The following is a 67,211-nucleotide window of genomic DNA, read 5'->3' as shown; positions in this document are numbered from 1 at the left end:
TTGTTAACTCTTGAGGTTCCTAGGTTTTGCTTTTGATTAAATACATTTCATCTTGATGTTCTGGTGCCATTCGGGCAATTTAAAATATTGATTTGGGACTTATTTGTGAAGGAATGTAACTATTTTTCTGGGTGACTTGTGATGTTTTTTGTGCTTGCCATGTATTTGAATGTGTATACAGCATACAGTGCGCTCCAAAAGTACTGGGACAGTGACACATTTGTTTTGGCTCTGTACTCCAGCACTTCGGACTTGAAATGATACAATGACTATGAGTTTAAAGTACAGACTGTCAGCTTTAATTTGAGGGTATAAGAATATAATATATTGCTCAACACTCATACATTATTGTGAATGCTACCATGATTACAGATAATCCTGAATGAATCTTGAATAATGATGAGTGAGAAAGTTACAGAGGCATAAATATCATACCCCTCAAAAATGCTAACCTCCATTGTTATTGTGATGGTGAGAGGTGAGCATGTCTTGGGGATATGATATTTTTATGTCTGTAACTTTTTCATTCATCATATTTCATGATTCATTCTGGACTACCCATAACCATGGTAGCATCCACATTCATGTAGAAGTGTTTAGAAACAAATTATACTCTTATTTACAATAAAAGCGATTCTAAAATGACACAATACATTATTTACCATTAATTTCTATTGGACACAAAATAATCTGAAACACAACCAAAACAAACAGCAAATGCATCCAACAAGTTTGTAGAGTCACAAGCTTAATGTATGCTAGAAATATGGTATAAAGGTCCTGGATGGCAGGAAGCTTGGCCCCAGTGATGTACTGGGCCGTACGCACTATCCTCTGTAGTGCCTTGCGGTCAGATGGCTGAGCATTTGCCATACCAGGTGGTGACCCGTCAGGATGCTCTCAATGGTGCAGCTATAAAACCTTCTGAGGATCTGAGGACCCATGCCAAATCTTTTCAGTCTCCTGAGGGGGTATAGATTTTGTCGTGCCCACGACTGTCTTGGTGTGCTTGGACCATGTTAGTTTGTTGGTGATGTGGACGCCAAGGAAGTTGAAGCTCTCAACATGCTCCACTACAGCCCCGTCAATAAGAATGGGTGCGTGCCCGGTCCTCATTTTCCTATAGTCCACAATCATCTCCTTTGTCTTGATCACATTGAGGGAGAGGTTGTTGTCCTTGCACCACACAGTCAGGTCTCTGACCTCCTCCTCCGTCTCATCGTTGTTGGTGATCACTGTTGTGTCATCAGCAAACTTAATGGTGGTGTTGGAGTCGTGCCTGGCCGGGCAGTCATGAGTGAACAGGGGGTACAAGAGGGGACTGAGCACGCACCCCTGAGGGGACCTCGTGTCGAGGATCAGCGTGGCGGATGTGTTGTTACCTACCCTTACCACCTGGGGGTGGCCCGTCAGGAAGTCCAGGATCCAGTTGCAGAGGGAGATGTTCAGTCCCAGGGTCCTTAGCTTAGTGATGAGCTTTTAGGGCACTTTGGTGTTGAACGCTAAGCTGTTGTCAATGAATAGCATTCTCACATAGGTGTTCCTTTTGTCCAGGTGGGAAAAAGCAGTGTGGAGTGCAATAGAGATTGCATAATTTGTGGATCTGTTGGGGCGGTATGCAAATTGGAGTGGGACTAGGGTTTCTGGGATAATGGTGTTGTGTGAGCCATTACCAGCCTTTCAAAACAGTTCATGGCTACACACGTGAATGCTACGGGTCGGTAGTCATTTAGGCAGGTTACCTTTGTGTTCTTGGACACAGGGACAATGGTGATCTGCTTGAAACATGTTGGTATTACAGACTCAGACAGGGAGAGTTTGAAAATGTCAGTGAAGACACTTGACAGTTGGTCAGCGCAACCTCGGAGTGCACGTCCTGGTAATCTGTCTGGCCCTGCGGCCTTGTGAATGTTGACCTGTTTAAAGGTCTTACTCACATTGACTGTGGAGAGCGCGATCACACCTTCGTCCGTAACAGCTGATGCTCTCATGCATGTTTCAGTGGTACTTGCCTCGAAGCGAGCATATAAGTTATTTAGCTCATCTGGTAGGCTTGTGTCACTGGGCAGCTCTCGGCTGTGCTTCCCTTTCTAGTCTGTAATAGTTTGCAAGTCCTGCCACATCCGACGAGCATTGGAGCCGGTGTAGTACGATTTGATCTTAGTCCTGTATTGACGCTTTGCCTGTTTGATGGTTCGTTGGAGGGCATAGCGGGATTTCTTATAAGCGTCCGGATTAGAGTCCCGCTTCTTGACAGCGACAGCTCTACCCTTTAGCTCAGTGCGAATGTTGCCTGTAGTCCATGGCTTCTGGTTAATGTATGCACGTACAGTCACTGTGGGGACGACGTTATCGATGCACTTATTGATGAAGCCAGTGACTGATGTGGTGTACTTGTTGGGGATGAATCAGAATTAGTTGGGTAACATAGATAAATAAGATGTTTTATTTACTTTCATAATATGCTTATGTGAGATACTTGTCATTAGAATGTCTCCTTTTGGACTATACTGTTGGCAGTTGCACTTTTCCCTTCTCAGCTAGGGCTCAGTCACTTGGGGCCCAGAGAGGGGAGAGGTCAAGTTTGAACATTGTCTTCATATGTGAATGTATCTGTTAAACCATGTGAAGGGCTCCACAATGTCTGTACGCCAGTCACTCCCTCCTTTTCCCATTGCGGGGAGGAGTATGGCAGTGTCTGGAATCATTGTATTACCCCTCTGATGTTGCACTTATCTTTCACAGTATATGACCTAGAGGCTCACTCCCCTCAGTGAGCTTGTCCATGAGTGGATTGTACTTGAGATGGGAGTATCTAGAATTGACAATTGATATATGCCATTGGATGAGGTCATGTTTTGGTACTATGAAGTACCAAAACGAGACTAGAACCTCGTCTTAGAGACCAAACTGAACGATAATTTATAGCTAATGCTATCTGGCTATGGGATACTCCTCTCTCAAGTAAAAGTCTTTCTTTGTGAACTGTTCCTAAGATCTGTGGTTCATCATGTAAGTTGAGAGGGGTGTATCTTGGCTATAAAAGATATTGGTATTTTCTTATAGGCACTCTCAGAATTCATTTATAGACACTGAATTGATCTGAGAGTCAAAGGGCTATGGTGAAGCTCATATAATTAAAGATGAAGTTTAAGTATAACTCTGACTGGTGTGTGGTTTGTAAACTCTCCTCATTTAGTAATACAGGACATTACCAAGACACACTCCTCAATGCCATCGGAAGAATCCCAGAACATATTCCAGTCTGTGCTAGCAAAACAGTCCTGTAGTTTAGCATCTGCTTCAACTGACCACTTTTTTATAGACCAAGTCACTGGTGCTTCCCGCTTTAATTTTTGCTCGTAAGCAGGATCAGGAGGATAGAATTATGGTCAGATTTACCAAATGGTGGGCGAGGGAGAGCTTTGTACGCGTCTCTGTGTGTGGAGTAATGGTGGTCTTTAGAAACCCTTTAAAAACAAACTGTTTGATCCATCACTTGTAAATTGAAAGATAGTAATTAACAGTGTCTCAATCATTGATTAAAAAATGCAATAATTCATTGATTAAAGAAGCTTTTCCTGACAGTGTTGTTGCAATAGAAAAAGGTATGTGGAACTGGATATGTGTTGTAAAAATTAGCCGAAGGTATGGACTTTATCATACAAATATGTGCTCACAAACAAAGTGAGGGAAACACTCTTTAAAATAACTCATAGATGTTAGCCATCCAATGAAAGTATTTGTATGTTGAGGAGAAATGTACATTTCGTCAATCTGGGACAGAACCACTTTGTTTTTCAAATTTCAAATGTGTGTATGTCCCTATGTTCTGGATGGAACTTCGGCTGTGTAAAAGATTTGTTAGGGACATCCATCTGCAAGCTTGTGATGTTATTTTTGTTTTTGATAGTCCAAGATTCTCCACTAACGAAAAGAATGTGATGAATTTGATCATAATTTTTGTTAAATATTATATCTATAAAAAGATTTTTTAGAAGAATCCATCCTATTCAATATTTTTTAAAGTAGATTTAAATAATTACCTTGCCATATTCATATCAAATCAAATGTTATTGGTCAAGTACACATGGTTAGCAGATGTTATTGCAAGTGTAGCGAAATGCTTATGCTTCTTGATCAACAGTGCAGCAGTAACTAACAGGTAATATCTAACAATTCCACAACAAAACCTAATATCTAACAAATTCCACAACAAAACCAAAACCTAATTCTAGTAAAGGAATGGGATGTGACTATATAAGTATTAAATCAAATCAAATCAAATTTTATTTGTCACATACACATGGTTAGCAGATGTTAATGCGAGTGTAGCGAAATGCTTGTGCTTCTAGTTCCGACAATGCAGTAATAACCAACAAGTAATCTAACTAACAATTCCAAAACTACTGTCTTATACACAGTGTAAGGGGATAAAGAATATGTACATAAGGCTATATGAATGAGTGATGGTACAGAGCAGCATAGGCAAGATACAGTAGAAGGTATCGAGTACAGTATATACGTATGCATATGAGATGAATAATGTAGGGTAAGTAACATTATATAAGGTAGCATTGTTTAAAGTGGCTAGTGATATATTTACATCATTTCCCATCAATTCCCATTATTAAAGTGGCTGGAGTTGAGTCAGTGTCAGTGTCAGTGTGTTGGCAGCAGCCACTCAATGTTAGTGGTGGCTGTTTAACAGTCTGATGGCCTTGAGATAGAAGCTGTTTTTCAGTCTCTCGGTCCCAGCTTTGATGCACCTGTACTGACCTTGCCTTCTGGATGATAACGGGGTGAACAGGCAGTGGCTCGGGTGGTTGATGTCCTTGATGATCTTTATGGCCTTCCTGTAACATCGGGTGGTGTAGGTGTCCTGGAGGGCAAGTAGTTTGCCCCCGGTGATGCGTTGTGCAGACCTCACTACCCTCTGGAGAGCCTTACGGTTGTGGGCGGAGCAGTTGCCGTACCAGGCGGTGATACAGCCCGCCAGGATGCTCTCGATTGTGCATCTGTAGAAGTTTGTGAGTGCTTTTGGTGACAAGCCGAATTTCTTCAGCCTCCTGAGGTTGAAGAGGCGCTGCTGCGCCTTCTTCACGATGCTGTCTGTGTGAGTGGACCAATTCAGTTTGTCTGTGATGTGTATGCCGAGGAACTTAAAACTTGCTACCCTCTCCACTACTGTTCCATCAATGTGGATAGGGGGGTGTTCCCTCTGCTGTTTCCTGAAGTCCACAATCATCTCCTTGGTTTTGTTGACGTTGAGTGTGAGGTTATTTTCCTGACACCACACTCCGAGGGCCCTCACCTCCTCCCTGTAGGCCGTCTCGTCGTTGTTGGTAATCAAGCCTACCACTGTTGTGTCGTCCGCAAACTTGATGATTGAGATGGAGGCGTGAGTGGCCACGCAGTCGTGGGTGAACAGGGAGTACAGGAGAGGGCTCAGAACGCACCCTTGTGGGGTCCCAGTGTTGAGGATCAGCGGGGTGGAGATGTTGTTGCCTACCCTCACCACCTGGGGGCGGCCCGTCAGGAAGTCCAGTACCCAGTTGCACAGGGCGGGGTCGAGACCCAGGGTCTCGAGCTTGATGACGAGCTTGGAGGGTACTATGGTGTTGAATGCCGAGCTGTAGTCGATGAACAGCATTCTCACATAGATATTCCTCTTGTCCAGATGGGTTAGGGCAGTGTGCAGTGTGATGGCGATTGCATCGTCTGTGTACCTATTTTGGCGGTGAGCAAATTGGAGTGGGTCTAGGGTGACAGGTAGGGTGGAGGTGATATGATCCATGCCTCTCAAAGCACTACATGATGACACATGAGTGCTACGGGGCGATAGTCATTTAGTTCAGTTACCTTAGCTTTCTTGGGAGACTGGGATAAGGATTGATTGAATATGTCTGTAAACACACCAGCCAGCTGGTCTGCACATGCTCTGAGGACGTTGCTAGGGATGCCGTCTGGGCCGGCCTTGGAGAAAGAGAGCCCACAGTCTTTGGTAGCGGTCAGTGTCGGTGGCACTGTATTGTCCTCAAAGCGCACAAAGAAGTTGTTTAATTTGTCTGGGAACAAGACATTAAATACTATGCTCTGTAAGAATAAGAAGGTAATGAAATCAAGGGGCACAACTTTCACTTGGGGGGAATAATGTCCTCCCACTTCTAAAACCAAAGTTGCGCCCCTGGCGAAATCAATTTATACTCTTAAGCTTTTCAAATGTCTTTGAATGTAAAAGCCCTGTATGCGTTTCTGTATTTGTGCTTATCTGTTTGTTTGTGATGTTTGTGTTACAAAAATCTATACATCCTTCTTAAAAATTGTAACACATTTTAATTTGTATCCTTCAAACTGTATGGAATTTCAAATATTTGTATTCGTTTAAAAATGACATAATAATATAACAAAATAAACAAAAAAACAAAAAAAACAGTACTTACTGTCCTTGAAGTGATGATCACTCGTATCATGAACCGGAAGTGACTACAAGTTCTCCCTAGTTTGAGACCGGCAAGATGGCAGCGGACACGCAGGTTTGTGTCGCTGATGTTTAAAATGGTGCTGATTCTTCCTCGAGAATTTGTCAACAACATACTGCTGATAAGGAAGATATGATATGAGGGATAATTCATTTATTGTCGCTGCCTGTAGGGTTTCCCGTAAAATAAATGATTTAAACATTGTCCCGCTGGCTAAGCTAGCTAGCTAACCGATACTTGGCTAGTACATATTGCTGACGTTAGCCATAGGTAGCTTAAATATAGTAGCCAGCTAACTAGCAATACGTGGCTAACTAGCTAGTCAGTGTTCTCGTGGTGACCAAATCCGTTGTTTGAGATTAATCGAAACACCAACTAGATGAGTAGGTTTTACCCAGCCTAGTTTCTCATTTATTTAACAGTTAGCTACAATGAAGCATTTCATTAAGTTCTTTGTTGGCAACAGCCAATTTGAGTTAGAACATATACTATACAGTACTTGTTTGCTAGCTAATGTTAGCCAGTTATGAGAAGCCAAACACGAATGTCTTCTGAATGGCATATTGTATTTGGTGACCACGCCTCAGTATCCAGAAATTTGCTAAATTAAATGTTTTAATTGTTATGGGTGGTCTGATCACTTTCAGCCTGATGATGCCATACAAATCTCAGAAGATATGTTTTCTATCTTGATAAATTGAAGACTAATTACAAAGTTGATCTTCAATCAGTGTGACATTTTTCAATATGCAGCACTATTGTTTCAAATGATTGACTTTATCCTAGATGCACACATTGCCAGGTGGCTTTCATTTGATTTTGGATGTCTGTGTGTATTGCACCAGGTTTCGGACACACTGAAGAAATTCGCTGTGAAAGTGACCACAGCCAGTGTAAGCGAGCGTAAGGAGATTCTTGGCGAACTGAAACAGTGTATTAGCGGCAAAGGTGAGGAGACAGATGCCCATGTAGTTAGCATAATTTGTTTATTTCCTGCTCTCTGTTTATTTTTTGTCTTGGATTGTCAAGATTAAAGCAAACTGTTGTGAGTGATTGACAATGTGTATGTCCTTATAGAGCTACCAGAGCCAGCCATCAAAGGTCTATGCAAGCTCTTCTGTCTCACTCCACACAGATACAGGTAGGTGTCCTTAGCCTACTGCTCTTCAGTATTCCCCAGTTATTGATCTGTTGGAAGTGTGTGTTGAGTGTTAAATGACATGTCTTCTCTAGGGATGCTGCATCTCGACGAGCCCTCCTCTCCGTCATTGGCCTACTGGCCGAGTCTCAACCTGAAATCCTAGCAACCAGCCTCCTCCACTGCCTCCTCAACTGTGGCGTCATCAACAAGAATGGAGCACCCAGGTAGGACATGGGGATAGGAATAGGGCTCAGTCTAAATACTTTGTATACATTTTACAGTGAGTTCTGTGAAATATTGTACTAATTTCACCACATACTGAATACCTTATTTGTGTTCACTGTCCATCTTGTTGTGGTGTTGTCAGTAAGAGCACAGGTTCGGCTGCCTTCACCGGGCTGGCCTGGACCTGCCTGTTGGTTCGCTCTGTGTTCTTGGCTCCAGAGAAAAGAGTGGGCCCCATCTGGAAGAAACTGGTAAGTGAGCAAGGAATCGGACACTGCTTATAGAAGCCATGCCTTTCACCTCCCAGCAATCATTATTTACATATATACTGTGAAACGATTTCGGCATGAATTTAGATGTCGTCTAGTTCCACACATGTGATGGCATGTTGGATTTGGTTGTTAAGGGACTTGTTAAGCCCTACTACTGTTTCTGCATCCACCCATCCATCCACCCATCCAATCTTTCCTCTGACAGGTGGAGGTACAGAGTTTACTGCTGGCTGAGGTGGTGGGAGGTGCTCAAGCAACAGCACTGAAGTCAACCCTGAAGAACCTGAGACACCTATGGAAAAAGGTAAGGGAGGTGTGGGGTTGGTATTCAAGGAACGCCAGACAGTAATAAGGAATTTTTGGACACTGTCATCATGGTCCCGTGTAAAATCAATATATTGGATTTGCTATGATTTAAAATGCTTGTCTCTGCTGTTTTTCTCCAGAACCCTGGCCTGGCAGATCAGTATATAAGCACCCTGTTGAGTCTGGAGCAGAACCCCAGCTCACTGGCTCTGCTGGGGGTGTGTCTGGACTTCTGCACAACTCACAAAGACATGGCCACCGTAGAGAAACACAAGGTGAGTCTGTTATTTGAATTCAGTCAGATTAAAGATATTTCTATATAATTTTTAAAAATTATATCTGTAACCAAGCCTCTATTTTGTTTTTAGAGTGCCATATTGGACCTGTATATGAAGGCAGTACTCATGAGCAAGACTAGACCACACCAACACCTATTGGTGAGTGGCGCTGGACTGGCCCTGAAACTGCTTTTGTCACAACCTAAAGACCTCCCATAGCCACAATTGATGTGTATTGTAAAATATATTTTGGGTGTTGGTGCTAAAAATTCTTCTCTGTAATGTGTTTTGTGTTTTTCTGCAGGACAAGAGTGGTTCCTTGCTGCGCCATGTCTCCCACTCTGAGTTCAAGGAGCTGCTGCTGCCTGCCCTGCAGAAGGCCATGCTCCGCAGCCCTGAGAACGCCATGCAGAGTCAGTACAGTAGCTAATATCTCAATCAAACACATTTTTGTGTATATTACCTACTATGCATTGTAGTTTTGTCCTTTCAAGATATCATTTCCTCTCTCCTTCAGCCGTCTCCTGTCTACTGGCTTCAGTGACTCTTGACCTCAGTCAGTATGCCATGGATATTGGAAAAGGCATTGCAAGTAAGTCAGCCCTTTATATGTAGAAATGTAGCTTTTTGAGGATGTTTCTTTCTGTGTGTGTGTAACCAGGCTGTAATGTGTGTTTCAGGTCAGCTGAAGGCCAATAATCCCCAGCTGATGGAGCAGGCAGTGCAGGCCATGCAGAACCTGGCCAAGCAGTGTAGTGACCCTAGCGCTGTACAGGATGTCATAACACACCTCTTCAGCATCCTGGGAGGCAAGGACAACTCACTTTACTATGACCTAAGAAACATTTGAGCACACATGGCACAACACCCAAGTGTAAAGTATGTTCTTGCACTAACATAACGGTGTATTTTCAGGGTCAGAGGGGAAGCTCACAGCGTTCGGCCAGAAGATGAGTGTGCTGTCAGGTAGCGTGGTCACTAGTCTTCTGTCCTTCATAACACACACTTAGTATGTAGTCTTGCAGACTGATGGGTGTTGTCTTTTAACCCTGGTTTTGACTTGTTCTGTCCAGGTATCGGCAGCTGCAGCCATCATGCTGTGTCGGGCACCTCTAGCCAAACTCTTAGCTCTGCAGTCGCTGTGCTGTTCATCCCTTATCTGCAACAAGAAGGTAAGAACTATCTCTAATTCCTTCCTCCTTCTTATTCCCTTCATCCATAGAGTGAGAGGTGCTCATGTTGTGTTTCTGTCTGTCAGTGCATGAGGGGACCTTGGTGCACGCAGTGGCTATGCTGTCTCAGTGGAGTGGGCGGCTGACGGTGGAGGTCCCCAAGGCTCTGCTGGACTGGTTCAAGAAGGCCTTCACCCTCAAGACCTCCACCTCTCCTGTCCGCCACGCATACCTGCAGGCCATGCTGGCGGCATTCAAAGGTTAGTTAGTCACAGGCACTGGGCAACTGTTGCCTGTGTGTCTGTGAGCTTGTCTTTGAAATTAAATAACTTGTCTGTGTGTATTGATCCGGTTCTATGGAATGCAGGAGGCACAGAATCACAGCCCTGCCCTCTCTCTCCTCTCCAGGTGACACTCTGGGACAGGTGTCTGACCTCGTGCCCCTCCTTCTCCAGACAGTGGAGAAGGCTGCGGCCCAGAACTCCCAGCATGCTCTGCTCTCAGAGGGCGTGGCTGCTGCTGTTCTCCTGAGTCGACTGTCTCTGCTGGAGACCCAGACAGGTGAGAGAATTTAGGATCATGACACCCCATAATTATTGAAGGTTGAGGTTCCCAGTAGGGGACAGTGCCTTTGTTCATCAGTTTAGAGACTGACATAGAATGGTGTGTTTTGTCTTTGCTGCAGAGGCCAAGTTGGCTGTCTTCTGGACCCTGATCCTGGATGAGAAGAAACCTTTATTCACCACAGAGAAGTTCCTCTCCCAGGCCAGTGAGGAAGGTGAGGCATAATAAACAAACAGTACACAAAACACTAATGCAGACTGTCAGTAATCGCACAAGTGTCAACATATGGGATGATATTGAGTATTAAATCTCTTTCACATCAGCGTTGTGCACAGTGATACAGCTGTGTGAGAGAATCTTCTTGGACCACTCCCACCGACTCACCAACGGCAAATCACCGTGAGTGATTGTTTTACTGTCTCAGTCGCTCTGAATTTGTATCAGCATTTTGCGCAACACATTTCCATGTTTAGTTCTCTGTAAGTGTTGACTCTTTCTGCTCTCCTCACCTGTCAGGATGTACCACCGTGCCACTGTGGCGGTGCTGCTGTCTCGTAGTTGGCGTGTGCGGAAGCGGGCACAGCAGACCGTGAAGAAGCTGCTCTCCTCCCTGGGCGGCTCCGGGCTGGCCCACGGCCTTCTGGGAGAACTAAGAGTGGTCATCAACAAACACAAGGTACAAATAGTTGACTGTGAGGAATTTTTATAGATTTGTAGTTGCAGGTCTCACCTCAGTGGTACTATAAACTAGTAATGACTGATTTTAAATTCGGGTGTTAAGTACAAATATTTTAATTGGGGCGGCAGGGTAGCCTAGTGGTTAGAGCATTAGACTAGTAACCGGAAGGTTGCAAGTTCAGCTGACAAGGTACAAATCTGTCGTTCTGCCCCTGAACAGGCAGTTAACCCACTGTTCCTAGGCCGTCATTGAAAATAAGAATTTGTTCTTAATTAACTGACTTGCCTAGTTAAATAAAGGTTAAATAAATTTGTAGTGTAATATGAATGTCTACATTATCCCTTTGTCATTGACTATATACTGTGTCTTTGTCTTTCCCCAGGTGTTGCCTCAGGAGGTGCTGCAGACAGAGTCAGGGGAGTTGTCTGAGGTGGGAAAGGCCTACAGTCCCCCTCGCGTCCTGCTGGAGGCGCTGTGTGTGGTGTGCTCTGTGGCCGGCCAGTGGAACGACACAGCCGAGGCAGACAAGATTGCCATGGAGATCCTGGTCGTCACCCACCATCCCTCCATAGGTCTGTTCGTTTACTTGTTACTGCGCTCCACAGCATCTTTCACACTGCAGTTTGTATGAACTAGGGATGGGCAAATATCATCAAATATCTGAACGGATGTCATAACAGTTAGTATTCGATTATGTGAGTGTTAATTTAGCGAGATTTAAAATAAAAAATAAAAAATGTATATACCTATATTTATTTTTAGGCCTATTTTATCGAAAAAGCTTTGTTTAAATTATTTTACATCATAACATTTGAAATTATTAATTTAATAAACAAACTAACTTTAGAATGTAGTTTTTATAACTGTGTGTTGAGCTACTGCTGCACATTTAACCCTCCAGGCTGCCCTGACATCAGTATGCTATTTTTCCCACTTCAAATAGCAGTTACATGCGTTCACCTAACGTTTCCACAACACCTGACACAGATCAATGCAAAACACTCTTAATAACATTTAATGTTTTAGTTTTGTATTATCACTTGAAGTGTTTTAAAATGTTATGCAGAATCCTTTTGTAACAATCAATTCTATCATGGCGAAAATCTTCTCTTTCGTTGTTGCTGTTAGCTAAACTACTGGAGAAAAGCAGCATGTCTCCTGTTTACCTCTGCCATGTGCATTTGCGTCGTTCTGATTGGTCAAGATTCAATATCAAAGAGCTTTTCTTTTTTTGAATTTCGATTATTTAGATTTCTGAACAATGATGATATTATTTCAAATGCCCATCCCTAGTATAAACCCACTACTAGTACTGACATCTTTCCCCCCGGGCTCTTCTCCGATGATGCAGTTGAAGCTCGACCCGGTTTCTGGCCGCATCTGCTGTCCAGCATGAACATCAAGGCCGACGAGTTCATAGACAAGAACCTGGATGACATTCTGCCACGGCTGTTGCAAGCCAACGCTGACAATCAGGTCGGAACATATTTTACATATTGACATCCTTATATCAGATGTACACATACAATACACATACATACTTACACTCACAGCCAATGGATGGTTGAGGCCTACATTTGCTCTCTGTGATTGGATGAGACAAGCCTATGGTCCAACTTGTCATATACTCTTATTGGCTGACTGATGGTCGTCCTCTTGTTTCACCAGGCTATAAGGAATGCGGTCGGTGCCCTGTCCGGTCTCTCTCCCATCAAGCTGCTGCCACGGGTGATGGAGCATGTGACACAGTTGCTGTCCAATCCTGCGTTGCGGCAGGTCACCAGGGAGGAGTACGCCATCATGCTCACCCCTGAGGGAGAGCTGTATGACAAGAGCATCATCCAGAGGTAGGACACTAATACAGTGTAAGAGCTGTTCTGTCGGCAAGAATGCTTATCATTGTTTCAAAGACCTTGGCTATGTTGATTTCTTAGTTAAACTCAAAGGCTTGTTTCAACATTTCATTCTCTTCCTCCCGTGTCCTGTGCAGTGCCCAGCAGGAGAGCACAAAGAAGGGCAACATGAAGAGGGAGAACAAGGCCTACTCGTATAAGGAACAGATCATAGAGCTAGAGCTGCAAGAGGTGAGACTATGGGGGGCAATGATTGAAAAACTATATGGAGAGAGGCTTGTTAACTGTTGCGCTCTTACCTTATTACTGTACAGTGCCTTCAGGAAATATTCACACCCCTTGACTTTTTCCACATTTTGTTATTACAGCCTGAATTTAAAATTGATTGAATTTAGATGTTTTTTTCTCACTGGCCTACACACAATACTCCATAATGTCAAAGTGGAATTATGTCCCTCAGTCAAGCAGTGAATTTCAAACACAGATTCAACCACGAAGGCCAGGGAGGTTTTTCAGTGCTTCGCAAAGAAGGGAACATATTGGTATAAATACAAAAGCAAACATTAAATATCCCTTTGAGCATGGTTGAGCATGGTTGAGCAAGTTAATTACACTGTGGATGGTGTATCAATATACCCAGTCACTACAATTTTTTAAATGTAACTTTTATTTAACTAGGCAAGTCAGTTAAGAACACATTCTTATTTACAATGACAGCCTACCAAAAAGGCAAAAGGCCTCCTGCAGGGACGGGGGCCTGGGATTAAAAAAAAAAAATGAATACAATATAAATATAGGACAAAACACACATCACACCGAGACAACACTACATAAAGAGAGACCTAAGACAACAACATAGCAAGGCAGCAGCACATGACAACACAGCATGGTAGCAACATAACAACAACATGGTAGCAGCATAAAACATTATTGGGCACAGTCAACAGCACAAAGGTCAAGAAAGATACCAGCGTACTTCCTAACTCCGTAGCCAGAGAGGAATGAAACCGCTCAGGGATTTCACCACAATGCCAATGGTACATTTAAAACGGTTAGAGCAGTGGTGACCAGCCATTTCTGAGCTGGTCTTGGGGGGGGGACAGTGCCCCAGGGCAGTGATTGGGGACATTGCCCTGTGTACGGGGACGTTAAATGGGTGTCCTGACTCTGTGGTCACTGAAAGATCCTATGGCACTTATCGTAAGAGTAGGGATGTTAACCCTGGTGTCCTGGCTAAATTCCCAATCTGGCCCTCACCATTACGGTCACGTAATCATCCCCAGCTTCCAATTGGCTCATTGTATCTATTTCCCAGGTCGTTGCTGTAAATGAGAATGTGTTCTCAGTCAACTTACCTGGTAAAATAAGGGTTAAATTAAGTCTGCCAGATTGGAGGCAATAGGGATGACCAGGGATGTTCTCTTGATAAGAGCATGGTTTAGACAATTTTCCCATCCTGCTAGACATTCAAAATGTAATGTACTTTTGGGTGTCAGGGAAAATGTATGGAGTAAATGTTATTTTCTTTAGGAATGTAGTCAAGTGAAAGTTGTCAAATATAAATAAAGTAAAATACAGATACTGAAAAAAATGACTTAAGTAGTACATTAAAGTATTTCTACTTAAGTACTTTACACCACAGCAAAACATGCATCCTAAGGCACTAATGTAAAACTGCAAAAAATGTGGCAAAGCAATTCACTTTTTGTCCTGAATACAAAGTGTGATGTTTGGGGCAAATCCAATTCTACACATTGACTACCACTCTCCATATTTTCAAGCATAGTGGTGGCTGCATCATGTTATGGATATGCTTGTAATTGTTAAGGATTGAGGAGGTTTTCAGGATAAAAAATAAATGGGATGGAGCTCAGCACAGGCAAAATCCTAGAGGAAACCCGGTTCAGTCTGCTTTCCACCAGACACTGGGAGATGAATTCACCTTTAAGCAGGACAGTAACCTAAAACTCAAGGCCAAATCGACACTGGAGTTGCTTACCAAGAAGACAATGAATGTTTGACTTGTTGCTCTGCGTGTGCTCACTGCTCAATGATTGTCTATATTGTAATTGTTTTTAATAACCTACCCAGGGACTGCGGTTGAAAATTAGCTGACTGGCTAAAACCGGAACTTTTACTGAAACGTTGATTAATGTGCACCGTCCCTGTAAAAAATCAAATAAACTCCCTCACTCACTCAAGCTACTTGGAAAATTTATGGCAAGACCTGAACATGGTAGTCTAGCAATGACCAACAATCAATTTGACAGAGCATGAAACATTTTGACAAGAAAAATGGGCAAATGTTGCACAACCCACTTGTGAAAAGCTCTTAGAGACTTACCTAGAAGCACTCACAGCTGTAATCTCCTCAGTGCTGTGAATACTTTCATTTTCAATACATTTGCAAAAAATATCTAAAAACATGTTTCACTTTGTCATTGAGGTATTATGTGTAGATTTTTTTTGTCCATTTTGAATTCCATCTAACACAACAAAGTGCAATAAGTGGAGGGGTATGAGTACTGTGCACTGTGTATGGGCTAATAGATGCAGGAGCATATTGGTACTGTTTGTTGATCCTCTGTTATCAGAATGTAAACTGAACAAAAATATAAACGCAACATGTTAGAGTTACAGTTTATATAAAGAAATCAGTCAATTGAAATAAATTCATTAGGCGGTTATCTATGGATTTGTCATGACTAGGAATACAGATATGCATCTGTTGGTCATAGATACCTTTTAAAAAATGATTGGGCGTGGATCAGAAAACCAGCCAGTATCTGGTGCGACCACCATTTGCGTCTTGCAGCGTGACACATCTCCTTCGCTTGTTGATCTGGCTGTTGATTGTGGAATGTTGTGCCACTCAGCTTCAGTGGTTGTGCAAAGTTGTTGGATATTGGCGGGAACTAGCACACTTTGCTGTACATGTTTATACAGTGCATCCCAAACATGCTTAATGAGTGACATGTCTGGTGAGTATGCAGTTGTGTTCATTGTCCGTAGCTTATCCCTGCTCATACCAAAACCCCACCACCAAGAATGGTGCACTCTGTTCACAACGTTGACATTGGCAAACAGCTCGCCCACATGATGCAATACACTCTGTCTGCCATTGGCTCGGTACAGTTGAAACCGGGATTCATCCGTGAAGAGCACACTTTTCCAGCGTACCAGCGGTCATCGAAAGTGAGAATTTTCCCACTGAAATCGGTTATAACGCAGAAAACAGGTGAGGACAACGAGAATGCAGATGAGCTTCCCAGAAATGGTTTCTGACAGTTTGTGCAGAAATTCTTGGGTTGTGCAAAGCCACAGTTTCATCAGCTGTCTGGGTGGCTGGTCTGACGATCCCGCAGGTGAAGAAGCCGGATGTGGAGGTCCTAGACGTGGTCTGTGGTTGTGAGGCCAGTTGGCTGTACTGCTAATTCTCTGGCAACAGCACTGGTGGACATTCCTGCGGACAGCATGTCAATTGCACAATCCCTCAACTTGAGACATCTGTGGCATTGTGTTTTGTGACAACGCTGCACATTTTAGAGTGGCTGAGATATTGTACAAAGTACACCTGTGTAATGATCATGCTGCTTGATATGCTACACCTGTCAAGTGGATGGATTATCTTGGCAAAGATAGAAATGCTCACTAACAGGGACGTAAACAAAGTTGTGGACAAAATTCAAGAGAAATCAACTTTTGGTGCTTATGGAACATTTCTGGGATTATTTATTACAGCTCATGGAACATGGGACCAACACTTCACATGTTTTGTATTTTTGTTCAGTATAATAGGTCTAAGTTGAATTATGATTGAACCATCATTAATTGAAGAAAGTAGAGTTATCATGAAATGAACACGGTGATTTCTGTCTGTTTTAGGAGATCAAGAAGAAGAAAGGCATCAAAGATGAGTTGCAGCTGACCAGCAAACAGAAGGAGATGATGCAAGCCCAGCTGGAGAAAGAGTCCTCCATTCGCAAGAGACTACAAGGGGTACGGCCAGACACTTTGACATTTTTCACACTTATCCAGTTTCTCAAACATTAAACTCTAGACATTGACATAATGTTCCTGTTGTTTGATCGATCAACTGTTGTGGTTGTCAGTTGGACATGGAGCTGCAGTGTGCGGTGGGTCTGCTGGAGGCAATGTTGATCCAGAAGCCTCCCCAGATCTCCTGGCAGCTCCCAGGGGTCCTCCAGGTCCTACTTCCCCTCCTCCACTCCCCCCTGGCCGCCCCACGCCTGCAGCAGGCCTTCCTCGACATAGGAGCCTGCCTCATGCCCACTGAGCTGCACTACCTGGGTACAAATAATATATGGTGTAATATATTCCATTTTGTAGACACTTTTATCCAAAGCATAAACGAATACACTCAGTAGAGCTTTCCTCTCACTTCCCTCATATGTCCTTGTTCACACACCTTCACAGATCTGACAGGGCTAGATAGGAGAAAATAACATGGATACTCCATCTAGCCTACATGAAAACTATGTGGAGTTATTGCTTGTACCTATCCAGTTGTCTCTGATCTTTAAATGGGAGTGAACAAAGATAAGGTGGAGGGAAAAACGTTCTACTTCCTGTGATGAAACTTCCTCTTACCTCCTGCATGTTCTACTCATGGTCTCCTCCACAGCTCTGCTGGTGGGCCGGGTGACACTGCGCCTGATGAAACCTGAGTGTGATCTGGATGAGGCCTGGGGACAGGAGGATCTAGAAACAGCCACCCAGCGCACTGTCGGGCTGCTGCACATGCACACTGTCCCACACAGAGAGGGCAAGGCTGGTGGTGAGCACACACACACAGACACAAAGAGGGCAAGGCTGGTGGTGTGAGAACATACACACACACACAGAGAGGGCAAGGCTGGTGGTGTGAGAACATACACACACACACAGAGAGGGCAAGGCTGGTGGTGAGAACATACACACACACACAGAGAGGGCAAGGCTGGTGGTGAGAACATACACACACACACAGAGAGGGCAAGGCTGGTGGTGAGAACATACACACACACACACACAGAGAGGGCAAGGCTGGTGGTGAGAACATACACACACACACACACACAGAGAGGGCAAGGCTGGTGGTGAGAACATACACACACACACACTGGTGGTGAGAACACACAGAGAGGGCAAGGCTGGTGGTGAGAACATACACACACACACAGAGAGGGCAAGGCTGGTGGTGAGAACATACACACACACACAGAGAGGGCAAGGCTGGTGGTGAGAACATACACACACACACAGAGAGAGGGCAAGGCTGGTGGTGAGAACATACACACACACACAGAGAGGGCAAGGCTGGTGGTGAGAACATACACACACACACAGAGAGGGCAAGGCTGGTGGTGAGAACATACACACACACACAGAGAGGGCAAGGCTGGTGGTGAGAACATACACACACACACAGAGAGGGCAAGGCTGGTGGTGAGCACAGACACACACACAGAGAGGGCAAGGCTGGTGGTGAGCACAGACACACACACAGAGAGGGCAAGGCTGGTGGTGAGCACAGACACACACACAGAGAGGGCAAGGCTGGTGGTGAGCACAGACACACACACAGAGAGGGCAAGGCTGGTGGTGAGCACAGACACACGCACACACGAGAGAGGGCAAGGCTGGTGGTGAGCACAGACACACGCACAGAGAGAGGGCAAGGCTGGTGGTGAGCACAGACACACGCACAGAGAGAGGGCAAGGCTGGTGGTGAGCACAGACACACGCACAGAGAGAGGGCAAGGCTGGTGGTGAGCACAGACACACGCACAGAGAGAGGGCAAGGCTGGTGGTGAGCACAGACACACGCACAGAGAGAGGGCAAGGCTGGTGGTGAGCACAGACACACGCACAGAGAGAGGGCAAGGCTGGTGGTGAGCACAGACACACGCACAGAGAGAGGGCAAGGCTGGTGGTGAGCACAGACACACGCACAGAGAGAGGGCAAGGCTGGTGGTGAGCACAGACACACGCACAGAGAGAGGGCAAGGCTGGTGGTGAGCACAGACACACGCACAGAGAGAGGGCAAGGCTGGTGGTGAGCACAGACACACGCACAGAGAGAGGGCAAGGCTGGTGGTGAGCACAGACACACGCACAGAGAGAGGGCAAGGCTGGTGGTGAGCACAGACACACGCACAGAGAGGGGGCAAGGCTGGTGGTGAGCACAGACACACGCACAGAGAGGGGCAAGGCTGGTGGTGAGCACAGACACACGCACAGAGAGGGGGCAAGGCTGGTGGTGAGCACAGACACACGCACAGAGAGAGGGCAAGGCTGGTGGTGAGCACAGACACACGCACAGAGAGAGGGCAAGGCTGGTGGTGAGCACAGACACACGCACAGAGAGAGGGCAAGGCTGGTGAAGAAACACAGACACAATACAGACACACATCAATGACATCAACATCATTGAGATTATACCTGCTGGTGGCCTAATGCTCTCATCATGTTGTTTCAGACATGGCTCCACTGTCTGCCCCAGCCTTCTCCTTCTGTTTCCCCCTGCTCAACACCGTGCTCAGAGACTCCTCAGGCAGCACTGAGGAGACGGAGAGCATGCAGGTCCGTGCCCTGCAGGTCATCAATGTGCACGCTCAACTTCGCGCTGAGGTTGACACCACAGACATACTCATTGATGAGGTAAGAGTTGATCAAGTTTATCGTCTGTGTGTTGTCACATCCCTTTGTCTGAGGCATACTCCTACCAACGTATAATACTCCTACCAACGTATAATACTCCTACCAACGTATAATACTCCTACCAACGTATAATACTCCTACCAACGTATAATACTCCTACCAACGTATAATACTCCTACCAACGTATAATACTCCTACCAACGATGATAATACTCCTACCAACGTCTAATACTCCTACCAACGTATAATACTCCTACCAACGTATAATACTCCTACCAACGTATAATACTCCTACCAACGTATAATACTCCTACCAACGTATAATACTCCTACCAACGTATAATACTCCTACCAACGTATAATACTCCTACCAACGTATAATACTCCTACCAACGTATAATATTTTTCTCTTCCTGTACTCTCCACTCTATTAATGGCTGGCCATCATGGACATGGGGCTTATATTTGTATGACTTGTCTCTCTGTTTTGTCTCTCAGAATGGTCCTGAGCTACTACCTCGTTTCAGTATGCTGCTTCTCCTGACCAGAGTCATCTCCACTGCAGCACCCAGGTTGCAGGTACACACTCCAACACCATGCTTCTACCACATTTACAGGCAAATACTAACCAGTAGAGCTCTCACATATGTTTATACAGTGTGTCTGAGTGTAGATCTGTAATTGTGTGTGTTTCAGGTGCTGGCGTCCCAGTGTCTGACAGCAGTGTGTGCCAGTGGAGGAGGAGAGAAGGGCTGTGCTCTGGCTGAGCAGGATGAGATAGACGTCCTGCTGGAGGCTTTGCTCTCCCCCTGCTTCTCTGTCAGAGACGCTGCCCTCAGGGTGAGGAAATAGTGTGTGTGTGTGTGTGTGTACTGTGTGTGGGTCTTTGGATGTGTGTTAATGTCCCACCTCTCTTTCTGTCCAGGGCCTGTTGGAGATGGAGATGGCTCTGCCTACAGAAAGTACAGATGCCAATGGTCTGCGTGTTCTCCGCAGGCTGTGGGTGTCCAGGTTTGATGTAGAGGAGGAGGGCAGGACCCTGGCTGAGAAGTGAGTATCTAACATTGTCTCCTCTGTGTAATACTTAGCTAGTTGAATATAGCTCCCGTCTTCAAATGACTTTGCTTTCGAGAAGTAGCGCGTCTCCCCTCATGTAGCGTAGCTGCTGTGACTGACCATACCACTCTGCTCCCCTTCTCTCCCCCAGGCTGTGTCAGGCTCTGTGTCTGGAGCTGGTCCCTGACCATACCTTTCTGCTCCCCTTCTCTCCCCAGGCTGTGGCAGGCTCTGTGTCTGGAGCTGGTCCCTGACCATACCTCTCTGCTCCCCTTCTCTCCCCAGGCTGTGGCAGGCTCTGTGTCTGGAGCTGGTCCCTGACCATACCTCTCTGCTCCCCTTCTCTCCCCCAGGCTGTGGCAGGCTCTGTGTCTGGAGCTGGTCCCTGACCATACCTCTCTGCTCCCCTTCTCTCCCCCAGGCTGTGGCAGGCTCTGTGTCTGGAGCTGGTCCCTGACCATACCTCTCTGCTCCCCTTCTCTCCCCCAGGCTGTGGCAGGCTCTGTGTCTGGAGCTGGTCCCTGACCATACCTCTCTGCTCCCCTTCTCTCCCCCAGGCTGTGGCAGGCTCTGTGTCTGGAGCTGGTCCCTGACCATACCTCTCTGCTCCCCTTCTCTCCCCCAGGCTGTGGCAGGCTCTGTGTCTGGAGCTGGTCCCTGACCATACCTCTCTGCTCCCCTTCTCTCCCCCAGGCTGTGGCAGGCTCTGTGTCTGGAGCTGGTCCCTGAGCTGTGCTCTCTGCTCATTGGAGATGTGACCCACCATGAGGAGGCTGTGCGTACTGCCGGGGCCGAGGCTCTGTCCAGTGCCATCAGCGAGTACCGCGACCAGTCCCCCGCTGTCCTGGGCCAGCTCAATGAGCTCTACCACCAGAAACTCTACGTGAGTCTCCCTCACCCATGACCCTCCTATCACAGCTCAGGAATAGTCAGGTATCAGGAGTGGTGTGTTGTAAGATACACTATAAAAGTATGTGGACACCCTTTCCAATTTGTGGATTCGGCTATTTCAGCCACACCCGTTGTTGACGGGTATTAAGTTGAGCACAGAGCCATGCAATCTCCATAGACAAACACTGTCAGTAGAATGGCCTTAATGAAGAGCTGTGACTTTCAACATGGCACCGTCATAGGATGCCACCTTCTCAACAAGTCAGTTCTAAAAATGTCTGCCCTGCTAGAGTTTCCCTGGCCAACTGTAAGTGCTGTTATGGTGAAGTGGAAACAGCTCAGTCACGAAGTGGTAGGCCACACATGCTCATAGAACAGTACCGCTGAAGCTCGTAAAATCATCTGTTCTCAGTTGCAACACTCACTACCGAGTTCCAAACTGCCTCTGGAAGCCAATTCAACACAATAACTGTTCGTCGGGAGCTTCATGAAATGGATTTCCATGGCTGAGCAGCCGCACACAAGCCTAGGTTAACCATACACAATGCCAAGCGTCGGCTGTAGTGGTGTAAAGCTCGCCGCCATTGGGCTCTGGAGCAATGGAAAAAGTTGTCTGGAGTATTGAATCACGCGTCACCATCTGGCAGTCCGACGGATGAATCTGGGTTTGGCGGATGCCAGGAGAACACTACCTGCCCGAATGCATAGTGCCAACTACAGTTTGGTGGAGGAGGAATAATGGTCTGAGACTGTTTGTCATGGTTTGCCTTAGTTCCAGTGAAGGGAAATCTTAACGCTACAGCATACAATGACATTATAGATGATTCTATACTTCCAAATTTGTGGCAATAGTTTGGGGAAGGCCCTTTCTTGTTTCAACATGACAATGCCCCAGTGCACAAAGCGAGGTACATACAGAAATGTTTTTTCGAGATCGGTGTGGAAGAACTTGACTGGCCTGCACAGAGCCCTGACCTCAACCCCATCGAACACCTTTGGGTTGAATTGGAACGCTGAATGTTCCAACATCTAGTGGAAAGCCTTCTCATAAGAGTGGAGGCTTTTATAGCAGCAAAGGGGGACCAACTACATATTAATACCCATGATTTTGGAATGAGATGTTGGATGAGCAGGTGTACAAATACTTTTGGTCATGTAGTGTAGAACCATGGTTAATGTGAAACTGTTGTGTTTTTCCAGAGACCTCCTCCTATCCTGGATGCTTTAGGACGAGTCATCTCTGAACAACCACCTGACCAGTGGGAAGCCAGGTCAGCGAACGCTCTGCCACTCAACAATGTCGATACAACTCTTATTCCAGTCTATAGCACTGGGTGATGGTGATAACATTCCAGATTCTAATTTGCTGTGTTTAAGTGGCACCATATTGTGCATGGTGTCTAAGGGTATGTTGGTGTCTGCAGGTGTGGCATCGCCCTGGCACTGAACAAGCTGTGTCAGTATCTGGAAGAGCCCCAGGTCACTCCTCTCTTCCTGTTCTTTGTTCCTGACGCCCTGAATGACCGTCACCCTGAGGTGCGGCGCTGCATGCTGGATGCTGCCCTCTCTGCCCTCAACACACACGGAAAGGTACCAACACTCTTTAAATACTCTAGACAACCACACCCTTCTCCTGGCACCCAATGCAACTGCTCCTATCTCAATTGACTCCTACCTGCTCAATACAGTATATCCTTTTTCTTTCTGAGCAGTGTGTTGTTGTGTTCCAGGACAATGTGAGCTCCCTGCTCCCCGTGTTCGAGGAGTTTCTGAAGGACGCCCCCCAGGACGCCAGCTACGACTCAGTCCGCCAGAGTGTGGTCATCCTAATGGGCTCTCTGGCCAAACATCTGGAAAAGAGTGACCCCAAGGTCAAACCCATTGTGGCCAAGCTCATTACAGCACTCTCCACACCCTCACAGCAGGTACTGGAACAATCCCTCACATTATTCGCTATAGGTTTCATCTTGATTTCTAGAACCTATATGTATTGACCTTTACAATCAAATGCCTGCTTATTGTAATCGTTTCCTTGTTTATCTCTTTCCTCTCTCAGGTCCAGGAGTCTGTGGCTAGCTGCCTGCCCCCTCTGGTCCCTGCCATCAGGGAGGATGCTGGGGGGATGGTGCGGAAGCTGCTGCAGCTGCTGTTGGAAAGTGACAAGTACGCTGAGAGGAAGGGCGCGGCCTATGGCCTGGCAGGCCTGGTCAAAGGCCTGGGAATCCTGGCCCTCAAACAGCAGGACATCATGAGTACCCTGACCGACGCCATCCAGGACAAGAAGAACTTCAGACGCAGAGAGGGTCAGTGACTCCTCGCCAGTTTCTTAACCTTGCTGGTCTCTATGGTTAACTTTGTTGCCTGCAATCTGTGCCTGTGATTTTTAACACTTCTCTCTCTTTCTTCTCCAGGTGCCCTGTTTGCCTTTGAGATGCTGTGCAACATGCTGGGGAAGCTGTTTGAGCCCTATGTGGTCCACGTGCTGCCCCACCTCCTGCTCTGCTTCGGGGATGGGAACCAGTATGTCCGAGAGGTACAGTTAACATTACCAGCTTCTCATTTCAATCCCACCTACTTTCTCTCTCCTGTTTTCTCTCACACTTCTCATTCAACACTATTTTTCCACCTAATAATTCTCACATTCACTCACACGTTTTGTTGTGCATTACGCTCTATCTAACGTCCTTGCCCTTTCCCAGGCGGCAGATGACTGTGCCAAGGCGGTGATGAGGAACCTGAGTGCCCACGGGGTGAAGCTGGTGCTGCCCTCCCTGCTGGTGGCTCTGGAGGAGGAGTCCTGGAGGACCAAAGCAGGTGAGGTTCCGCCCACTGCATCATGGGCCTTTTTTTAGAGAGCTGTGCCATGTTATCCCAAATGATAGGATTGAACCATTAAGCAATCACCTGATGGTAACCACATCCTTGTCCTCCCTTCCTTGGCGCCTACTCTGCTCCCCATTCATCTCATCTTTCTCTCTTCTTAATCCTTCTACTCTCCTTTCCTCCTCCAGGTTCTGTGGAGCTCCTGGGTGCCATGGCATTCTGTGCCCCTAAGCAGCTGTCCTCCTGCCTGCCCAGCATTGTGCCCAAGCTGACCGAGGTGCTGACTGACTCCCATGTCAAAGTGCAGAATGCCGGCCAACAGGCCTTACGACAGATCGGCTCTGTCATCCGCAACCCTGAGATCCTGGGTAGGAGGGCTATGCGCAACTCTGAGATTTAGCTATAGAAATGTGAAAAAAATCAGTTAAAGCAGAATGTACAGTTGTGTGGAAGATATTAAGTGAAAATACTTTAAAGTACTACTTTTTTTGGATATCTGTACTCTACTATGTATATTTTTGACAACTTTTACTTCACGACATTCCTTAAGAAAATAATGTACTTTTTACTCCATACATTTTCCCTCACATCCAAAAGTACTCGTTACATTTTGAATGCTTAGCAGGACAGGAAAATTGTCAAATTCACACGCTTATCAAGAGAACATCCCGACTGCCTCTGATCTTGCGGACTCACTAAACACACTAAACACGCTTCATTTGTAAAGGATGTGTGAGTGTTGGAGTGCCCCTGGCTATCAGTACATTTTAAAAACAATACAATCGTGCCGTCTGGTTTGCTTAACATAAGGAATTTGAAATGATTTATACATTTTGATACTATATTTTAGCAATTACATTTACTTTTGACACTTACGTATATTTAAAACCAAATACTTTTACTCAAGTAGTATTTTACTGGGTGACTCACTTGAGTAATTTTCTATTACAGTAACTTTACTTTTACTCAGGAATGACAATATGGTACTTTTCCCACCAATGCATCTGTAGGGGAATACAGATACCGATTGTTATTTTAGGGTAGTTACTAACAGTGTTTCTGTTCCCCTCTCAGCCATAACCCCCATCCTGCTGGACGCCCTCACTGACCCCTCCCGTAAGACCCAGAACTGCCTGCAGACGCTGCTGGACACCAAGTTTGTCCACTTCATCGACGCCCCCTCCCTGGCCCTCATCATGCCCATCGTCCAGAGGGCCTTCCAGGACCGCTCCACTGACACTCGCAAGATGGCCGCTCAGATCATCGGCAACATGTACTCCCTCACTGATCAGAAGGTACACAGCAGCCCTGGGATATTGAGTTGTATTGTACTACAATTCATCTTCTCAAAATGCTCTGTTTATAATGTACGTGTTTCTAATGGTTGACACAATGTGTTTGTCTCTTTGTGTTGCAGGACCTGTCCCCATACCTGCCCAGTGTCATTCCTGGACTCAAAGCCTCTCTGCTGGACCCTGTGCCTGAGGTATGTACCTCTGCCTAACAGTTCAACAACAAACCCGTTAAGGGGTTTGGTTAACTGATGATAACTCTCTCTCTCTGTCCTCCTCTCTTCTCAGGTGCGTACAGTGTCAGCCAAGGCCCTGGGTGCCATGGTGAAAGGCATGGGTGAGTCGTGCTTTGATGACCTGATGCCCTGGCTCATGGAGACCCTGGCATCTGAGCAGAGCTCTGTGGACCGCTCTGGAGCTGCCCAAGGTCTGGCTGAAGTGATGGCTGGGCTGGGCGTGGAGAAGCTGGACAAGCTGATGCCAGACGTGGTGCAGACGGCCAGCAAGGTGGACATCGCGTCCCACGTCCGCGACGGTTACATCATGATGTTTATCTACCTGCCCCTCACCTTCGGGGACAGGTTCACCCCCTACGTTGGCCCCATCATCCCCTGCATCCTCAAGGTAGGGAGCACTCAACAATCACTACCATCTCTCCATTCTCTCTCTCTGGTTGTGAACACCTCTCACCAGTCTCTCCCTCTCTCCTTGGTATTACAGGCTCTGGCAGATGAGAACGAGTATGTGAGAGACACTGCCCTGCGTGCCGGCCAGCGCATCATCAGCATGTACGCTGAGACGGCCATCGCCCTGCTGCTGCCTGAACTGGAACAGGGCCTGTTTGACGACCTCTGGAGGATTAGGTCAGGCATATATATATATATATGTGTGTATATATATATATACACACACACACACTATACATTTTATGTCTGTATGTAAGGGTTTTACCTGGCAGTGATAGTAATGTAAGGGAGCCTCCATGTTGTCTCTGGTTCACAGGTTTAGCTCCGTGCAGCTGCTGGGAGACCTACTGTTCCACATCTCTGGAGTCACAGGGAAGATGACCACAGAGACCGCCTCAGAGGATGACAACTTTGGCACAGCGCAGTCCAACAAGGTATTCTGACAAATATGCATGATTGTACTCTATAGATGGTTGATTATAAAGTGGTTTGTATGTGGTGTTGTTGCTGAGCCCTCTTCCTCCATTCCCCCAGGCAATCATCGGAGCCCTGGGTGGAGAGAGGCGTAACCGAGTCCTGTCTGGCCTCTACATGGGCCGTTCAGACACCCAGCTGGTGGTGCGACAGGCCTCCCTCCACGTGTGGAAGATCGTGGTGTCCAACACTCCCCGCACCCTCCGGGAGATCCTGCCCACCCTCTTCACCCTGCTGCTGGGCTTCCTGGCCTCCGACTGCCCTGACAAGAGAACGGTAACGCTACTGCTCATTAAGTCTACAATCTATGGAGCCGTTTCCTCCTTGCTCATTAAGTCTACAATCTATGGAGCCGTTTCCTCCTTGCTCATTAAGTCTACAATCTATGGAGCCGTTTCCTCCTTGCTCATTAAGTCTACAATCTATGGAGCCGTTTCCTCCTTGCTCATTAAGTCTACAATCTATGGAGCCGTTTGCTCCTTGCTCAATAAGTCTACAATCTATGGAGCCGTTTCCTCCTTGCTCAATAAGTCTACAATCTATGGAGCCGTTTCCTCCTTGCTCAATAAGTCTACAATCTATGGAGCCGTTTCCTCCTTGCTCATTAAGTCTACAAACTATGGAGCCGTTTCCTCCTTGCTCAATAAGTCTACAATCTATGGAGCCGTTTCCTCCTTGCTCATTAAGTCTACAAACTATGGAGCCGTTTCCTCCTTGCTCAATAAGTCTACAATCTATGGAGCCGTTTCCTCCTTGCTTAATAAGTCTACAATCTATGGAGCCGTTTCCTCCTTGCTCTCACAGCTTTTGCACTTTATCACATCCCCTTTTGTCTCTCTGTGGTCCTGTTCATTAATTGCACATTGTTAAGACATTTCAGTGTTCTGAATTTGAGTGTATTTGCGTTCTGTGTTCTCTCCTGCTTCTGATCCCTGGGTTACTGAATGTGGCTTCTCTCTGTGGTTGTAGATCGCTGCGAGGACACTTGGAGACCTGGTTCGGAAGCTGGGAGAGAAGATCCTCCCAGAGATCATTCCTATCCTGGAGGAGGGTCTGCGCTCAGACAAGAGTGATGAGAGGCAGGGCGTGTGCATCGGCCTCAGTGAGATCATGAAGTCCACCAGCAGGGACGCGGTCAGTACCTCAATACATACCTGGCCACTTTTTCCTTCATCTTTTAATTTATGCTTTATTTAACCTGGCATTTAACCTTGATGAGTATCAATTTTTCAACGAAAACTTTGTGTCTTAGACATAGCAGGGGTATGTGATGTGATGGTAGAGCAGTAAGTTGACTGTGTATGTTTCCAGGTGCTGATATTCTCTGAGTCCCTGGTCCCCACGGTGAGGAAGGCTCTGTGTGACCCCCTGGAGGAGGTTCGAGAGGCTGCAGCCAAAACCTTTGAGCAACTCCACGCCACCATCGGTCACCAGGCCCTGGATGACATCCTGCCTGCCCTGCTCAAACAGCTGGTGAGAGACACATCCCCACACACCATCATTAACCCTCTTCACCTCTGAACAACCCTCTGTATCCACAATAGCCATTAAAACCAGTAGATAGTGATAGCGCTGCCGTCCTCCACGTATTCCTATGGAAAACTCCCGATGGTGCATGAATTATTTGATTTTGAAGCGTGCCTTATTGCTGAATTGGGGATTGAATGGCACCAAAAAATCAATAAGGATCATGGTGAAAGTGGCTGTAACTTTGGCCGATGTAGTAGCTTTCATCCTGTCGGAGTCAGCCGGGAGCCTCTTCGTAGCCTGCTGGCACGTGATTGGTCTGTGTCAGCACGTGGTCCTGTGTAACGACAAATGTTGTTGTCCAAATGGATCCCTATTTAATACAATTCCCTGATTTGTAGCTAACTTTAAAATAAATCACTGTGTGGCTCGAACTTGATCATAATAAACACATTTTAGAGCTCTAAACAGCCAACAAAAAAAATAAAGCCCGTTCTGGCGATCGAAATTTACATGGGATTTCTAGGGCAGACCAGGACATTTTGTCACTGCTACGTTGCTACGCAGTAGCCTACCAGCAGAGCTTGTGACTTTACGCTCCAAACCGGACACTGGGAGCCTGGTATCCACACATTGTGTTCGGTTATACTCACTCATGTCCCTCCTTAAGAAATTCTGGAGAGGGCAGAGAGGATCCACCGTGGAACAGAATATAGAGTGAGGTTAATGTTTCTCTGTGTGCAGGATGATGAGGAAACTGCGGAGTTTGCTCTGGATGGTCTGAAACAGGTGATGGCAGTAAAGAGTCGCTCTGTGCTTCCCTACCTGGTGCCCAAGGTGAGCTGTCCAAACATTACACACTCTACTAACAATGGTTCATCTCAATGATCATTTATTGGATTTATAGAACACTTTTCCTGATGCTCAAAGTTCTTTTAAGTCTTTTTTATAGTATGAGTGTAGTTCTGTGTATAAATGCTATCCTCTCCTCTTCATTGACAGCTAACTGCTCCTCCAGTGAACACGCGTGTGCTGGCCTTCCTATCTGCCGTGGCTGGAGACGCTCTGACACGCCACCTTGGGGTCATCCTGCCCGCCCTCTACTCCTCTCTGAAAGACAAGCTGGGAACAGAGGAGGGGCAGCAGGTAACAACGGCATTCATGATTACAATATGGTTGTAAAGCAGTTCCAAGTGCACAGGCACTACCATTAGTCATCATCATGGGATAATATTACAGTGGTTCTTAGTGGACTGTTGTGGTCACTAGATGATGGCTCTGTCCCCAGGCTCATATAACCCCTGTTCTCACCCCACCCCTCCTCTAGGAGCTGGCCAGCTGCCAGGCAGTGATCCTGTCTGTGGAGGATGAGGTTGGTCAGCGTATCATCATCGAGGACCTGCTGGAGGCCACCAGATCACCTGACGCTGGTCTCAGACAGGCTGCCGCCACCATCCTGAACGGATACTTCTCCCGCACCCGCCTGGACTACAGCGCCCACACCCGCAACCTGCTGTCAGGCCTCATCCGCCTGCTCAACGACTCCAACCCGGAGGTCCTGGTGCAGAGCTGGGACGCCATCAACTCCATCACCAAGGTTAGCAGTTGGCACCAAGAGCATTACAGGCACTGGGAATGAGTTGGTCAGGGTTTACTGATGTCGTACAGTATTTGTTATGTGTTTTGGAGCTTTATGCAGCATTGATTTTATAGATAACCTTGTGACCTTTGGTTAACTGACAGAGTATGCATCTATGTAAAGTAATGTTATTTTTGTAGAAACTGGACGCTGGCAGCCAGCTGGCTCTGATTGATGACCTGCACAGAGACATCCGGTCAGTGGCAGCAGACGTCAAGGGTCAGCATCTGCCTGGGTTCTGTCTGCCCAAGAAGGTAAGCCTCTCCTCTAGAAAGATGGCGCATTTCCACTGAGGATTTAGCCCAGTGGTTTACCCAGAAGGCTCAGACTTTTCTGTTTTCCATCTACACGATCTGGCACCCATGTCACACTGGGCCATGGCTCTGGCGGACCTACTTTAACTTGGAGTCAAGCCCCCTGGGTACTTTTCAGCTGTCATTTACATAACACTGGCTAACTGAACTTTAACACCTCACAAAGCAGCATTCTTGAATGATACATTGGTTGTTGAAGTCTTTAGTATCACACTCCTAATGGAAACTCACTAAAGGAGTCCACATGCTTCCCAGCCGCAACGTGTTATTCTAAAATGGATTAAATAATTGATTTTCCTCATCAATCTACACACTATACCCCATAATGACAAAGCTAAAAAAGGTTTTTAGAAATGTATGCAAATATATTAAAAAAAGAAACAGAAATACCTGATTTACATAAGTCTTCAGACACTTTGCTATGAGACTGGAAATTGAGCTTGGGTGCATCCTGTTTCCATTGATCATCCTTGAGATGTTTCTACAACTTCATTCTACAACTTCATTGGAGTCCACCTGTGATAAATTCAATTGATTACACCTGTCAATATAAGGTCCCACAGTTGACAGTGCATGAGAGCAAAAACCAAGCCATTACGGAGCAAAAACCAAGCCATTACGTCTAAGGAATTGTCCGTAGAGCTCTGAGACAGTGTTGTGTCGAGGCACCAATCTGGGGAAGGGTACCCAAACATTAATGCAGCATTGAAGGACCCCAAGAACACAGTGGCCATCATTCTTAAAAGGAAGAAGTTTTGAACCACCAAGACTCTTCCTAGAGCTGGCCGCCCGGCCTAACTGAGCAATCAGGGGGAGAATTGCCTTGGTCAGGGAGGTGACCAAGAACCAATGGTCACTTTGACAGAGCTCCTTTAAAAAATGTTTTTATATATTTTCTTTATTTAACCAGGTAGGCTAGGTTGTGAACAAGTTCTCATTTACAACTGCGACCTGGCCTAGATAAAGCACAGCAGTTCGACACATACAACAACAGAGTTACACATGGAATAAACAAACATACAGTAGAAAAAGTCTATATACAGTGGCAATAAATAGGCCATGGTGGTTCAAGTTATTACAATATACCAATTAAACACTGGAGTGATTGATGTGCAGAAGATGTGCAAGTAGGGATACTGGGGTGCAAAGGAGCAAGATAAATAAGTATAGTAAGGGGATGATGGTAGTTGGAAGGGCTGTGTACAGGTGCAGTGATCTGTGAGCTGCTCTGACAGCTGGTGCTTAAAGCTAGTGAGGGAGATATGAGTCTCCAGCTTCAGTGATTTTTACAGTTTGTTCCAGTCATTGGCAGCAGAGAACTGGAAGGAAAGGCGACCAAAGTAGGAATTGGCTTTGGGGGTGACCAGTGAGATATACCTGCTGGAGCTCGTGCTACAGGTGGGTGCTGCTATGGTGATCAGTGAGCTGAGATAAGGCGGGGCTTTACCTAGCAAAGACTTGTAGATGACCTGTAGCCAGTGGGTTTGGCTACGAGTATTTTGTAAATGACATCGCCATAGTTGAGGATCGGTAGGATGGTCAGTTTTACGAGGGTATGTTTGGAAGCATGCGTGAAGGATGCTTTGTTGCGAAATAGGAAGCCGATTCTAGATTTAATTTTGGATTGGAGATGCTTAACGTGAGTCTGGAAGGAGAGTTTACAGTCTAACCAGACACCTAGGTATTTGTAATAGTCCACATATTCTAAGTCAGAACCGTCCAGAGTAGTGATGCTGGACGGGCAATTGTAGAATAAGGCTCCAATTTAACAAAATGTGGAAAAGGTCAAGGGGTCTGAATACCTTTTGAATGCACTGTACGTTATGGCAACAATTAGATTTTTTTGCTTCAGTGAAGGTGTTTTCGGCTGCTTTGGCACACACATTTTTTTCCTGGAGACAAGCCAAAGTCTATGCCCTTTCGTCGGTGATTGGTCAACAGTAGGGATTCTTCAATTAAGTCTTTGTTGTCATTCAAGGAGAGGAGACTTGTTTTCATGCACATTATTTCATTGAGAAATACTGCACCAAACATCTTAGATGTAATTCTGACTATTTTGAGGAAGTTTACTGGATACTGCGTCTCAAAATGGACAAACCACACTATTGACGCTTTTTTCTCCTTTTTTAAGCGAAGGTCTTTTTAAGGGAGTATGCAGGCGCACGTCTTCGGTTCACCTAGCCGACTTCGGCTAGTTACCAGCTGAACTGAAGCAAGCTGACACCTTAACACTAGAGCTTACATTAGCAACATGCATGCACCCGCCCACCTGAGGATCTGTCTTTCAGCAATCTATTTCCTGTGTTTGAGGGGGGAAAAGGTCCACTTGTCACTTAAATCTCGCTAGATTGATTGCCTTATTTTAGACTCTTTCATACTCTTGTGCCTGTAGTTTTTTTTTACCGTTAATGTTATGACAGCGAAAATGTTTATAATGACCTGTCAAACACACTCTTGTAATGGCTGAAATGGGCTCAATGGAATACATTGTCTTTTTGTTGATTTAATGCATTGTCTCGACACTTACATCACAAGAAAGAGAAGAAAAATAACTTATTTTGATGGGCGTTCGTTTTTTTGTGGAATTTAAAAAATGTATTTAATACAAATTAGATGCGCTGCAATGAAAGCAACTTCCGGAAGTATACACTCGGATTATATTGATATTATGTTTGATCTCGCAAACAATGTAAAGTATGTTTACATGGGTGTAATCTAGAGCCACGCGTGTTGATTTTTAATCCGAGGATATCCTGCTATTGACACACTTGAATCATGCAATAGAACGTGACAACGTATTTGAGGTAGTCCAGACCGTGCAGGTAGGTTAGACTGAGCAAGTGTTTGGTGGTTGCGGGCCTGTTCCACACCTTTATATTAATTGATTAATATATGCAAATACATCTGGTGTATTTATGCAAATGAGGCACATATAATTTTCTTAATCTTAACACAAAATATATAAGAGAATTTATACATTAAGAAAATGTGTATGTGTGTATATATGAGTGCATTTTAAGATTTGACAAAAATTGATGACCTGAAGTCCATTATTTGTCTGTGCCAGTAAAATGTTTTATGTGCTATAATTCAGTCAATATATGAGGGATTATACAATTCAAAACATTTGGAAAATCTTCATCCATTTTCCAACTGTTGAATTTATTATAATTGTTTTTAAAACCTTTTAACAATTTTGATGACCGTTGATATTAATATAAAACACTGGTGAGACACATCCTGGTGTGGGGGTAAGTCTAGATAGAAAACACCAATATGGTGACACATCCTGGTGTGGGGGTAAGTGTAGATAGAAAAACACCAATTACAGTCACATCTACAAGTTACTCCAACTCAGGTTGACTAATGTTAATATACCCTGTGTCCTCCCTCATCCTCTTCCCCCCCCCTTCTTCTTCTCCTCTCCCTCTTCCCCAGGGTGTGACCTGCATCCTGCCAGTCCTGAGGGAGGGAGTGTTGACAGGCAGTCCTGAGCAGAAAGAGGAGGCGGCTAAGGCACTGGGAGGAGTCATCAAGCTGACATCCCCTGATGCTCTCCGACCATCTGTGGTCAACATTACCGGACCGCTCATCCGTATCCTGGGAGACCGCTTTGCCTGGAGTGTGAAGACCTCTCTATTAGAGACACTCACCCTGCTGCTGGCCAAGGTCAGTGTCTGCTGATGATTCAGTCTGATGTTAAAGGCTGTGTTCGGTAAGCACAAAATGGGATGAGACATTTTGGGGGGGGAAATGGGGTTAATACATTAAATAAATAAACTATTTTCGCTCTTCCATTTCTAAACGGTTTCCCATTTTGTACCTACTAAACACAATCCTGTAGTTTCCTCCCTGCTGGAACGATGGTTGGTGTCTGGCTCTGGTCTTGACCCTGTTGCTCTGCCCCTGTCTCCAGGTAGGCATAGCCCTGAAGCCCTTCCTGCCCCAGCTCCAGACCACCTTCCTAAAGGCTCTGCAGGACTCCAGCCGGGCGGTTAGACTGAGGGCCGCTGAGGCCCTGGGCCAGCTGGTCTCTATCCACAGCAAGGTGGACCCTCTATTTACAGAGCAGCTCTCTGCCATCAACAACGCTGAGGACTCCGGAGTGAGGTACGCAAAACCATTAAATTATGGGAATGTTTCTGGAATTTAGCAACCCTCAGGTGTTCTTACTGAGAAACAATATCAAGAGTAGTGATCAGTTCCATATAGGATTCCCCTCATTTAAGAAATTATTTTTGATTAGATTCAATCAATCAAAATTGTGATCCTAGTGTTCTGCTCCCATATTTCAGGGAGACCATGCTACAAGCCTTACGATTTGTCATCCAGGGAGCGGGTTCAAAGGTTGACCCAGCCATCAGGAAAAACATTACCACGACATTGCTGAGCATGCTGGGACATGATGAGGTATGTACAAAGATGGTGGATAAATGAAGAGGGTTCAAGTGTGCAAGTTAGCTAGCAAGTGCAAGTTAGCTAGCTAAATTGGCGTAAATGTTTAATGCTTTTCGACCTGTTCCCAAATCAATGTAATTGGGCTAGAATTTGTTTTGATATTTTAACCTGCGTGTCGTGATCGTGTTTTGTGTGGGGGGACAAAATAAATGTATGCACGATTTGGGTTCCGGGTTACAGTGAGCTCGAAGTATTCAGACAGTGACAAATGTTTTGCTCTGGCAATTCTAGCACGTTGGTTAATGTGTAGACTGTTGACTTTAATTTGAGGGTATTTTCGTCCATATCAGCTTAACCATTTAGAAATTACTACAGTTTTTGTATATAGTCCCCGTCCATTTTAGGGGACTAAAAGTATTGTGACAAATTAAGTTGTGTATTATAGTCAACCATTTTTAGTATTTGGTCCCATATTCCTAACATGCAATGATTACATCAAGCTTGTGACTCTACAAATGTATTTGCTGTTTTGGTTGTGTTTCAGATTATTTTGTGCCCAATAGAAATGAATGGTAAATAATGTATTGTGCCATTTTGGAGTCACTTTTATTGTAAATAAGAATCTAATATGTTTCTAAACACTTCTACGTTAATGCGGATACTACCATTTATTATGCATAGTCCTGACTGAATCATGAATCATGAATAATGAAGAGTGAGAAAGTTATACGCACAAATATCATACCCTCAAAGAGGCGGGGGTGATATTTATGCTCAACTTTCTCACTCAACATTATTCACAATACATTCAGGACTATCCATCATCATGGTAGCATCCGCACTAATGCAGAAGTGTTTACAAACATTATTCTTATTTATAATAAAATTAACTCCAAAATGACACACTACATTATTTACCATTTCTATTGGACACAAAATATGAAACGCCACCAAAACAAACAGCAAATGCATCCAACAAGTTTGTAGAGTGACAAACTTGATGTAATCATTGCGCGCTAGGAATATGGGACCAAATACTAAACTTTTGACTACTTTAATACACGTATAAGTGAATTTGTGCCAATACTTTTGGTCCCCTATAATGGGGGACTATATACATAAAGTGCTGTAATTTCTAAACGGTTCATCCGATATGGATGAAAATACCTTGAAGTTAAAGTTGGCAGTCTGCACATTAACCTTATAGTCAATGTATCATTTAAAATCCAAAGTGCTGGCATACAGAGCCAAAACAACAACAGTGTCACTGGCCCAATACTTTTGAAGCTTACTGTAGTTCCTTGACTTTCATTGAACCAAACAAAAGCCTTGAATGGGGTGTCTCACTTCCTCTTCCATGTCTGGTATGTCTTCGTGCAGATACACTGACTATAGCACGTATGAATGCAACATATTTTTTTAAGGCAGACTACTGATCGCCCCTTTGTCTCCGTTAGTGGTAATTGTTAAAACTGATATTGTTTTGCACTCAATTCTATCTTGCTAGCTAAATATATATTTCACCTGCAATACTGAACCTCACATTAGGACACATTCAGATCCAAGTTTCAGTGACAGAATCTTTTAGAGTGCAATGTTACATTTTAGCTCTGATCAGACTTGACTTCCGTCAGTCTAGGCAGGATGTGGCTTTATGAAAGTGGTTTTTGGCCTCCTTGTCAGCATGTGTGTATGAAAGCCTTAAAGCGGCAATATGTAACTTTTTGTGCAACCTGACCAAATTCACATAGAAATGTGTGTTATAGATCTGTCATTCTCATTGAAAACAAGTCTAAGAAGCGGTAGATCTGTTCTATGTGCACTTTTTATTCTTCACGTTCTCAAGTTTCATTTTTGCTCCTTTTACTTGCGGTTTTGTACACCAGCTTCAAACGGCTGAAAATACTATATTTTTGTTTATGGAATATATATTTCAGTGTTTTTGCTTGTTTTGTCACAAACTGAAATTAGGCGAACTATTAGAATTTTAGAAACCAGGTGCATCTTTAAGTAGACTGATGTCGGTCTAACTGTGTGTGTGTGTGTGTGTGTGTGTGTAGGATGCTACACGCATGTCCTCAGCAGGGTGTGTAGGAGAGCTGTGTGCCTTCCTGTCTGAAGAGGAGCTGAGAAGTGTGTTGCTTCAGCATGTCCTGGGTAGGAATTTACTGTCACACCATACTCTCCCTCACACTACCCACTACCCAGGGTTTCAGGAGGGAATGTCTCTCTTGTAACCAAAAAGCTAGCCACTTAGCTAGCAAGTCAGCAAACCAAATGCTGGAGCCCTGAGCTGGATATAATTTATTTGACTCATCTTAGATTTCTTATAGTTTCACCCCCGTAGCCCCCCAAAAATAATATATATATTTTTTAAACATTTTACTGTATTAAAAATTATACCGTTGGTATTTCAAAATATACAGTATAAATGGTATATCACCCAAGCCTAATTTATAGCATGTTACTGTACAGCCACTACGTTCCAAGTTAGAAGCTTATTAATGGTAAAATCATATACGGGTACGAGTGTAAAGGGCTACCTCACTCTATCAAAATGGTAAAGCAGTAAGGAAAGACATTCATGTTTGTACTAAAACAGTGCCCTCTCTTCTCCTAGCTGACATATCAGGTGTGGACTGGATGGTGCGTCATGGTCGCAGTATGGCCCTGGCGATCGCAGTCAAGTCTGCCCCCGAGCAGCTGTGTGTGGAGGAGTACAGTTCAACTGTGATGGAGACCATCCTTGCCAATGCCACTGCAGACAGGGTAGATCCCATTAGTTTACTCATTCTGTTCAACCAGACCATGGAAGGATTTGCTTTCCAAGCACTCTCTTCCCCTGTCTTTACCTTCTCTGACTAAACACTGTGCCTTGTCTCCTCAAGATCCCCATAGCCACCAGTGGGATCAGAGCCATGGGCTATCTGATGAGACATCATCTCAGAACCGAGGGAGCAAGTGGCTCATCACAGCGCATTATCTCACAGTTTGTCAAGGTGAGGCAGGGGGGTACTTTCTCTTTAAGGTCACTTTTTTTCCCATTTGCAACATTTTTTTGCCAATCGAGCACTGAATGTGTGTATATTGTTCAATATTTGGGGTGCATGAATATGGATATTATCTGTAAGAAATAAGAACCACTATGACAGTGCTCCTCTGAGGATTTGTCAGTAACCTCTCTCCTGTCATTTCCCCTGCAGTGTCTCCAGAACCAGTCCAGTGACATCAGGCTGGTGTCGGAGCGGGTGCTGTGGTGGGTGTTTAAGGACAAGGCCACGCCCTCCCTGGAGCCCGCCCTCATCAAGCCTCTGGTGAAGAGCCTGCTGGACAATACCAAGGACAAGAACACCAGTGTCAGAGCCCAGAGCGAACACACCATCGTCAGCCTGCTCCGACTGCGCCAGGGAGAGCAGACCATGCAGGTCCGTGACACACACACAAATAAACATCCACACAGTCTCAATACTCATTATAAAGAGGACAATACTCGGGCTGATGGATTTAAGTTGTGCATTGTGCATCTGGTGTACTTGTCCAATAATATTCTAATCTCTCACTCTGTAATGTTATGTTTGTCTTTCAGAGCGTTAGTGCCATCCTTGACTCCGCAAGTAATGACCTGCTGTCTGACTGTCACCGCCGCTCCCTGAGGAAGATCTCCAGCCTTCCAGACTCTAACGAAGAGATTGACGACACCATCCTCACGTGATGGGCAGGACTGAACACAGCTTGACAAATCCATACGGTTGCTCATGTACTCAGAAAAGACCTCCACAGCAATCAAGAAAAACTCTGCTGTCACGTCTCACAAATACATACATCTATGGAGAGAACCCTCACACACACATACATCCCCATTAACTCCATGTTATCCATGGACCAAGGAAAAGGTATGAATTTACTCACTTTCCTTCATAATCCCCCCCTTTGGACAATTATTTCATTTTTTGATGTTTTAGTGGCTCTAAACATACATTTAGGACATTTGTTTCATCTCACTAAGTGCAGTTAAATTTCCTGAGTGAGCTCACTGCATAAAGAAGGTAATTTGTGCCAATTCCTTTGACATTTTAAATGTGTATTCAATGTCCCTCTTATTTTATTGAATTTATTTCGAGCATCACTGATACTAGTATAACAAAGCAGCAATTAAATTTCTCCCATTGCTTATCCTCTGGGTTTTATACCTCTGCTTTGTGTGTGTGGGGAACGCAACCTGTTACCTTTATGATAAAGTTGATATTCTAAACAATTATAAGGTTGTAAAAATAAATCAAATAAAGACCTTGATTTCATAATGGTTTGAATTAGTCTGAATTACCTCAAGACTTTTTGCCACCTTGTGAACGTCACTCATTATATTTATCTAATTGCATTCACCAGTATACAACACAAGTTACACAAATTGGAAATGGAGCTAGTAAGTCATATGTCCTCTGTAAATTCAGAGAAGTATCCCTTAGTTAAGAGTGAAAAACTGCTGCCTATGACTTGGATACACATGAGACTGGATGTGGTGCGTTTTAGCAATTGTGTTGCTCCGAATGCAGTCTGTCTAGGTCAAAGGTGTAGAATTATTTACGAACAAATGGAAAGGTGCAAACTTTCAACGGCTCCCTGCATGGTGGCTAGAATCAATGGGCCCAAATGGATTAATGGTCCCACTTTGTCGTGCGTCTGCGCAGTGAGCATAGTTCGCGTAGGGTTGGGTGCACAACACTGTGCAGTAACTACCAGAGAAGGAAGCGGAGTTTCCGGCTATTTGCAGCAGAGGGAGAGGATTGCTGACACCGCCGGCTCGGGGGCTAGCAATTGGGCACACTCATTCATATCGGGGGTAGGGTTGGTGAATTACAAGCCAAGGGTACAGACAGCAAGTCGAGAGGAAGACCAAAGTAACAGCAAAAGGCGGGGTGACCCACCAACTACCGGCATGGCCAGGGACTACGATTACCTCTTCAAGCTGCTCATCATCGGTGACAGTGGTAAGCGAATACCGGGGATGTGTGACGGGAAATGGGCCTTTCTAGGTTTTTACACGACGAGTCGCAGAAATGTAGGTCGAGGTTCATAACGTGATTTTGGACTCAGTTTTAAGTTGACGTCTTCATTTTAAAAGTCCACATCCAATATTTTCGAGCAATGGGAAAGAGCGGTGACTAGGGCGGAGGTTGTGTATCGCAGGCTGTCAGCGGATCAGGCCGGATATCGCTCGCTGCACGATAGTGTATTAGCGTCTATACTGGGACGAATTCCATCCATTCTAAGAATGTTATTTATGCGGGATACTTGACTGCCCAAGTATTATGGTGTTCCAAGTGTGTACATTGTAACTAAATGTTTACATTACTTCGTAAAGCTAGCAAAGTGCTATTAGATTACTAGTTATAGCTACACTACAGTTCGCTAGTAAGCTAACGTTAGTCAGCTAACGTTACATACTTACTGGCGAGTGTTTTTATTTGATCCCAGTAGCTAGCGGCTCCATTGAAGTTGTTAACCAACCGTTATCCTGCTGTGTCAACTAGCTAGGTGGCTTGTCAGTGTAGTAGTAAAATATATATATATTTTTTTCAGTAGTAGTTATGTTTGTAATTGCATATTAAAATGTGAAGTGCAGAGTTGTTTACAATAACCTTGACTTGAATGATTTCTAGATGCTCCCTGGTTAGGGCCTAGTAGACAAATGATGCAGTAAGGAAACGTTCATAATATCATGATCCAACTAAATGCCAGAAGTCCAGTGAATATGAGGTATATTAGCTAAGAACAATACTACCACGTTGTTTTTCTACCTCCTACTCATATATATATTTTTTTAAGATGGTTGCATTCAGGTGAAAACATAAATCCACATTGACAACTCCACAATCACAATCCCTTTGTTGGGAAAGATCCATTGACACTCCCGGTCCTGGCACTACCCTGTCAACTAGCTGATCACAATAGTGGGAAAGAAAGCAGTCCCCTTAGTACCACAGACACACAGGGGCCTGTGTCCCCTCAGCTGCAGTCTGGTACCAGTATTAGCACCGCTGTTATGAGATCCAGAGAAAATGTAAACCAATGCTCAAATGCAAGTCCTGTCCCCTCCCCTGTCACACTTACACATGCAATTGTTACTGAGATTGATCTGACACTTATAGGGTTTAGGAGCTCAGATCAAGGGTCCCTTTCTGCACCTCATGGTCCCTCTGCAGTTAACAAAGCAGAAACCAACTGTCACCCAGGCTACTGTGCCTCACATTTTGTTAACTAGTTTAAATACAATATTGATGATTTTGAATGACATACTGTATTTTGTAACTTGTGCTTTTGCTTATCATCCTAGACACATTCAGGGACTATATCTTGACCACATGTTCCTATATGACAGCTAGGTACTCCTTCACAGACTGATAATAGTCCTCCAGGTATCACTGATGACTGTTTTACCCGTTAGACCAGAGATGGGTAATGGACCTGCCAGGTACCAGAGATTCTACAGGTTTACCCTCGACTCACCCAGTCATTGATATCATTCACTGTTAACAAGTCTGACTACTGGATTGTCCAGTCCATCATTCAAAACAAAGATGGATTTCACTGGCTTACGACAGAGCCTGATTAAAAGGTAGCAATGATATGGTGATGTGGTTGTTAGTGGCCTGACAGATGTAAGTATTGTTACCCACAGAAATAACACTATCTGTTTCTTAAAGCTGCAAGTAATGCTGTCTGGTGAAAGTAAACAAAACTCAGTGAATGATCAGAGGGATTTGTTTTCTGATGGGCTTTTAACCAATCAACCGCAGCTAGGCATGATCACATTACCTTTAGCTAGCAACTGATCTGAGCTGGTAGTACCTCTGCCTGGACTCACAGTTAAGCTCTGACATTTTGGCCAACTCCTCATCTGACAGTTGGCTAGCTGCCTGTCTTTGCCTCTTAGTGAATTCACTGAAAGTGTCATCTGATTGGTGTACCAAGTAATTTGCAACATGGGATGTTATGAACTGTACCAGAATAATTTGTTGCAAACCATCACCTCTATATTATTGTGATCTTAAACCTACTAAAGGTTATGCAGAGTTCAGCTGTCACTGTCTTTTATACATGGACTAGATGGCATGTATTTGTCTGAGTGCATGCTGTCAAGGCCTGGCTGACTGACTGTGCTAATATACACTACATGACCAAAAGTATGTGGACACCTTCTTGTCAAACATCTCATTCAGATATCATGGGCATTAATATTGAGTTGGTCCCCCCCTTTGCTGCTGTAACAGCCTCCACTCTTCTGGGAAGGCTTTCCACTAGATGTTGGATCATTGCTGCAGGGAATTACTTCCATTCATCCTTGAGCATTAGTGAGGTTGAGCACTGATGTTGGGTGATTAGGTCTGGCTCGCCATCAGCGTTCAATTCATCCCAAAGGTGTTTGATGGAGTTGAGGTCAGGGCTCTGACCAGGCCAGTCAAGTTCTTCCACACCGATCTCGACAAACTATTTCTGTATGGACCTCGCTTTGTGCACGTGGGCATTGTCATGCTGAAACAGGAAAGTGCCTTCCCCAAACTGTTGCCACAAAGTTGGAAGCACAGAATTGTCTAGTATGTCATTGTATGCTGTAGCATTAAGATTTCCCTTCACTGGAACTAAGGGGCCTAGCCCGAATCATGGAAAAACAGCCCCTCACGATTATTTCTCCTCCACCAAACTTTACAGTTGGCACTCAGGCGGGTAGCGTTCACCTGTCATCCGCCAAACCCAGATTCTTCCGTCAGACTGCCAGATGGTGAAGCGTGAATCATCACTCCAGAGAACGCATTTCCACTGCTCCAGAGTCCAATGGCGGGGAGCTTTACACCACTCCAGCCGATGCTTGGTATTGCGCATAGTGATCTTAGGCTTGTGTGCGGCTGCTCAGCCATGGAAATCCATTTCATGAAGCTCCCGACGAGCACCTATTGTGCTGACGTTGCTTCCAGAGCCAGTTTGGAACTCGGTAGTGAGTGTTGCACACTGAGGACAGACAATATAAAACAATATTCGCTACGTGCTTTAGTGCTCGTCGGTCCCGTTCTGTGAGCTTGTGTGGCCTACCACTTCGCGGCTGAGCCATTGTTGCTCCTAGATGTTTACGGTTATATGCATTCACTGTTGACCAGGGCAGCTGTCGCAGGGCCAAAATTTGATGAACTGACTTGTTGGGGAGGTGGCATCCTATGACTGTGCCACTTTGAAAGTAACTTGAGCTCTTCAGTAAAGCCATTCGACTGTCAATGTTTGTATATGGAGTTTGCATGGCGGTGTGCTTGATTTTATACACCTGTCAGCAACGGGTGTGGCTGAAAAAGTCACTAATTTGAAGGGATGTCCACATACTTTTGTGTATATATAGTGTATCTATACGATATCAGGAACACACCAGCCTAGTTTTAGGTGGTATTTTATTTTATTTTATTTCACCTTTATTTAACCAGGTAGGCTAGTTGAGAACAAGTTCTCATTTACAACTGCAACCTGGCCAAGATAAAGCATAGCAGTGTGAACAGACAACAACACAAAGTTACACATGGAGTAAACAATAAACAAGTCAATAACACAGTAGAAAAAAGAAAGAGTCCGTATATACATTGTGTGCAAAAGGCATGAGGAGGTAGGCGAATAATTACAATTTAGCAGATTAACACTGGATTGATAAATGATCAAATGGTCATGTACAGGTAGAGATACTGGTGTGCAAAAGAGCAGCAAAGTAAATAAATAAAAACAGTATGGGGATGAGGTAGGTAAATTGGGTGGGCTATTTACAGATGGACTATGTACAGTAGCGATCGGTTAGCTGCTCAGATAGCAGATGTTTAAAGTTGGTGAGGGAGATAAGTCTCCAACTTCAGCGATTTTTGCAATTCGTTCTAGTCACAGGCAGCAGAGAACTGGAAGGAAAGGCGGCCAAATGAGGTGTTGGCTTTAGGGATGGTCAATGAGATACACCTGCTGGAGTGTGTGCTACGGGTGATTGTTGCCATGGTGACCTGTGAACTGAGATAAGGCGGAGCTTTACTTTACATGGACTTGTAGATGACCTGGAGCCAGTGGGTCTGGCGACGAATATGTAGCGAGGACCAGCCGACTAGAGCATACAGGTCGCAGTGGTGGGTGGTATAAGGTGCTTTAGTAACAAAACGGATGGCACTGTGATAAACGGCATCCAGTTTGCTGAGTAGAGTGTTGGAAGCTATTTTGTAGATGACATCGCCGAAGTCGAGGATCGGTAGGATAGTCAGTTTTACTAGGGTAAGTTTGGCGGCGTGAGTGAAGGAGGCTTTGTTGCGGAATAGAAAGCCGACTCTAGATTTGATTTTAGATTGGAGATGTTTGATATGAGTCTGGAAGGAGAGTTTACTGTCTAGCCAGACACCTAGGTACTTATAGATGTCCACATATTCTTGGTCGTAACCATCCAGGGTGCTGATGCTAGTCGGGCGTGCAGGTGCAGGCAGCAAATGGTTATCGTCCTCTGTTATTCCTCCTGGCTCTTTCATGGTCAGAGAAAAACAGAGCTATGGAAATATGATGACTCTGGTGGCAAGCATATATTTGCAAAACATAACTCGAAGTCAGATAAATCTACATCTTGCTTCAAATTAGCTTACTCATGAAAACCTCTGTGTAGCCTAAACGTCATAATTAAAGGGTGGTAAGAAATCAAATCTACTGAGTTGGAAGCCTTTTTAATCTGACTCTCAACCTGTCATTTTCTCTTCATTTCAGGAGTGGGGAAGAGCAGTCTCCTCCTGCGGTTTGCAGACAACACATTTTCAGGTAAGAGTAAATCTATCAGGTTATAAGTTGTTTGTTCTGTTGTATTTGAACAACTGTCCAACCCACACTACGTACAGTGAGTATTTGCCTTGCAAAATCAGACACTGGGTCTCATAACTTGTGTTGTTTTTGTTGTTGTTTGCAGGTAGCTACATCACCACGATTGGAGTGGACTTCAAGATCCGGACAGTGGAGATCAATGGGGAGAAGGTGAAGCTGCAGATCTGGGATACGGCAGGACAGGAGCGCTTCCGCACCATCACCTCCACGTGAGTACAGGCAGGGATGACTAACACGCACACACATGGAGAGCTGCAGTATTTTTTTACGAGGCCAACTTTTATGATAGTTTGAGCAAGTACTTCTCAAAGACTAGAATCATTTCCATGTTTTTTTTGGAATCTGATGGAATGTCCCACAGACCTTAATTACAAATTTTAGTAACAGGCGGTTTTTAGTCAGAATTATAGGACGGTAAAGGTTGGAGCTCAATGGCTCTCTCACTTGGGTGTCATCCCCATGGAGTTGCTTCACCTGGTTTCTATTTCTATTGCAGAAATTAGTGCCAATGCAATTTATTTTCTTCCTTTTTTTACATTTTCTTGTGCTTGCCTCCATTGTCCAAGTTTCTCATTTTCTGTCCGTTGTGTGTTTCGGCTCCATGTTTGACAGATAATTACTTGTGTAGAGCCTGGGTTTCTTGGGACACAGGTATTGCTCTGGCTACCAGATAATTAATTTTTTTGCCAAGTGGAATAGGGTCATTGCCTTTTTAAAATTGTGGCACAAATAACTAACAATGACCGAATTGGAAGACATTCCTCTCTGAATTCATATTGTTTTTTTTGTTTTTTTTTACTATGGCAGGTATTTTCTCTCAAGTGAGTGCTTCCTAAGCTGGAGTGGCTGAGAGAGTGTGCCCAGCCTTTCTCCTCTCTCTCATGAGAAATATGTGTAGTAATGAGCAGTTAGCATTCCTGAACAAGAATGCCGTCACTCAGGAGGGTAGGGTAAAGGTCTGTGAGCTAGTGAGAATGACCTAACAACCGTCTGACTCACAATGCTCTCAGTTTGTCATGAATAGGACAGCATATAAAAAAAACCTTGCTGCTTTGGATATTCACTCAATTTACAATAACAACAGTGAGGAACTGACAAAGGTGTTGAGAAAGAGAGGCATTTGAACCTGTGCATGTTTCCCAAGCCCCCTGGGAAATGTGTCAATTTCTTCTCAGAAACAGAGCTGCTGGTTTTCCTATGGGAAAACCTCTAGAAGTCTACAGCATGGATTCAGTGTGTGTTTTCTACTGAGCAGAGGGAACCTGGCTGTGTGAGGAGGGAGGTGGAGACTGCTACTGCTGGGTTGTTTTCCCTGATTGTTAATTGTGGAGAAGTAGAGTGGCATGGTGCCTCATTAGGTCTATGTGAATTTCAGGATAGAGATGGCTCACAGAGCCCTGCGTGCTGGAGTGGGAAACCCCACCTCCGTAAGGTAAATGGTCAGCCCACCCAGGGTGTATTTTGCCATATGTCCTTCCGTCAGTCACAGTCCAGTAGCTGCCATATGTTTGTCTTTATGGACAGCAGCGTGTGTGTGTGTGTGTGTGTGTGGGGAGGGAGGGAGGGAGGGAGGGAGAGAGAGGGAGGGAGGGAGAGACTGGAGTCTGGCTCAAGCGCCCACTGTGTGTTTGTGGTTCTCCATTCATCTGTGCAGAACACCCCTGCTGACTGCCCCCTTACTCCTGGGCTGTGTGTGTTAGGCCATTACAATATCTCACACAAACACACACACCACCCGCCCCTTTGAAAGGCCTATTGTGCTTTTTGTGTGTGTGGTGCAGTCAGATTGGGGATGCACCTTCATTTTGGGTCCTAGTCAAACTTATTCAGACATTTTTTTGGTTTGTTCATGAATACTGTGGCTGTCCTCTACTTCCAGCTCTGTATAGCCTATATACAGGTAACTGCCAAAATAAAAGAAACACCAGCATAAAGTGTCTTAATAGGACGCTGGGCCAACACGACCCGCCAGAACATCTTCATTGCGTCTTGGCATAGATTTTATCCCCATGTGTAGTTGCAAACTGTAGTCTGTCTTTTTTTTTTTTGTCGGTTTTGGAGCAGTGGCTTCTTCCTTGCTGAGCTGCCTTTCAGGTTATGTTGATCCAGGACTTGTTTTACTGTGGATATAGATACTTTTGTACCTGTTTCCTCCAGGTCCTTTGCTGCTGTTCTGGGATTAATTTGCACTTTTCGCACCAAAGTACGTTCATCTCTAGGAGACAGAAAGCGTCTCCTTCCTGAGCGGTATGATGGCTGCGTGTTTATACTTGCGTACTATTGTTTGTACAGATGAACGTGGTACCTTCAGGCGTTTGGAAATTGCTCCCAAAGATGAACCAGACTTGTGGAGGTCTGCAATTTTTTTTCAGATTTCTTTGGATTTTTTCCATGATGTCAAGCAAAGAAGCACTGAGTTTGAAGGTAGGCCTTACAGATACACCTCCAATTGACTCAAATTATGTCAATTATCCTATCAGAAGCTTCTAAAGCCATGATATCATTTTCTGGAAATTTCCAAGCTGTTTAAAGGCACAGTCAACATAGTGTATGTAAACTTCTGACCAACTAGAATTGTGACTAAGTGAAATAATCTGTCTTTAAACAATTGTTGGAGAAAGTAGATGTCCTAACCGACTTCAACTGTATATATGAAATGGGTGATGCAATATGTAAACACAATTTTAAAGTGACTAAGATACCGTAGAATAGTGTGGAGTACAGTTTATACGTATGGGATGAGATGCTAGATGCAGGACATTATCAAAGTGGCTAGTGATCCATTTCTAAAAGTTGCCAGTGATCCCTAATCTATGCCTATAGGCAGCCGCCTCTGATGTGCTGGTGATGGCTGTTTAGCAGTCTGATGGTCTTGAGATAGAAGCTGTTTGTCAGTCTCTCGGTCTCTGCTTTGATGCACCTGTACTGACCTTGCCTTCTGGATGGTAGTGGGGTGAACAAGCAGTGGCTCGGGTGGTTGATCTTTTTGGCCTTCCTGTGACATCAGGGGTGCTGTAGGTGTCCAGGAGGGCGGGAAGTTTGCCCCTGGTAATGCGTTGGGCAGACCGCACCACCCTCTGGAGAGCTTTGCGGTTGTGGGCTATGCAGTTGCAGTACCAGGCGGTGATACAGCCTGACAGGATGCTCTCAATTGTGCATCTGTAAAAGTTTGTGAGCGTTTTAGGTGTTAAGCCAAATTTCTTTAGACTCCTGAGGTTGAAGAGGCGCTGTAGCGCCTTCTTCACCCCACTGTCTGTATGATGTGTACGCCGAGGAACTTGAAGCTTTCCACCTTCTCCACTGCGGTCCCATCTGTGGATAAAGGGGTGCTGGCTAAATTCCCAATCTGGCACTCAACATCATGGCCACCTAATCATCCCCAGTTTACAATTGGCTCATTCATCCATCTCCTTTCCCCTGTAACTATTCCCCAGGTCGTTGCTGTAAATGAGAATGTGTTCTCAGTCAACTTACCTGGTAAAATAACAGTTAAATAAATATAAAAAGTGTTTCCTTTATTTTGGCAATTACCTGTACATCAGTCTTTGTCATAGTCCACTGGACTCTTTCGTCTTCAAAGGAAAACTGTGGTGAGCATTATCCCTGGCTTCCTGCTGACCGTTGCCACACCCTGCCTCAGAGACACTCCTTCTTGCTCTCATCCTTTCAGGAACACTATAATTAATATGGATTATTGAACTCTGAGCAGCATGTGGAGTCAGTGTATATGTTATATGCTTTCAGTTAATTTTGGCTGTTATAGGAATGACAAAAGGAAATTGTCTTATATTGTGCCATTTATTGGAAAAGGTGTAAGTCTATTGGATCATAAAAAAGCATCGCATCTTAATGTGAGCATGTGCAGTCCTGGGCTCATTTGTCTTCAATCATACTCTTTGCTTTGTTAACATCAGTTGGGATTGATTGAAATTGCCAATGTGTGTTTGTGTAATAGTGTGACTCTGTTCTCTAAGTTAGGCTCCCACTATTGGACTTGAGGTCAACATGCTGACTGCTCTCTCTTTCTGTCTGTCTCCAGATACTACAGAGGAACACATGGGGTCATAGTGGTATATGATGTCACAAGTGCCGAATCCTTTGTCAATGTGAAACGATGGCTACATGAAATCAACCAGAACTGTGATGACGTGTGTCGAATATTAGGTGAGTCCAGTCCACCTGTTTCAAATACCTTTACTCAGTGCAGTGTTTTTGCAGCAGGGACCCTTGCTTAAGGCCGTATGAAATCCTTGCAGTGGACGGAATTGCGGAATCCAGACATTAAAATGGAATTCAACAATATAAAAAATCGTTTAACTTTTATTGAATGCTGTTAACTAATTAGAACACTTATTAATTTGCACAAATTTCTCATAAGACATGAAAATAATGAAGCAACAGAATAGGAATGCCCCTGTCTGTGTGCAGTGCACACATTTGTCTATCACTTATTGCATCGACATATACACAGAACATACAATTTTGTTTTATCTATACAAAAAAGTGTAATTTTGAGAGTGAAAAACGTAAAATAATCTGAAACCGGGGAAAACGAAACTGAGGAATCTGGAAAAAATGCAACAGATTTGAACGGATCCTAGATCCAGTTGAGCAGAACGCTAAAAAGGTCTTTCTATTCCTATTCTGCCTTAGTGGGAAACAAGAACGACGATCCCAACTCAAAGGTGGTGGAGACTACTGACGCACAGAAGTTTGCAGAGCAGATGAGCATCAACCTCTTTGAGACGAGTGCAAAAGAGAACATCAATGTGGAAGAGGTAAGTCATTGGCCAGGGACCCTGTAATATTAGTCATGGAAAGTTGAGTGGGTAGAATTGTTCATGGAACACAGGCTTAAAGGTGAGGTTGTTGTTGCTTCATTGGAGGAAAATATATAACAATCTCTCATCCAAAACAATGTAGTTGATTGTTTACCATATTGTGTTGTTTTGTGTTTTCCCTGCAGATGTTTAACTGCATCACAGAGCTAGTGCTGAGAGCCAAGAAGGAGGTGCAGGCCAAGCAGCAGCAGCAGCAACAGAATGACGTGGTCAAACTCACCAAGAACAGTAAACGAAAGAAAAAGTGCTGCTAGCGAACTCGAACCCACTCACAAAGTTCAGCAGCGTCTGCTCCAGAGAACACACACGGGATGGGACTCCAAGCATCTAAATTAAGACAAGATAGATTTAATAAATATACAATGGGAAAAAAGTCCCCTTTGGACAAAAATCATGAAGAAAAAAAATAAATGTACAGATTTTATTAGAAGTCAGAAGTTTTATTTGGAATTCAGCAGATGAGCACTATTTAACAGTGATCCTCCTTGAAGGATCTGCAAGCAGACAAGTGATGGCCATAATGCTCAGATTTCTATATGCATATATTCTTACATCGGTATCTATTTTGTCCTTCTCATTCCACTTCACACGGGACATTGAGTCAAGTGAAACTGTGCACCCGAAGTGGAGGACTCACTTTTTTTTGGATGATTTTCTTTGTTTTTTGTGGGTGAGGGGTGGGGTCTGTTGTTGGAATGAGGGACTAAGTAAAACATCTTTACTGGGGAAGGGGTTCACAACCTTCGTACATTTTTTTTATTTGGACTTTTCAGACCTGTATGGCTCATCCCAACCCATTATGAACTTCTGGTTTGTTTTTGGACTTGATGGGAAAATATCATGAGGATGATGATTGATAGGCAACCTTTAGCAACTAATCCAATGGACAAAACTGGTGACTTCTATCTTATCTTTGGTTCTCTTTTTTTGCCAAGCTTTTTCTCCTCTTCCCCTTAATCTCTAGCCAACGACTGGTTTCTAGAGAGGTTTTCAGAGCAGTGAACCACTCCCATGGCCCTGGCTGGGACGCAATGCTCTGCCATCACCACTCACTGCAGTCTTATTGTGCGCTAAGTTTGTTTTTAAAAGAAGAAAAAAATCTTCCACTTTTTTAAAACAATGATACTGCCAATATGTTGTGAATGAAATAGTTAGAAACTGTCTCCCCTTATTGGACTGTTGCCATAGAGACCCACTGGGTGTAGTAATTTGGGGTTAGGGTCTGTAGGGGCACAGGTAGCCCTCAGGGAGAGAGCCCAGGAACCACTCTCTAACCACACTCCAGCCTCTGGCCTCTACTCCCATGCACCAAACACCTCATATCAGCACCTCTCACAGCTATGGATTCAACCCCCTTAGCTTCCGCCACTTGTGGTGCATTTTAATTATAACATCTATCAGTGCAGGGTGCATTTGGTTTGTGCCAGGAGGATGGTGTTGACAAGAAATGGGAGGTTTATTGTAGTCGGTGCAGTGATCCTGATCCATAGCTGACTGGTTAGCCGTGTGTGTGTGTGTTCAGCACTTAACACTGTTTGAAGGGGTATGTATAAGGTATCTGACATGCATTTTAGTATTCATAAGCTATCAAGGAGCTTGCAAAATGTTCTGAACTATTAACACGTATGCCTGGTGGTTTCGTCATGTTTCTATCTAGGACTTGTGACTATCTGGTTACCTGTTTAACCGAAGTCTTACTATCCAGTGTTCTGCTTGACTGAGTGAGTGGCAGGCTGGCAGTGAGAGACTGTTTCCTTCCTGAGGGTCTGCTATGGGGGAGCATTAGTGATGGAGCAATGAGAACCTTTACCGTAGCACTTTCCTACACACATCGGGCCCTGAATACCTCTCCCTCTGCTTGAGGGTAACTGGTGTAGGCTGAGGTGGCCATGATGTGGGTTTGGGAAATCTCTGTGACCCTAACCAGACAACCATTGAGGTGGGGAACATGACAGTGCCACAACCTGAGCTCTGGGTGATGCAAGCCAAGCAGTGGAGAAATGGGATCAAATTCCAGACTGTATGATTTCTATTCATTATGTGTATATAAATATAGTTGTGTGTTTTATATTCAATATACAGAACATACACACATTCGCACACACAATTGTGCATGTATTGACATGCCTTGTGTGCTATGGTTGAAACACACTTATCAGCTGTGGTTTGCTGTACACTGGAGAAAGAGATGTACTATTCAGTTCCCTTCATGAATTTAATCAAATCAACCTTTTAAAATAATAAATATTTGACACAATGACTGATCTCTCTTGTCAATTATTTGAAGCTTGCTCTTGATTCTTGTTGGGCTTCTGTCTTCTTGCTTTTTGTTAATAAAACTATGTAGGAATTGTGCAACTTAAATATCTTCTATAAAGCTGTTTTCTTCTTTGTTGTTGACCACAATGAAACTATATGAACTCACAGTGTAGAGCATTCATTTACTTTGACTGTAAGTGGCCTGATAAATGGGAGTTTTGTCCATAGAAGGCAAGGGCTTTTTCTCAATATATGGAGTGGAGCCAAAGTAAGAACACTACCAAGACAGTTTATTTCTGTCCCCATTTTATTTTTTCACAGTGGCCTCCACATATAGAATCACATTCATTGGGTACACTTTCCCTTGGAAAATTGCTAGAAAAATCACTTCTCATTTACAATATTTGGATATTTTTTCCCCATTACTAAAAATAGTAATTTGCTATGAATATAAAACCATACTCTTACACATTTCTTCCATCATAAATATTATGTACCTCGTTATGAAAGTGTCATCAATATAGGAAAAATTTGTTTGTCATGTCATATGTACAATATTTGAATGAGTATGCATATTCATAATGTGTAATACATACAGTGGGGCAACAAAAGTATTTAGTCAGCCACCAATTGTGCAAGTTCTCCCACTTAAAAAGATGAGAGAGGCCTGTAATTTTCATCATAGGTACATTTCAACTATGACAGACAAAATGAAAAAAAAAATCCAGAAAATCACATTATAGGATTTTTAATGAATTTATTTGCAAACTATGGTTGAAAATAAGCATTTGATCAATAACAAAAGTTTATCTCAATACTTTGTTATATACCCTTTGTTGGCAATGACAGAGGTCAAACGTTTTCTTTGTCTTCACAAGGTTTTCACACACTGTTGCTGGTATTTTGGCCCATTCCTCCATGCAGATCTCCTCTAGAGCAGTGATGTTTTGGGGCTGTTGCTGGGCAACACGGACTTTCAACTCCCTCCAAAGATTTTCTATGGGGTTGAGATCTGGAGACTGGCTAGGCCACTCCAGGACCTTGAAATGCTTCTTACGAAGCCACTCCTTCGTTACCCGGGCGGTGTGTTTGGGATCATTGTCATGCTGAAAGACCCAGCCACGTTTCATCTTCAATGCCCTTGCTGATGGAAGGAGGTTCTCACTCAAAATCTCACGATACATGGCCCCATTCATTCTTTCCTTTACACGGATCAGTCGTCCTGGTCCCTTTGCAGAGAAACAGCCCCAAAGCATGATGTTTCCACCCCCATGCTTCACAGTAGGTATGGTGTTCTTTGGATGCAACTCAGCATTCTTTGTCCTCCAAATACGACGAGTTGAGTTTTTACCAAAAGTTCTATTTTGGATCATCCAAATGCTCTCTAGCAAATTTCAGACGGGCCTGGACATGTACTGGATTAAGCAGGGGGACACGTCTGGCACTGCAGGATTTGAGTCCCTGGCGGCATAGTGTGTTACTGATGGTAGGCTTTGTTACTTTGGTCCCAGCTCTCTGCAGATCATTCACTAGGTCCCCCCGTGTGGTTCTGGAATTTTTGCTCACCGTTCTTGTGATCATTTTGACCCCACGGGGTGAGATCTTGCGTGGAGCCCCAGATCGAGGGAGATTATCAGTGGTCTTGTATGTCTTCCATTTCCTAATAATTGCTCCCACAGTTGATTTCTTCAAACCAAGCTGCTTACCTATTGCAGATTCAGTCTTCCCAGCCTGGTGCAGGTCTACAATTTTGTTTCTGGTGTCCTTTGACAGCTCTTTGGTCTTGGCCATAGTGGAGTTTGGAGTGTGACTGTTTGAGGTTGTGGACAGGTGTCTTTTATACTGATAACAAGTTCAAACAGGTGCCATTAATACAGGTAACGAGTGGAGGACAGAGGAGCCTCTTAAAGAAGAAGTTACAGGTCTGTGAGAGCCAGAAATCTAGCTTGTTTGTAGGTGACCAAATACTTATTTTCCACCATAATTTGCAAATAAATTCATTAAAAATCCTACAATGTTATTTTCTGGATTTTCTCATTTTGTCTGTCATAGTTGAAGTGTACCTATGATGAAAATTACAGGCCTCTCTCATCTTTTTAAGCGGGAGAACTTTCACAATTGGTGGCTGACTAAATACTTTTTTGCCCCACTGTATACACTACTGTTCAAAAGTTTGGGGTCACTTGGACATTTCCTTGTTTTTGTCCATTAGAATAACATCAAATTGATCAGAAATACAGTGTAGACATTGTTAATGTTGTAAATGACGATTGTAGCTGAAAACGGAGTACATAGGCCCATTATCAGCAACCATCACTCCTGTGTTCCAATGGCACGTTGTGTTAGCTAATCCAAGTTTAGCATTTTAAAAGGCTAACCGATCATTAGAAAACACTTCTGCAATTATGTTAGCACAGCTGAAAACTGTTACGATTAAAGAAGCAATAAAACTGGCCTTCTTTAGACTAGTTGAGTATCTGGAGCGTCAGCATTTGTGGGTTCGATTACTGGCTCATAATGGCCAGAAACAAATAACTTTCTTCTGAAACTCGTCAGTCTATTCTTGTTCTGAGAAATGAAGGCTATTCCATGCGAGAAATTGCCAAGAAACTGAAGATCTCGTACAACGCTGTGTACTACTCCCTTCACAGAACAGCGCAAACTGGCTCAAACCAGAATAGAAAGAGGAGTGGGAGGCCCCGGTGCACAACTGAGCAAGAGGACAAGTACATTAGAGTGTCTAGTTTGAGAAACAGACGTCTCACAAGTCCTCACCTGGCAGCTTCATTAAATAGTATTCGCAAAACACCAGTCTCAACGTCAACAGTGAAGAGGTGACTCTGGGATTCTGGCCTTCTAGGCAGAGTTCCTCTGTCCAGTGTCTGTGTTCTTTTGCCCATCTTAATCTTTTCTTTTTATTGGCCAGTCTGAGATATGGCTTTTTCTTTGCAACTCTGCCTAGAAGGCCAGCATCCCGTAGTCACCTCTTCACTATTGACGTTGAGACTGGTGTTTTGCAGATCAGGACAACAGTTTTCAGCTGTGCTAACATAATTGCAAAAGGGTTTTCTAATGATCAATTAGCCTTTTAAAAGGATAAACTTGGATTAGCTAACACAACATGCCGTTGGAACACAGGAGTGATGGTTGCTGATGATGGGCCTCTGTACGCCTATGTAGATATTCCATTAAAAAATCTGACGTTTCCAGCTACAATAGTCATTTACAACATTAACAATGTCTACACTATATTTCTGATCAATTTGATGTTATTTTAATGGACAAAAAAATGAGCTTTTCTTTAAAAAACAAGGACATTTCTAAGTGACCCCAAACTTTTGAACTGTAGTGTACATCCACACTTACACATATGTAACCTGTGTCAAGTCATATAGCTTTATGTTATTTATCTTTTGTTCATTCTCACTTAACATTTCAAACTGAATGTCATTGATACTAAGTTCACTTGTGTTCTGGGATATTCCCTTTCAGTGTCATGACAGTGTGCATTATCCATATTCAATTGACTGGGGCAGGGAAGATGGTCCCTTACCATTACAGGAACATATTGAATGTGTCAGGAGAGAGAGACCTGGTTAAGTTCAGTAACACATTCATTTATGAAGGATAAATTGCACAAATGTAATTATTGATGATTGTCCACTAATGAGGTTGACATGAAGCTATGTTTGTTACCCTATGTATGTCTATAGTGGTGAGTCAGGGGGAAATGGGGGTGCTGATGCAAAAATAATGTTTTCCAAGACCTTCCACAGATTGCCCAAATTCATGGTCAATTACCTATTTCAAAGGTTCCAGGCAACCCAAAACAATGTTTGCCATTGGTGATTGTAAAAAGACACACACACACACACTGAGACCAAGTCAAATTCCAAAGAACAGGGCCCATAAGGACAAGCAGATGACACACCATGGAATGTCTGCTTTTTCCTAAACATGCATAAACACACACACACACACACACACACACACACACACACACACACACACACACACACACACACACACACACACACACACACACACACACACACACACACACACACACACACACACACACACACATGAGAACATCTCTTCCTTCAGCATCCAGGATGGTTAACGGGTAATAAAATTGAGGACAGGAGACAGGCTTTAAAAAGAGTTTTCAAATGGAAAATGGAAACAATACAACCGACAGTAATTTTGGACATAACATATACATGAAGAGTGCACAACATTAAACTGAATAAACAAATGCATGGATGTAAATTACAGGCCAGAGCTCTTGAACCGACCACCCCAACCCCCTGAATGAACAGAATGGCCAAACTTGTAGACCAGAGGCCATGTCCAGGAACACCTGGTGCCAACAGGCCATGAGGCTGAGTTCAAGAAGAAGACAAGGATATGAGAACTAACATTCTGGTCATGGTAAGTGTTGTTTGATCCCGTTCGTAATATAGGTAAATGCTCGTTCCATGTTCAACCAACCTCTAGCTTGGCCTGCAGAATATACTTCTCATCACTCCGTTCTGAGGCTGCAGTCTAGCTGTGTGTGGTTGGCTTCCTGCCCAATACAATAATGTCGCCAGTTAGTGCCTTTCCGAGCTGACCACCTACTGGTGTTAGACCCCCTTAACCATTCCCTCAGATCAATACAACAACACAGCTGCTTAGACTACAGACAAATTGGCAGAACTCGAAAAAAAGGTTATATCAAGAATCGTAAAGGGTCATTGGCTGTCCCCGTAGGTGAATCCTTTGTTGAACCCTGTTGGGTTCCATGTCAAACCCTCTGAAAATGGTTCAACATGGAACCCAAAAGGGTCTTACCTGGAACCAAAAGGGTTCTCCTATGGGGACAGCTGAAGAACCCTTTTGGAACCCTTTTATCTAAGAGTGTAACTGTGGGCTGGAGTGAAGGCTATGGAAGCAAATCCTACTTTGTTGAAAATGTCAGTACTACCCAGAACCCCTGTTAGAAGCAAACTGGTAAGGACGTTGTTTTTGTAGGCTTGCTGGTGAACACTTGATTCAAATATTGGTTGACTGACTCACAGAATCCTAACTCGTGATACAAGAGCATAACTCTGTCTTCGACAACATTCTGTGATTTGCGTGAAAGTTAGAATGACTTATTGCTTGGACAGAACTGAACAGTCACATGAAGAACTTAGAATCTCCAATCTTCACCCCTCCTCTCCCCTCCTCTCCCTCCCTCCTCTCTACAGAGATCCCCATTTGTGTGTAAACACTCAAAACACAAAACAAAACTACAGGGAAAAAGTATCATTCTAAAAAGAAAGAGTACAATTTCATTGTATGCCTTTATAAATCTATTGATTTCATCCCAACCTACTCTCAACTCTTTAAAAATAACCATTCTTTGGGTTTACCCTAATCAACAACCTAACCAATTGAGATGGCGAGAAGACATCTGCATAGGTTTGCTTAGGTGCTTGAGATATGACGTCCAATACACACACAGAGGTCAGAGGACCGTGTCAGTCTCGCGCCATGAGGCTTCAGATGCATCACATTTATCTGCACACACTCTACAAATATGGAGTCACGGATTCTGTTTGACTGGCCTGAATGGAAGCCCAAAAGCTAGGAAATAAAGTGTCCACTATCATAAGCTTCGAAGCAATGGGAATGGCAGTAGACTGTCTATATTACTGTGATACTATAACTAAAGCACTCTGTAGGCCATGTCAATAGGTTTTCCTGTGGAACTCGATTGGTGGTAGCTGACTGAGTAGGTTACTTTGTGTTCCAATGAATGGTCATTTGACAGTTAACTATAGCACAATATGGATGCCTTTGACTTGCCAAAGTTAGGCACTGCAGACGTATTGAGAGACCATTTTGACTTCCCCTTTCTCAACCTAGACTAATGTAAACAGTTGTGAGGATTTGGTCAGCTAGGAGGAAGATACATGGCCATTGTACAGACAATGTTTGAAAATACAGTTTTCTTATCACTTTCTGTATGTCAAATGTATGCTAAATGTGACATTCTAACTGTAGAAGTCCACCTGGATAGAGGCTGCAACTAACGACAGCTGCCTAGAGGTTTATTTAGATGCCAGAGACTGACAAGAGGCCTGTGTAGAAATGTCCATGGACCTGAGATAGACCCATACTCACTTTGACTGGTTTCGATACATTCAGTGCTTGGTAAATGTAAGTGTCACTTTGTCATGCCGTGGTTGCTCAGTCAGTATTAAGTATGATCTCAGGTAAACTTATGATCGATATACAGAAAGACAAGTGATATGATTTACTGTGGCTTGATCTGGACATTTACACTTCTGTCTTATTTTTGTGAATGCAAAAGTTCTGTGATTTTGGTGTGTTGTGTTAGAGCTACCTTTAACTATTAACCAATGCATTGGCATGATCATAATTGTGAAGTTCATACCAATTGAATGAAATCCATCTATTGGACTGTATTGATTGGGAATAAGGCCTCTTTGTAAATCCCTGAACACATGAATAAACCTGAGAACATGTCTGAGTTAGCTGTAACAATGCTGCTTCCCACCCAGAGGCTGGTCCTTCTCCTTCTCGCCCTTACCCAGATCCCTGCCCCACCGTTCCAATCCCTCCACTCCAAGGCCTTGGTGAGTCCCATATTGAACACCCTCTCCCCAGACTCCTTGGCCTGTGACAGCACACAGGAGTCAGCCCTACTGTATGCATACAGTCCCAGTCGGGAGTTTTGGCAGTGGGGTAAAGATGCTGGGAGGCACTACTGGGGAATTGACCTCTTTGGAGGTAATATATGTAACCCTGATCATGTAAGCCCAATGGGTGTTTATGGGATTGTAGCCAAGGCCTCTGGGGGTGTCATACAGTGCTACCTGTTCAAGGGTCTGTAAGGAAGGGCGTGATGGGACAGATAAAGTGCAAATGACCTCTGAACCTCTTTAGCCTACCCTTTGTCTTTGGCTTTACCTTTACTCTTTCTCCATCTCTTTTTCTTGTTCTTTTCTCTCGTGTTCACTTGGGCCAGTCCAGAGGCAATCAGTTCTTTTTGAAGAAGGAAAAGAGCCTCTTGTCTCCATCGGAGAGACGACTGGCTCGTCTGGAGGACTGGCCGGAGGGGCCCCCGCGACCCCCAGAGGGCCCAGCGAGGGTATAGGGGGTCACCCTCCACTCCTCCTGGTGCTTTTCCATAAGCTGTTGATCAATCATACTGTGCATATCATCCTAAGAGAGAGAAAGACAGAATGAATGAGTGACAGAGAGAGAGAGGGTGAGCACAGTAGTGATAGATAGGTAAAATGAATGTGAGTGGATGTTAAAGAGCACAGGGGGTTTTAGAGAAGAGAAACAGGAGGCAGGAGGATGACAGATTGGCATGGAAGTGGGTGGTTTTGGAAGTGGGTATTTTTGGGTGATCAAATGGCTTAGAATGGGTGAGCGCATTTCTGTTGAGTCAGCAGGCCATGGCATGGAATGGCTCAGCGTGGCATGGAAGAGTCGCACAGGACAGAACCAGGGTGAGATGGCACACCTCACCTCTAATGCAGAAGGGGGGGGTACCACAGGGGAGAAAGGGTGGTACGGAAGCTGAGAAAGGCCACTAGATCAGAAACCACAAGAGCCACACAGTAAAGAGCCCTGAGGAGGCAAACTGCAGCCAGGGAAAGAGAGAGGAAAGAGCTGCTAGTTACGGGTGAGGGAGGGAAGGGAAAGTCATATACTGAGTCCTCAATTTAGTTAGCTAGCTACTAGCCCAACTTGCTTAATTGTTTGCTGTATGTTCAATGAAAACCCAAGGTTGAAACTCATTGAGGAGTGAATTAGTACTTCAGACACTTGTGTAATTTGGCAACTCAGGGTACGTACAGTATCGTACATGTTAACACATACACACGCTTTGGAAAGTGGAAAGTTAGAGGAGAGGACAGGATGTGGTGGGGAAAAGATCACCATATACACATTTTCAACTAAACCTACAACTGTAAATTTCAGTCCACTAGTATACTCGTATTTAATGAATAAATACAGTACACATTAAGAATGGTAATTGCTGTGTGAATGTAATCATTCATACGTTTTGTCATTCGTACACATATGAGCTGTCAGATACACATCCATATGGTATCTGTTACTTTATCTATCAGTTTGACAGTCTATTCAGTTTGACAGTCCATTCAGTTTGACAGTCCATTCAGTTTGACAGTCCATTCAGTTTGACAGTCCATTCAGTAACAACCAGAGGACAACAATGGAAATAAGTCAGCAGACAACCATGGAAATAAGTCAGCGGACATCAATGGAAATAAGTCAGCGGACAACCATGGAAAGAAGTCAGCGGACAACAATGGTAATAAGTCAGCGGACATCAATGGAAATAAGTCAGCGGACAACCATGGAAATAAGTCAGTGGACATCAATGGAAATAAGTCAGCGGACAACAATGGAAATAAGTCAGCGGACAACAATGGAAAGAAGTCAGCGGACAACAATGGAAATAAGTCAGCGGACTACAATGGAAATAAGTCAGCGGACAACAATGGAAAGAAGTCAGCGGACAACCATGGAAATAAGTCAGTGGACATCAATGGAAATAAGTCAGCGGACAACCATGGAAAGAAGTCAGCGGACAACCATGGAAATAAGTCAGCGGACAACAATGGAAAGAAGTCAGCGGACAATAATGGAAATAAGTCAGCGGACTACAATGGAAATAAGTCAGCGGACTACAATGGAAATAAGTTGTTCAACTTTATTGTGTTATCCTCCATTATTTTAAATACAGTGTATCCACATGTGTGGTTGAATTGTGTTTTAAATAATCCAAAAATTCAAATGAAATAACTCATACTATGAGTGGTCTAGTGTGCCCCCTCATGATCCCTGACCTCTGACCCACCTGCCAGGCCTCCAGCTGCTGTGATAGGTTCAGCTTCTGCTGGATGGCATCCAGGAGCTGGCTGTTCAGAGACATGATATCTATCTTACACTTGGCCAGCTCCATCTCCACCGCTTTCTTCCTGTTAGGCAGACAGACACACAGCTTAGAGACAGACAACACCTCTCTAGTTTCTATGCTCTCATTATGCTGAATGAGAGCTTATGACTGGCCTGCTGATTCGGGAGATGACTGTAAAACCACTCATTGTTGTTATATGCTTGCCTATTACATACAGGATAAACATACAATGTAGTTGTGCCCCAAAAATGTGCTATGTTTTATGGTCTTACTTGGAAATAGCGTCATCTCGGTCTCGTATAGCACTTTGGAGCTGTTCACTGGGGTCTCGTGCTTCAGACATGGCCCTTATACGCTCACTCTCCTCCTGTACAGAGCACATCTCCACAGAGAGCATCGCCATCTTCAGGACAGGGGAGGAATGACATAGGAGACACTCATCAGACACATTGTCAACCTCGTGAGTAAGAAATTTAATCTGTGTCTATCTTGAATAACAAAGCTGTGTTGAAGTGATCTTGTTGGAGAACAACAGTGATGATCAAGCTCTGTGTGCAGTAGTACCTGATTATGGAGTTGTAGAACCTCTTCTTGGCTGTTCCGTGTTCTATCCTGCTCTGCTTGGTGCAGCTCTCTCACTCCTCTCAGCTCTTCCCCAAGCTTTCGAACCTGGTCTTCCAGAGCCTCCTCGTCACTACGGCGAGAACCCTGCTCACACACAACCACAACACACATAGACTCTTTATATTGTGAATTCAGGTCAAACTCAACTCAATTCATCTGGAGTTGTTTTGAGTGTGTACTGAATATCGCACACTCTTTATTGGATATATGGAGGAACTAAATATCTGTATGGTATATCTGGTCAGTATTTTCATATGTACAGTACCAGTCAAAAGTTTGGACACACCTACTCATTGTTTTAACCATGTTATGAGGCTATACAGTGTTTGTTTACATTTACAATGTTTACAAACACTGGAGAATGCTGGAATGCTTTTCCAACAGTCTTGAAGGAGTTCCCACATATGCTGAGCACTTGTTGGCTGCTTTTCCTTCACTCTGCAGTCCAACTCATCCCAAACCAGAATGCTGTGGTAGCCATCCTGGTTAAGTGTGCCTTGAATTCTAAATAAATCACCAGCAAAGCACCCCCACACCATCACACCTTCTCCTCCATGCTTCACGGTGGGAACCACACATGCAGAGATCATCCGTTCACTTACTCTGCGTCTCACAAAGACCTGGCGGTTGGAACCAATAATCTCACATTTGGACTCATCAGACCAAAGGACAGATTTCCACAGGTCTAATGTCCATTGCTCGTGTTTCTTGGCCCAAGCAAGTCTCTTCTTCTTATTGGTAGTGGTTTCTTTGCAGCAATTCGACCATGAAGGCCTGATTCACGCAGTCTCCTCTGAACAGTTGATGTTGAGATGTGTCTGTTACTTGAACTCTGTGAGGTGCAATCTGAGGTGCAGTTAATTGCCGATTTCTGAGGCTGGTAACTCTAATGAACTTATCCTCTGCAGCAGAGGTAACTCTGGGTCTTCCTTTCCTGTGGCGGTCCTCATAAGAGCCAGTTTCATCATACTGCTTGATGGTTTTTGCGACTGCACAAACTTTTCTGAATTGACTGACCTTCATGTCTTAAAGTAATGATGGACTTTTGGTCATTTCTCTTTGCTTATTTGACCTGTTCTTGCCATAATATGGACTTGGTCTTTTACCAAATAGGGCTATCTTCTGTATACCCCCCCCCCTACCTTGTCACGACACAACTGATTGGCTCAAACGCATTCAAAAGGAAAGAAATTCCACAAATTAACTTTTAACAAGGCACGTCTGTTAATTGAAATGCATTTCAGGTGACTACCTCATGAAGTTGGTTGAGTGAATGCCAAGAGTGTGCAAAGCTGTCATCAAGGCAGAGGGTGGCTACTTTGAAACATCTCAAATATAAAATGTGTTATTTCATAGTTTTGATGTCTTCACTATTATTCTACAATGTATATCTGTGTGTGACGGTCAGTACCGTGGACTCGTTTCCGTCTAGCAGGTTCTGTGTGAGTCTGCGTAGCTCCAGTAGACTGGCATGCAAGCTCCCCATGGGAACGTCCTTGGCTGAGTATGCCTCTGAGGACTCGTCCATGGAGGAGTCTGTGGACAGGGCTGAGTCTGTGATGTCGTTGCCCCGCAGGTGGGAGACGAGCGAGCGCACCTGGCAGTAGGCCTCCCACAGCTGGAGACGCAGCTAGAGACAATGAGGGAGAGCAGCTTAGAAAAGACTGTTTATAATACACTATGAATCACTGATATCATATCTAGGACTATCTCACAAAGCAGGGTGTGTGTGTGTGTGTGTGTGTGTGTGTGTCTGTGCTTGTGCATGCATGTACCTGCTCCCTCTCCTGTTCCTGCTCCTCTTGCTCCATGCTCTGTTCTATCTCACAGAGTAGGCTGGCAGGGTGTGGGCTGAGGCCTTGTAGACTTCTCTCCTCTGTGAGCTCCTCAAAACGGGCACTCAGATGTCTGTGGGACACCCGGACCTCCTGGAGCTCCAGGTGGCTCTGTCGTAACTGGACACACGTAGCAATACAGTGACAACAAACCGTAGACAACACAGTGGTCAACACTGTGGTCAACACAGTAGTCAACACAGTAGTCAACACAGTGGTCAACACAGTGGTCAACACAGTGGTCAACACAGAGCACTGATACCATACAGATCAACATAACACACTCGGACACACACACCTACAGAAAATGTCTATAAACCCATATACACGTTCACGCATAATACAGGAATATTATGGCACTGTACAAAGAGTGAAAGAGATCGTACCTGTAAGTCCTTCTCGTGGTGATGTTTCTCCAGCACTAGCGTTCTTTCCCTCAGGTCGTCAACAGTGTTCTGAAGTAGCTCGTTTTCCTCTAGCACAGCGTTAACCCGACGCTCCAGCTCTCTCTTACGCTCCGACAGCATCTTAATCTGACAAGATACACAACACCAATAGCCAAGTTACACATTGTGCTATGAGAACCTAGGACAGTGAAGATTTTGTTTTGTTCTGGTAGCTATCTGCACTCAGTGTTAGCCTCTATAAATCTGTTTCTCTCCTGACTGACTCTTAGGATTAAAAATGTTCCAGAAGATTAAAGTACTCCCCCTGGTCCAACAATGTTTGTTGCCTAGCATAGGCGTAGGAGGTTTCTGCCACCCTCATTTACAGGAATGTCTCCGTGGTAAAGCTGATAGTCCAAATGGACCCGATAACATTTTATTCCTTCATCAGTCTATAAAGTGGCCTCGGACTGAAGGCTAACATTGCACAAACACTGCACATTTCTAGTGATACAATGAGAGTTGTTTGTAATATGTTCGGTGGCAGCCTGAGCAGCTTAATCCATTAAACAAACGTCAGTTCTTGTTCTTCCTCATTATCCCCCGTCCATGCTTTGGCCTACATCTGGTAACCTACTTTACAGCGCAGTATGTGGACTTCTTTGCCACCATGTGGACTTCTTTGTAGAAAGAAGATTCATGTTCCTCGTGTGCCCTTCAGATATTTTGGTTGACATTGCTGTGATTTTCTCTGTCTAGCAGTACTGTAACATATCCATCCTTGTCACTTTAAATGAAGAAAACCTGTTGCAACCCCGGGAACACCCAGACATTGCAGTATATCTGAGCTAAATATAGAGTGGTAGATTTTCCCCTCAATTACAGTGCAGTCTCTGCAGTAAGGGTTACTCCTCTCCAATAAGACCTACTTTTAAAGAGGCGGCTGAGAGGTATAATATATCTGTAATGTTATCATTCTATGAGCCTAAGCTAGATGGCTGACATTACACACTACTGATATGACTGTGTATTCTCCTGATAAATGTTTCACAGACAGAAAGATACAGTATCTCATGCTCCATAGCAGTACAGTGGGACATGTACACACATGCGACATGCAGCATGCAGACAAACCAATATAACCACTCACTTCTAGCCCTTGCTGCTCCAGTCAAGAGGAAGGAGTCAGTCACGGTATTAGAGGAGGGGAACAGGGAGAAATGTAATGATTGATAGAAAAGGAGAAAAAACTGATTGGGCAATATTTGTTAACTTGTTTTTTTTTAACCTTTATTAGGTTCTCTAGTCTCACCTCAGCCTGTAGGCTCTCTAGTCTGACCTCAGCCTGTAGGCTCTCTAGTCTGACCTCAGCCTGTAGGCTCTCTAGTCTGACCTCAGCCTGTAGGCTCTCTAGTCTGACCTCAGCCTGTAGGCTCTCTAGTCTCACCTCAGCCTGTAGGCTCTCTAGTCTGACCTCAGCCTGTAGGCTCTCTCGTCTCACCTCAGCCTGTAGGCTCTCTCGTCTGACCTCAGCCTGTAGGCTCTCTAGTCTCACCTCAGCCTGTAGGCTCTCTAGACTGACCTCAGCCTGTAGGCTCTCTAGTCCCTCAGCCTGTAGGCTCTCTAGTCTGACCTCAGCCTGTAGGCTCTCTAGTCTCACCTCAGCCTGTAGGCTCTCTAGTCTGACCTCAGCCTGTAGGCTCTCTAGTCTGACCTCAGCCTGTAGGCTCTCTAGTCTCACCTCAGCCTGTAGGCTCTCTAGTCTGACCTCAGCCTGTAGGCTCTCTAGTCTCACCTCAGCCTGTAGGCTCTCTAGTCTCACCTCAGCCTGTAGGCTCTCTAGTCTGACTTCAGCCTGTAGGCTCTCTAGTCTGACCTCAGCCTGTAGGCTCTCTCGTGTCACCTCAGCCTGTAGGCTCTCTAGTCTGACTTCAGCCTGTAGGCTCTCTCGTCTCACCTCAGCCTGTAGGCTCTCTCGTGTCACCTCAGCCTGTAGGCTCTCTAGTCTGACCTCAGCCTGTAGGCTCTCTCGTCTCACCTCAGCCTGTAGGCTCTCTAGTCTGACCTCAGCCTGTAGGCTCTCTCGTCTCACCTCAGCCTGTAGGCTCTCTAGTCTCACCTCAGCCTGTAGACTCTCTAGTCTCACCTCAGCCTGTAGGCTCTCTAGTCTCACCTCAACCTGTAGGCTCTCTAGTCTCACCTCAGCCTGTAGGCTCTCTAGTCGTGTCATATGCTGGTTGGTAGAGATGCTCTTCTCTCTGAAGTCGTCCCGTAATGAGTGGACCTGAGTGGACAGCTGCCTCTCCACATCTGTAGCCTGGAGACACACAAACACACCCCAGACACAGAGCGTGAGCACAAATACATTAACAAATAATTGTATAACATGTTATTCATAGAATCCAATACAACTTGCCTCAGGGGCAATTAAGAAAGGCATTACTAGTTGACAAATATCAACATCTTCCACATGTAATACAAGGTCCATAACGGTAGGGTTGTAAAGTCATAATTCAGAACAGTTCAGTACTCTCACAACAACACATCCTCACTCCACTCACATACTTCACATTGTACCATGTTGAGAAACGTTCTGAGTCAGTACCCAACACGGTAATGCTTGGAGTGGTATTTGATTTGACACACTGTTACCTCTGAGTCACCACAGTGTTCCTGTAACTGGTATCCAGCTGCACAGCAGAACTGTTCCTGTAAAAGCACAGGTTTGAGTAACTCAACCTTTAACATCTGGAATGTTCCATTTAGACCTTGGTCCCTGCTACCCCCTTCCCTGGCCGAGCTCTTTGGACTGTTCTGATCAGCAACCCACTGCCTACCGGTCGCGTGCAGATCACAAAGCCAGACCAACAGAACCTCATTAGCATAAGTGAGGCTGCACTCAGGAAGCCCAGACTCTAATGATCATCATCACTGCCATGGCAACAGATGGTGGAATCCTTGATACCCTTCACTTACTCCTCTCCAGCCTCTGCACTGAGGAGAAATATAATTGCCATATACAAAGCAATTATTGATTTATTCACTGGAGGCAAATTTAACTGAGCAGGTCGATGTCAAGAAAGATAAAGCCCTGGCTTACTGAGAATATAGAGATGTGATATACTGTCTGTACACCTCTGACTACAGTATTCCCCCATAATCATGACACTTTGATATCTAATAGATCTCTGTCTTCATTAGAAATTCCACAAAACATTAATCCAACAGGCTGATTCCTGTCAACAATAATTTACATTTTAGTCATTTAGACGAGTCATTTATCGAGAGCGACTTACATGAGCAATTAGGATTAAGTGCATTGTTCCTGGGTACATTGGCAGATTTGTCACCTAGTTGCCTCAGAGATTCAAACCAGCAACTGTTACGGGCACTCTTAACAGCTAACCTGCCGCCCCCCGTTCAAACAAACAATCAAAGGTCAGCTGTATACCAGCTCTGACAAATAACAACCAGGTGGAATCATATCTCTACATCTGTTTGCTACTGATACTCTATATCCGGGGCAGATGTTTGATATGTTTGCCTCTAGGTGGCAGTCCGATGTTTGTAGGATCTTTCAGTCAGCGGTTGAATTGTTGGCGACCGTGAGGACTGGTGACGCCTTCGTGAGTAGTGACTGCATGGGACAGGTAAGAACAGGAAGCCACAGCCACTCTCTAATGCTCTATCCTTGTTTTAGACCTACAGGTATAATGCAATTGGACAGAGCTCTCCATCCATCTGTTTGTCTGTCTGAGTACAAAACAG

General features: G+C 44.5%; 3 protein-coding genes across 4 annotated transcripts in view; 2 read left to right on the top strand and 1 right to left on the bottom strand.

The window, feature by feature from the left end:
• Positions 1 to 6,477: 6,477 nt before the first annotated feature.
• On the top strand, positions 6,478 to 38,973 carry LOC112248401 (eIF-2-alpha kinase activator GCN1). Its single transcript, XM_024417384.2, has 57 exons — positions 6,478 to 6,536; positions 7,328 to 7,430; positions 7,560 to 7,623; positions 7,716 to 7,847; positions 7,991 to 8,099; positions 8,326 to 8,424; positions 8,567 to 8,701; positions 8,795 to 8,863; positions 9,009 to 9,117; positions 9,222 to 9,296; positions 9,385 to 9,513; positions 9,620 to 9,670; positions 9,778 to 9,876; positions 9,963 to 10,136; positions 10,285 to 10,437; positions 10,562 to 10,654; positions 10,764 to 10,839; positions 10,957 to 11,116; positions 11,502 to 11,691; positions 12,471 to 12,595; positions 12,788 to 12,966; positions 13,110 to 13,203; positions 16,858 to 16,971; positions 17,085 to 17,283; positions 17,618 to 17,770; positions 19,454 to 19,635; positions 20,134 to 20,214; positions 20,332 to 20,475; positions 20,561 to 20,685; positions 21,385 to 21,574; positions 22,783 to 22,853; positions 23,007 to 23,172; positions 23,313 to 23,507; positions 23,639 to 23,885; positions 23,994 to 24,115; positions 24,282 to 24,396; positions 24,594 to 24,773; positions 25,480 to 25,700; positions 25,823 to 25,891; positions 25,986 to 26,321; positions 26,418 to 26,560; positions 26,700 to 26,817; positions 26,918 to 27,133; positions 27,827 to 27,991; positions 28,169 to 28,330; positions 29,069 to 29,161; positions 29,327 to 29,470; positions 29,652 to 29,921; positions 30,104 to 30,217; positions 33,716 to 33,946; positions 34,194 to 34,387; positions 34,573 to 34,687; positions 36,736 to 36,832; positions 37,296 to 37,444; positions 37,564 to 37,674; positions 37,879 to 38,100; positions 38,262 to 38,973. Exons 1-57 carry the CDS (start codon positions 6,519 to 6,521, stop codon positions 38,385 to 38,387), a joined length of 8,016 nt encoding a protein of 2,671 aa, XP_024273152.1. The 5' UTR covers positions 6,478 to 6,518; the 3' UTR covers positions 38,388 to 38,973.
• Positions 38,974 to 39,362: 389 nt separating this feature from the next.
• Positions 39,363 to 51,649, top strand: LOC112248402 (ras-related protein Rab-35). The gene is made up of 6 exons (XM_024417385.2): positions 39,363 to 39,663; positions 44,438 to 44,488; positions 44,634 to 44,757; positions 48,588 to 48,712; positions 49,202 to 49,326; positions 49,515 to 51,649. Exons 1-6 carry the CDS (start codon positions 39,612 to 39,614, stop codon positions 49,641 to 49,643), a joined length of 606 nt encoding a protein of 201 aa, XP_024273153.1. The 5' UTR covers positions 39,363 to 39,611; the 3' UTR covers positions 49,644 to 51,649.
• A 3,280-nt stretch (positions 51,650 to 54,929) lies between these two features.
• LOC112248403 (BICD family-like cargo adapter 1) overlaps positions 54,930 to 67,211 on the bottom strand; it is a 21,252-nt gene continuing 8,970 nt past the window's right edge. Inside the window, exons 3-11 of one of the 2 annotated variants that reach the window (XM_024417387.2) lie at positions 65,644 to 65,760; positions 64,594 to 64,605; positions 63,444 to 63,590; positions 62,998 to 63,177; positions 62,634 to 62,852; positions 61,163 to 61,306; positions 60,871 to 61,001; positions 60,539 to 60,659; positions 54,930 to 58,866 (exon numbers count right to left, since the gene is read on the bottom strand). In XM_024417387.2, the coding sequence (XP_024273155.1) occupies positions 58,681 to 58,866; positions 60,539 to 60,659; positions 60,871 to 61,001; positions 61,163 to 61,306; positions 62,634 to 62,852; positions 62,998 to 63,177; positions 63,444 to 63,590; positions 64,594 to 64,605; positions 65,644 to 65,760 (1,257 nt within the window). In that variant the 3' untranslated portion in view covers positions 54,930 to 58,680. The remainder of the gene's footprint in view (positions 58,867 to 60,538; positions 60,660 to 60,870; positions 61,002 to 61,162; positions 61,307 to 62,633; positions 62,853 to 62,997; positions 63,178 to 63,443; positions 63,591 to 64,593; positions 64,606 to 65,643; positions 65,761 to 67,211) is intronic. The other variant, XM_024417388.2, reaches the window with a different exon arrangement.

The sequence above is a fragment of the Oncorhynchus tshawytscha genome, linkage group LG04, assembly GCF_018296145.1.
Source record: "Oncorhynchus tshawytscha isolate Ot180627B linkage group LG04, Otsh_v2.0, whole genome shotgun sequence".
In the NCBI taxonomy this organism is placed as follows: Eukaryota; Metazoa; Chordata; class Actinopteri; order Salmoniformes; family Salmonidae; genus Oncorhynchus; species Oncorhynchus tshawytscha.
This window is presented reverse-complemented; position numbering and strand designations above follow the sequence as displayed.

Coding starts and splice junctions, on each gene's coding strand:
- LOC112248401 (XM_024417384.2), top strand. Junction 7,624..7,715: donor CTCACTCCACACAGATACAG/GTAGGTGTCCTT, acceptor TGTCTTCTCTAG/GGATGCTGCATCTCGACGAG. Junction 25,892..25,985: donor TGCTGGACCCTGTGCCTGAG/GTATGTACCTCT, acceptor CTCTCTTCTCAG/GTGCGTACAGTGTCAGCCAA.
- LOC112248402 (XM_024417385.2), top strand. CDS start 39,612: ATGGCCAGGGACTACGATTACCTCTTCAAGCTGCTCATCATCGGTGAC. Junction 39,664..44,437: donor GCTCATCATCGGTGACAGTG/GTAAGCGAATAC, acceptor TCTTCATTTCAG/GAGTGGGGAAGAGCAGTCTC. Junction 44,489..44,633: donor TGCAGACAACACATTTTCAG/GTAAGAGTAAAT, acceptor TGTTGTTTGCAG/GTAGCTACATCACCACGATT.